The following is a 72,089-nucleotide window of genomic DNA, read 5'->3' as shown; positions in this document are numbered from 1 at the left end:
GTTTCATACACTTTGGAATAACATGGAAAATGTAAGCCTCAGCAGAGAAGCCTGGCTTGTCACTGTGGCTGCACCTTATTAAGAGTAGGCTATTAATTGTCTTTATTAGAGAGACAGGGTGGCGCAGTGGAAAGTGATTTGGAGTTGGACATATGTGGGTTTGAAACTCAGTTCCATAACTTATATGTGAGGAAGGAACCACAATCTTATATATGAGCCAGAGACCATCTTATATACGAGCCAGAGACCATTGGAACAGAAATGTAAGAGATGATATGTATTGCTAAGAGCCAAAAAGAACAATTAAGTTCTACTTCGGAATCAACGGAACAAATCTGAAACTGGGGACTAGATTTTATCTGGGCACTGATAGCTAGATCATCTCTACCCTAGGACAATTGACTCTTGGTCCTCTACCCTAGGGGAGGCTGAGTAACATAAACAGACTGATCTTGTACTTATCGTAACCCTAGTGTTTGCTCCATGGTTACATGCACGTGCTGGCTAACATATGCCAACTCTTTTTTCCCCAGATAATGGTAATAATTTTGTGTCACTGAGTTCAAACCATTCCTAAGAAATCCAGGACCACTGCTGGATATGAAAGAATACACTTCGTTTCCAAGATAAAATCATTCTGAAAGGCTGTTAAAGGGTCTAAATGGGCAGAAATAGGATTCTAAGCCTGGACACTGGTCATGCCTGGAGCTGCAACCTTGCTCAGAGGTATTGGTGCACGTGAGGCTCGGGGCCAGGAAGCCCGCCTTTCTCTCCAGATGAGATCTGTTTCTCTCCAGCATGGTTATAGGAAGCATAGAGTAAAACTGTTTGCCAGGCTCTTTTACTTTCTTCGTTTTTTTTTGGAAGTAATTTTCTCTTGATTATTATTATTATTTCAATCCCAAACTAATGATTCAGGTTTATTAGATTCACAATTTTACTTAAAGCTGCCATTCATTGTTTCATTCGTTCATTCATTCATCGTCTGTAGTGTTTGAAAACAAAGACTTTGGAGTCTTACCTGAGTAGGTTTGAATATCAGTTTTGCCATAATTGTAATTGTACGAATTTGAGAAAAGTTATTCAATATCTCTGTCTTCATCTGTGAACAAGGGCAAAGAGTGATGCATTCTGAGTCACTCTGAGGATTCAACGAGATGCCAGAATAGAGTGCCTAACACAGTGCCTGGCACAGAGCAAGCCTTCAAATCATTTCATTTTTTATCCTCATATTTGTTAGGATGGTGGTGAAGGATAAAGCACGAATAGGTACCTGCAACATAGAAATAGCATTTCCAAACCTCGCTGGCAGCTCTGGCTGAGTGCAGAACTGAGATTAATTTACATATTGTTTTTTCCACTGGTGCTACTTGGGCTACTGGGTTCTTTAGGCTTTGGATTTCCCAACCCTGCGGCATCTCAGTCCATGGAGATCTGTCTATAGGAAGTGGGCACTTTTGGGTTATCTGTCTTGAGCCCCCATAGAAAGCCCCACAGCTTTCCTACTCAAGGAATCTCACTAACTCTCCTCCCTGAGCAGTAACTATGCTTCCATTGCCTATTTAGCCTTTTTCTACTTAGCAGGAAATTCGGTCTCACTGGCGATTCTCATGAGGCCAGCTATGAATGTGGCTTAAATGGAAAATGTTGCTGTGCACGTGGTGTCGATGAAGATGTTATTAATACAGCTCTAGGAAGACAGCTGCTGCCAACCTGCTGGGGAAGCCACGGCCACATACAGAGCCTGATCGGCTCATTGTCCCACAATCTCAGGGCTGGGAGCCACTTAAACATCATCAGGTCCAATCCATGTCTGATGTCTGAGTCCCTCTGTTCTGTAGCTAGTCAACCTAGGCTCTAGTGACTTCAAGGTGAAGACGTCTGTCATTGATCATAACTTCCGATGTGGCTTTTTCCATATCTGGACAAATCTATTCATTACAAATTTTTATTTGTTTCCTAGCATTGGCCTCAAATCTACTTTTTCAGATCCTGAAACTCTAGGATACAAATAAAATCTCTCTTTCCTATGATAGCTTTCCACTTTCGAAAGAGACAGTGGAGGCTTCAGGGAGATTTCTCTACTGACAGGTTAAGCATTCCAGTTCCCCAAGTATTTCTCAGATAACGTGGCTGCCTGCCTTTTATTATCTCAGACTCAGATCCCAGCTCTACCTGTGTAACTTTAGGTACGCTACCTAACCTCTCCCAAACCTCACTTTCCTCATGTATAAAATGGGAAATGTATATTCACATATTTATTTTAAATTTTAGGTAGCTTGGAGAGATGTACAGTTTAAATAGGGTAAATTATAAGGTGTTCGACATAGTGCCTGGCATGTAGCAGACGCTTAATATATTTTGGTAATTATTATTATTGTTGTTTTGGCATTCAGCTTTAAGCACATACCCTAGGTATGCTCTGACTCACCCAGATATGATCAAAATTTCTCAGGGCCTATAAACTACTGAGTCATCTAGACCCTGTCTACTTTTTACCCTTCACCTCTCACTGGTTTTTCTCCTTCGTTGACCACACTCCGACCACTCTGGCCTTCTTCCATTTTTTTTTGTGCGTGCCAAACTCTTTCCTGCCTTGGGGTCTCACTCATGCTGTCTTTTCTTTGGGGCATTTTCTCCTTCTCACCTGGATGCACATACTCTTCATCATTGCTTCTTTCTCAACTCCATGTCTCACTTTTCCAAACATCTCTTCTCCAAAGGGGGTTGTCCTTAACCACCCATTTAAACATGTTTTCTCAATAAATCTCTCACACTACACCCCATCTTTGTTCCTTGTTACCAAATAGTTACCAAAGTATGCAATTATATGTTTAGCTATGTGTTTACCTCGTTTAATGTTTGTCTTCATTGTTAGACTGTCAGCAATATGAACATAAGGAAAGAAACTTTTTATTTTAAACCATTTTTCTCTACAGGTTATAACGGGAACTTTTCGACATACAGAAAAGTTGAGAAAATTGTAGAGCGAACCTCCATATACATATCCTTTAGAGCATACAACTAACACTTGGCTATGTTGTCTTTATCACATATTTATCCATCTATTTATCCCTCTATCCTTCCTTCCACCCGTCTCTTCCCTCCCTGATTTTTCCCTCCCTCCCTCCTTCCATCCATTTTATCTTTGACGCCTTTCAAACTGAGCTGAAGACATCAGCACATATCATCCCTAAGCACTTCAGCATGCACATAGTTATTAAACAGAGTTCAATATTCATTCATGAGTCTTCTTTTTTCTTGAGGTAAAGTGCGCATATAGTTAAATGCACTAGTGTTAAGTGTACAATTGTTAAGTTTTGAAAATGCATACATTTTCATAACTCAAACATACATAACTCAAACACCTATCAAAATACAAAACATTAAAGTCACCGTAAAGAGTTTCTTTACGCCCCTTCTCAGTTAAACCCCAGCTCCACTCACCCATGAGGCAACTACCATTCTGAACTTTCAGTTTTTCTTTCCCTAGAATTTCATATAAATTGGAATCGTAGAGCATGCATTCTTTTTTGCAAGGCTTCTTTTACTCCAGATAATATTTCTGAGATTCTTCTAAGTTGTGGCATGTATTGATTGTTTTTCTTTTTATTGCTGACTAGTATTCCATTTCATGGGTATACCACAGTTTGTTTATCTGTTCTTCTGTTGATGGATACTTGGTCTGTTTTCTATTTTTGGCTTTTATGAATAAAGAGGTTATATACATTCTATTACATTTTATCACATTCATTTATCTTAGGTAAACACCTAAGAGTAAAATGGCTGGGTCATAGAGTAAGTATGAGTTTATATTTATAAAATGCTGCTAGATCTTTTCTCAAAATAGTTGTAGGAAGAATCTGTTTTGTTTACCAACATCAACCAGCCACTAAGTGAGTTTGGTACAAAGTAAGTGCATAATAAATATTTGTTAAATTAATGATTAGAGAAAATAAATATAAGTATAGTGAATAGTCTAATCCTTTCCTACTATTTACTAGTGAAGTGTGATCCTTCATGAATCAGTTAAGTTGTCTGAGCCTTCAACTGTATTTTATATGAGAATAATAAAATGTCTTATACATTGCTGAAAGTCTTAGAGATGAAAGGCCAAGGATATGAGATGGGGGCGCTTAAAAGGTGAGTGGTACCTTTCATTTATTATGATTGTGCTCTTCCTTCTGTCCCCTCCCACCCCCAGCCCCTTTCCAGGCAGCTGAGGACCATGCGAAAGATTAGATATTGGAGAGGAAAAAGGAAGCAAATGAGCAAGAAGCACTTGGATCGACCATTCGTCCCTCTCCGAGGTCGATTAATGTTTCTGTCTAAAGTCGGCATTTATATACTCGACTTCGCCTACATTTTCTCCCCTTCAGATCTAATGTCTAGGTTTGTCTGATTTTTAAACTGGGTTATTTGAATGTCAGACTTTCAATAACACTTTAATAGAGGTGTCCATTAACCTGCGCTAAATTAGAGCCCAGCGTCTCTGGAAATACATGTGACATCCGCATGAATACCAAATGCCTTCATTAGGTGCAGCGCTGATGCGATGAATACCAAATGCAGAGCCCCACTCAGAGACACAGACTCCACTCCCAGGAGTTGCCAACACAGCTTTGCGTTTCCTCCGTGGTCCTAGTCAGCCCCGTTTGCTATTTATTTCCAGGTGATGAGCTGTGGCAAGTGTGGCTTTGGCTGAAATAAATAAGTGAATGGCATCCTAATCACCAAATTCAGAGATAGAGCAGCAAGGAGGCTAGCATAGATCACCCAGGAGTCAGCGAGAGGACTCCCACTCAGTATGCAAGACGAATTCCTCACACTTCATAAAAGGCGATAACTTTCTTTGACCAATGAATATATTATTTATAAGCGATTCCGATGTCTTCTTGTCTTCCTCCTTTGCTGCCAGTCCTCCTGCCCCCCGTTTTCACAGTGTGTTGTAGTACTTGTTCCATGATGAAGCCCCTCATGATAAATAATTTATAAAGCAATTTACAAGTACATTATTTTTAGCAGTAAGACTTGGAAGAAAGTGTTTTTACTGATACTCACATAGATACACACGCACACACACACATATCATGGCTTATAAGTCGTAAGATTTTAGAACACCACTAAGTAGGGGGTCAGGCACAAAATGAAGGGTGTTAGAAGCCACAGAGCTGGGCCCTTATATGTGAACCATGTGAACCATATGAATGATATCTGCATAATATGCAAGAGAAAACCAACTGAAAAGAACCTCTTCTCTTAATCTCAGTGCACAGCTGCTAAAGTCTTTCATGGTGTCATTCTAAATGAAGATGTTTTTCCCATAGTGTATAACTTCTCTTGGGCATGTCTACTGATCCAGGCCCAACACAAAGAGTGCTCCATAAGTTATCTCAATTTACTTTTACCGTCTCTATGAGATATGTGTTATTACTTTTCCCATTGTGTGGATGAAGAAGCTGAGGCTGTCTCCTGGTCTTCAACATTTCCTCTCTGAACTCCCATTCTAGTTAAAGTCACTCATTCAAGTATTCATTCAATTACTAATATTCACTGGGCATTTGATAAGCTCCTGTTCCATGTCTGATTTTGTCCCGGGAGTTGGGTGTGCCGATGGGTGATACACTGCCAATAGTGCTATCTCAGAGAAATAGAATGCAAGCCACATGGGTAGTGTCAAAATTTTTAGATGTCATGTTATAAAGAAGTTAAAGAAAAGGTAAAATTAATTTTAATGACATATTTCATTTAACTCAATATAGCCTAAACACTATTTCAACATGTACCCATTATAAACATTATTAATGAGATATTCTAAATTGTTTTTGTGCTGTCTTCTAAACCCAGTGTGTGTTCTATACTTATGATGTGTCTCAGTTCAGACCAGCCATGTCTACAGGTGGACTGTGGCTATTGGATTGGACAGCACATCTGAAAGAAAAGGAAAGAGGCCAATGTAGGACATAAAAATATCACTGTAAGGTGACATTTGCTTTCAGAGATCAGCATAGGATGAGTCAATTCTCTCAGACATCAGCATAGGATGGGTCAAGAAGTGGAGGACTCAACGCTCAGAAAGGAGGGATTCAGCCGAAGGAAGTGTAGGATGCTGGCAGGAAGTCAGGTTGGAAAGCGAGGGCGAACGAGGTCAACACTCCTTAACTTCAGTCATTCCCTGACACCCCTAGTGATTGCCTGTCTGATTTCTCTGCTTAGTACTGCTCCTGCTGCTGTTGTTATTGTTGTTATTGCTGTTGTTTTACTATTTTCTTTAAATTAATTTACTTTTCACACTTAAAGTCATTTAGCTATGGAAATTTTTGATACTACCATTTAATGGAAGAACAGAATTGATTATTATAAATAAATTAACCCTAAAATAAATTCAAAACAAATGAAATAAAGTTATTAAATTCTAGCTGCATATTTTTGTCTCTGCAAAGCTTTGGGGTCTGTTTTATCTTTGTTTAAAAAAAAAAAGGGGGGGGTTGAGGAGAGGGAATTTATGCTTTGGGCCAAGATGGAGTATGAGAGGCTGAATTTATGCTCTCTACTAAATCAACCAAATATAAGCAGTAATGGTTTAAAAAATGTGGACAAGAGGCAACAAAGGACAGTGATCCCTGGGAGATGGTAAAAAATGAGGTGAGTCCTGAGATTGCCCCAGCTTCCTGTCTAGAAAGTCATTTGCCCTACAGTGAGGACTGCTCTGATTCCACCTTACAAATCGTAGACGCAAGACCCCTAAGGACCAACATCTTTCCAAGTAATAATAACTTCATGCTAGAATAAAGCTAAAGGAATATGAAAGTCACCAGACTGCAGATCAGGGAGAAGAAGCCCAACTGGAGCCTGGTCGCTGAGGTGACAGTGCTTCTGAGCGAGGGGAGGGTAGCTAGAATTCACCGGACAGAGTACTGGAGAATACAGCATTGCACAGAGAGGGACCCCTGATCTCTGCAGAGGGCTCCCCTCCAGCATTCAGCTGAGTATCGATCAGTACACTCATGTGGAGAAGGGATGGGAAGAGTGCCTGTTCCCACCAGCCAGACTGGAAACCCTCATGATTTATGGAAGATAGGGCCACGCCCACAAAACTGTCTGGCCTCGGTCTCAGCAGTGGGGAGTAATTATCCTCACTTTAAAGTGGATACTTCTCTGATTACACCTAACGCATCTTAGAAGCAAGAGCCTAGAGAATGAAACTGTTTCTAAATAACTGCATTCAGGAACAAGTTAAGAATATTTTCAGGAATATAAAAATTTCTAGTACCTGACATGGTAAAACTTACAACCTCTTTCATCCAATCAGAGATCAACAGGCATGCAAAGAAGTAAAAAATGATGATCTATCATGAGGAGAAAAATAAGTTGAAACTAAACCAGACTGACACAGATGTTAAAATGAGTAAGAACATTAAAAAAGTTATAACTATATGCCAGTTATACCTCAATACATCATTTTTTAAAAAAGAACTCAGTAAATGTTCAAAAAACGTTTGTCTAGTACTAAACCGTCTTCTCAATATAATCAGAATCGGAGAAAAAGACTTTAAAAGAGAATTGCTTTCTCTCTATGTGAGTCAGTGTTACTCAAAGATGCGTCCATATGCCACGTGGATTTGTCTCCCAGCACCATTTGTGGAGAGCATCTGACACTTGGGGAAAGTCTTGGCAAGACTGTGCACAGGACTGGAGGCAGGAGTTGCTGGGGCTCCTTCAGACACTGCAAGGAAGTCATTTGGATGGAACATGCAATGCAAAGACTGGGGAGAGGGGACTCTCCAGGTAATTAAGGGGCGAGCTGAGACTTTTAACTATTTTGGCATAAATGAGGTTTGCATATTGGTTCAAATATTGGCCTGCGTTCAAACCCTCGTCCTTGTCCTGTAGGAGCGATTGGAACCTGGAAAAGTTAAATAACTGTTCAAAACACCCTTTCCGGCATTGATAACATAGGAACATTAGCACCTGACTAAAGCGATGATTCGAGATTAAATTTTATGACGTAAGTTACCCACTTTTTTTCTTCATTTTCCCCATAGCATTTCACACCATCTGAAATGAGAGCATTTCAGTTTTACTTTGATACTGCTGATATTCTGCACTCCTTACTTTCTCATCACCCGAAGGTGGGTTCTCATCTGTTCTTTCAAGGTTGCTTCTTTAGCACTTAGTATGTGCAGCACTGGACACACAGTAGGACTTCAGTTAATATTTGTTGAGTGAAAGAATGAACTCAGGGAGCATGACACTACATCTGAAACTCTGTAGATCAGCATTAAAAAATGTTTATGTCCTTAGAACATGGCATTGAGTGTGTAAATTCATTCCATCAAGATTTTGCCAACTTGTCAGGTGATCAGCGAAGCAAGTGTGGCCAGTCGTCTAGCTCTGAGTTCTCCCGAAGTTTACTGTTTCAATCAAGGTCAAGCAAACTTTTTCTGCCTTGAGCCAGGTTGAGTCATACTATATTTAAGGAAAGAAGCAAGTAAATAAAATGTTCCCTCTGATCTGCCTGGATGAACCACAGTTCTGGCCCCAGGAGCTGGCCCCCTGGACCATGGCACAGAAGAGATGGTTAATAATAAATTACAGACATGGCACAGCAACCATAGAGAGACCCTCTATCCCCTCCCCCAGCCCACATGTTCACTCCCTGGCTTGCTCTACCCCATGGGCTTAATCAGCATCAAAGTGAAACAAATCCAATAAAACGTTTCCCTGAGCTAGGAGTGAGTTCAATGATTCATTCTCATTCATTCTTTCTCTCTCTTCTTCCTGCCAAGAAGTTGATCATAGCTGACGAGGAGAACAAAGGAACAAGCATTTTCAGAGAAGTCATCCTCATCTCTCTCTCTCTCTCTCTCTCCTTTGCTCTCTCACAAGAATCAAGACCCTGCCCCACTGCTTACCAGGACATAGTGATAAAAGCCATTTGGATAATGGTGCCACTTTTGTCCTTCCTGTGGTAAGACGCTCATGTGGCACCTTGTTGCCACCTTTATGTTGGCACCGCAGATGCTGTGCTGAGATCCCCTCCTGCAGGAAACATAGTTGACTGATGATGCTCAGCTGTGGCCCCATAAGTAGCACCTCGTCTATGCTTTCCACGAGATGCCAATGACTCCATATGGGAAGGGGGTGGGGAGGACTACTGCAGATTCATTCCTGCAAGAATCGGGACCCCTTTAACAAGAGACTATTTTTCTCTCCCTCCCCCCCCCATTTTCATTGAGGTATAATGGGCAAATTAAGTCATAATATATTTAAAGTGTACAACATGATGACTTGATATGTATACATTATGAAAGCATTTCTACCATCAACATAATTAATGTATTGATCACCTCTTATATCTACCTTTTTCTTTTTTTTACTTTTGGTAAGAACACAAGTTCTCTTTGCCAATTTCAGTTATATGATACAGAATTATCAGCTGTAGTCACCATGTTATACATTAGATTTTCAAACTTATCTTATAACTGAAAGTTTGTACTCTTTTATAATAGGTGACTTTGGTTTGAGGAGTTGTCATTGGCCCAGCCGAGATGTTCACACAACTGTGTTGCAGTTGGAAACTCGTCTATCCATTTCTCTGCCTTTCCCCTCTCCTCCACAGGCGTCATGACTGAAGGCTCCCCTGCCTTCCTCCAGCTTCCTTTTCCTATTTCTTCGGAGGCATTTCCTGCACTAAATCTTATACACATCTAATTCTGCCTTCTCAGAGAACCCGAATGAACACAAGTGGTGCCAGGCAGCAAGATAGGGCTTGGGGGCTGTCCCACCCACTGTTTAGTTCGCCAAGAGGATTTCATCCCAAGTGGTATATAGAGCAGAGATAGGCCCTGGCACAAGCCGATAGCCCAATTGTTAAAGATCTCACTAGTGGTGAGCTGGGATTGTCTCAGTGGAGGAAAAAAACCCTTGCAGTGCAATGACTCAGACAATTGAAAGATATCAAGGCAATAATGTCTACAAAGACAATGGAGAGAGAAAAACCATGCCAGTGAGGGGAGCTCAAAGTAGTCTGCATTAGTCAGCTAAGACTGACATAACAAAATGCCACAGCCTGGGTTGCTTAAACAACAGAAAATTATTTTCTCATAGTTACGGAGGCCAGAAGTTCAGGATTAGATGCAAGCAAGTTTAATTTCTTCTGAGGCCTCATGTTGGCTTGCAATAGTATCTTCTCATTTTGTCTTCACACGATCTTTCTTCTGTGTGCCCACACCCCAGATATTTTTCTGTATGTCCAAATTTTCTCTTCTGATAAGGACACGAGTCAAATCAGATTAAGGCCAGACCCCAAAACTTTCTTCCAGCTTAATTACCACTTTAAAGAACTGATCTCCAAATACGGTTACATTATGAGATACTGGAGGTTAGGACTTGAAAATATGAGTTTTGAGGGAACACAATTCAGCTCATAACACAGTTGTCCAGTCATCTACTTTGCATGAAAAAAGGAGCCCAAGGTGAGACTATATCTATCTAGATTCTGAGGAAGTGGCCAATGGCTTAGTTATCTAGTCAAGGATCTGGAAGGAAAAAACTGAATAATCTGAGACATGGAAGTCTGGGATAGAGGTATGTGGGTGGACAAATGGGAGTGGCAGCAGGGTCAAACTTATATCACACCTTAATCCCCTCAGAAAGCATTGACTTTGGAGAGGCACTGAACAACCAAGTAGACAAAATGACTCAGTCAGTTGACCTTAGCCAGTTTACATTATCGGCCCCAGGACTGATACAATAAGCACATGAACAGAGAGGCCACAGTGACAGAGATGGACACTATGGGCCCAATAACATCGACTTCCATTTACCCAGGCCAACCTAGCTGCAGCTACCCCTGGATGTCCAACTTGTCAGCAACAGTGACCAACAGTGAGCCCCTGATATGGCACTAATTTTTGAGGAGACCAAGCAGCCATTTGGTTTCATGTGGACTTTTTCCATCCTGGAAGGGTCAACAGGTAGTCCTGGTAAGGATAAACCTTTGGGGTTAGAATTTTCTGCCCACACCAGCTCCAACCAGCCTCACAGGGCGGGGGCTTGTAAAATGCCTGATCGAATAGTATGAAATCCCTCATAGCATAGCATCCAACCAAGAGACCTCCTTCACGATGAAGGAGGTACTGGAGGGAACTCTTGTCCTTCCCATCCACTGGCCTAGGTGGAATTTTCTTGGAACTGCTCAGCAGTCTAAGTCTTTTACTATTTAATCTTCCTTCCCTCTTGTTGTCCTTCACAGACGTCAGAACTGCATTATACTCTGAAAGCTCTTTCTGCCTCTCTAGCTTGCTCTTCTCTCATGGCCGATAAAGCTCTTGCATTATTGGTCCTGTCTTGGTGTCCACTTTTCTGAGGATCTAAGCTAACTTAAATCCCCCTCAAGGAAAAGTTCTTCATACCCGTCACCTATATGTGGTCAGCTTCCATAGGTTGATTGATACCGTCTGGGTCCTTTTATCACTCTAGATGACTCAATTTATAAGTTCTTAATTTAACTGTGACTATTCCGAATGTATTAGTAGTCTTATTTCACCTCTTTGTAAAAAAAAAAAAAAAAAAAAAAATCAAATTTTGGCTCAAATCACTTGATAACAGTTAAAACCAAGAATTCTCCTATTAATGCATTATACATAATTATATTTGAACTTTCTGTCTTAGAAGAAAATTAATATTTTGTGCTAATGGATACATTAAGTTATTTTTTAAAACTTAGGGTGTGTGTGTGTGTGTGTGTGTGTGTTAGTAGCAGTTAGAATCTTAGACATTAATCTTCCATGATATTATATTTCGTGAATTTTGTAATGTGTTCCAAATGATATGCATCTTAAATCTCAGCGATAACTAAGGTGGTTTTACCATCTGGGAAAACCAGAATACCAAAGTTTTTATTTATTTAGCTTTTCATATTTAAAGACATTTCACTTTTAAGACAAGATGCGTCCAGATGTATAAGACACCAATTAATGGGTTCACAAATGTTTTGTATAATTGCTTTATTTGTCAAACTTGCCAGCTTTCAGTTAATGTAGATTTCGCTGACCACCAGATTTTGAGAGTTTCCATAGTACTCTTTCCCAACTCACCATAGTAAACAACCGACTCCCAGCCGATTTAAAAATTACTCCTAATTTCTCTTAAATTCTTTTCTGACTGTTTTCCAAATCTGTAGATTATAACAAAAAAAAGTGATAAACAATAGAAGTATGATTTTGTTTTCTTAGATATTTCTGAAGACATGCTCTACTGAGTTTCTGTTTATCGTGCAGCTCTCAAGGCTTTTTAGGAAATGATTAGATTCTTGGGGACAGAAGCTTGATCATTCCTCTTGTGTTTCTGTGGTCACCAGCAGAGCAGTGAGCCGGTGGTTAGTTCTCAATAACTGTTTCCTGTTTCTCCATCAGATGCTCCCTGTCCCATTTTGAGAAAAATCTTGCTCTGAGGGTCACAGACAGTAAAGATGGACCTATGTTTCCTATGTGGGACTTGTAGAAAGAAGGAATGAGAATTTAGAAGTTCTTGTAAAAGTGAAAAGTCTCTAAGCTTTTGGATTTTCAAAAATTCTCACTGCTTTCCAACTAAAGCCCAGTGTTCAGAAAATCATGATGTCTGCTCCACTATATTCTTCTGTGAAGTCCCCTTTTGATCAAAATAATGCTCCCATGATCTGCTTAGCATCAAGATAAGGTCAGGCATTAATTAATGTTGAAATACCAAAAAATTCCTATGGAAATGCATATGACATCTACATTATAACCATAATTAGCTAATTAACCAATCAATTATAATGATTAATGTGATCATAATGAAGGTATGGCAAATGGTTATTAATTCCTAGAGTTTCCAAAGTGAATGCATTAATCACGGTTGAATCCATGGTATAATGTGGGTGCCTAATTGTCTTTCTGAACTCTGGGTGTGATGTAATAACTTACATCTGCTTAGAATTTTTGCAGTTTGTTAAGCACGTAGCCACATGTGTTTTTTTCCTTACAACAAACTTGTGAAGTGCTAGAAAAAAAGCGATATAGTTGCTGTTACCTTCCATTTCACAGGTGGTAAAACTAAGTTTCAGAGAAGTTAGTGATTTTCCTAGTATCACACATCTTTGTATTTCTTCCTTCAAATAGGTCTTCCAACAATTGTGGTTGGTATTTGAAGTTCTGGATGTGAACATTTATGTTAAGTTTTCCCCATAATTTTCCAGACCTTTTGTTACATGATAAAATCTGATATTACATAATGATATCTTGTTACATAATAATATCTTAAAAATTAATCGGCTTGTCATTGTATCATCGAATTTTACCACTGAATGAAAGAACCTCTGAGCGACTTAGGAGAAGAGGAGAAGGAACTTTGGGATCTGGGATCCCAGTGCTTCTGCTTTGTGTTTATATGGGGGGAGGGGTCAGAAATCATTGATCAGTTTTCTATTTTCCCTAAGTTTCTTCCATTGCAAATCTTATAGCATTCTAAGCACATAGTAACAATGAACAAATGCACTTGCTTAACTAGGTTTACCTAACTGGAAGAAGAGCAAAACCCAAATCAACATAAAACGAAACCAAAACAAAACACTGAGGGGGACTTTGGAATTGGACACCATGCCCTAGAGTGAAAGTGACACTTTGGCCTCTGCATTCTACATTTCTGGCTTTCCCTGGGATATTGTGCAACTTTGAGCACATGGTCATTGTATGTGTGGGATAAGTCAATAACAGAACGTCAGAGAAGCTGACTATGGAGTTAGGCTCAAGCATGGCCTTGGAATGGCAGACAGAAGAGGAAGGTCATTCTAGATCAGGGCAATAATATTTTTCCAGAGCAGAAGTGGCAGACAAAACAGTAAAGAGAAAGGTTGGCACCACGAAGCGGTAGGAGATAAGATGAGGCAGGAAGGCCAACTGTGGGAGAGTTTATCCTGGAGGAACCTGACGGCCAAAGGGGAGTGGAGACAGCACATGGTGAAGGAAAAACTGAGACCAGCTGCAGTCAAAGGTCACTTTTAATATCAGTGCACAGGAAAAGCTGTTACACTAAAGGGATTTTGGACTTTCTGCGGTCTCAGCCCATGTCAAAGTCATTTACTCTGGAAAACATCAGAGGCATTTGAAACTGATTCCAAAGCTGGTGCAATTTTTAATAAGGATCTGGACAAGCGACATCAATAGTTTCATTCCAAACTGGGAGGAAATAAATACCCATAAGAGAACCAGCAAACCAGGATGGCCGTGTTCACCTGTGCCACACCTGGCTAGGGAGTGCAGATCTTGCTAACTGAGGAAGGATTTGAGGTTAAAGTCAGGTTTGTTGGTATACTTAAGTGACTCCACAGGTAAACTCTATAGAGTTTTCTTTAAAAAAAATTCTATTCTGTGGTTAATGTGTTTTCAACTAACATTATGTTGCAGACATAAACACCAGCGTTAAAGTACCTTTTATAGAGTGTTATATCAATTCATTGTTCAGCTAATTCCTCAAGTATTTATTTAGTGCCTACTACACAATGATGAAATCCAGGGAGACAAAAATAAATATAACATGTTTTTCCCACTAGGAACTCTTAGCTCAGTAGGACAGGCAGATATGGAAGGAATAGGTTCCTCTTTGAATTGGATTTGCCTGGCAAGTGTAGTCCTGGTTAAGTGTGCAGAAATATCTCCCTTATAGTCCAAGCCTAATGAGGCTGATTCAAGTGATTTAGATTATGTAAGTATCCTGGGAGAAGTGTACCAACAATTCTTAGCATATTGAGCCATATCCAGAAAGTTCTGTCAGCATTTTGGAATGGAATCGTGTGTAGTGGTTAGGAACATAGACGTTGCAGTCAAATGAATGTGTGTTTCGATCTCGTCCCTGGCACTTAATGGGTGGGCTCCAGATAAATTAATTCTCATCATCAATTTCCTTTCCTATAAAAAGGACATTATAATATCAATTTTGGATGGACAGTTGATTAAATAAAATATTGTGTATGACGTATACAGAAAAGTGTCTAGGAATGAGTGTCTTGGACTGGATGTCCTAGAATGGAATTTGAGACAAAGTGCTCATGTTTTATTGGAAGGCGTAATCCCAAGGCAGTGAGAGTGAGTCTGGGAAGGATGGAAGCAGATACCTATTTGACCACTGTTTCATGAAGAGCCACGACAGAGATTTCTGTTCAGAAACAGCATGTATGCTGAAATAACAACTGCAGATGTGACCACAAATAAAGTTTTTGTGAAAAATTTTTTAAAAAGAAAAAGAAACAGCATGCTTCAGAACATCCCAATGGGAAAGCATGCAAAGGGGTGTTATCTGACAGATTGCTCCCTTTTTCTGCCACCCATCAATCAAAGTTTGCCCAGCCTGGTCTCAGAAATGTTGAGTGTTGAAATGGTGGGAGTCAGGAGTGACAGTATTGTTTAGGGAGTCACCAGACCAGGCTGGCCTTAGGAAAATCTGCTATGTACTACGTGACTCTAGCTTGGGGTATCTTGCTTTTGCCTAGTGCCTGGTTTTGATTAAAGGCATATGTCATGTTCAAAGGCCCCTGCTCAGCTCAGCCTCTGTGCACTCTTATGTAATTAGTTTGTTTAAACTTTGTTTCCTATTATGTCAGGTCTTGACTGTGACTCTAAGTACAAGAGTGTAACAGGATATACCTATTAAACAGATGTTGGACCTTAATGGACATGTTTTGAACAATCAATTGGAATTAAACTTTCAATAACTACTGTAGAACAAGAAAATGTATCTCCTTACTTTAAACAAAGCAATATGGCCTCTTCCCGGTTCTCTAGAGCAGTGGTTTCCCCAGATGGGCTGTGTATCAGAATCAAGGAGGAGACATATTATAACCAGATTCCTGGGCTCCCACTCACAAGACATTTGGATTCTTGGGTCTGGGGTAGAACTTAGGCATCTGAATTTTTAAAAGTTCCCTTGACAGTTACGATGTACAGCCAAGTTTGGAGGCTCTGAGCCTAGGGAAAATCAGAGATGATCATTCATAGACAATCATTTCTGTGTTCCTAGAGACCAATATTTTCATTCATTCATCCATTTATTTTTTATCCATTAATTCATCTACTGATTGATTGGTAAATTTATCTTCATTAGTTTAATATTCCCTGAACACCTGATAAGAATAAGTCGTTAAACCAGATGCCATTGGGATATTAAAAAAATTGTCTACTGAAGACATGCTTCTGCTCTAAAAAGCATTTGTGGTAAGCTAAGAGTGGGGAGACCAAATGATTATTTAACACCCATGTACTGTGTGTTTTAATGTTCAATATCTTATAACAGCCTAGAGAGGAGAGTGTCATCTCCACTTTATAGGTGAGGATACTGAGTTCAGGTAGTTTAAGTATTATGTACACTATTATTCTGTTCATAAATGCCAGAGGCGAGGGGACATGTGTGCAAAGAAAATAAACATATTGAAAGAGAGAAATCAGTAAATCTTGGAAGACAGTCAAGATAAGGAATATAGTGGGCTAATAAGATGGGGTGGTCACTTTCAGCCGTACTGGGCAGAGAGAGGAGAATACAACTGCCTAAGCTTAGAAGAATTTAGTGTAGGACATATCACTTAAACAGGACTTCCCAAACCCAGCAGATGATCTTGGAGCTTTAAAAATGATTCTGATTCACTGGGCCTCAGATGGGGTCCCAGAATCTGTATTCTTTTAAAAGCATCATAAGTGATTCTGAGTTATTAGCCAGGTTTGGGAATCAGCTACTTGTTTACAGAATGGATAGAGGCAGCAAAGTACTTTCAGGTACTTATTGAATACGTAACTTAAATCTGAATGGAATCGAAGCATTCAGGAGTAACCTGTTGCTGTCATCCTCCCCATTTGATTCTTCACCAAGTCCTACCCTTTCTGCACCCAGGTTACCACTCCAAATCTGCTCTCCTTTCTCCAGCTCCATTGCTACTGTTGGGCATCAATTGTCTCACTCCTGAATGAACTACCTCTAATTTCTGCCCCATTTAATATACTCAGCCTCACTTACTTTCTAGAATTCTTTAACTCTCTTTCTAAAATTCAACCGATCATGGCATATGATGGCCACAACCCAGTTAGAAAGTATCTACACTCCCTATTGCTGGATTCCTCAGAATGGCTTTTGAGGTCTTTCTCAGTTCCTCATATCACTTCTCCATTTATTTGTTCATAGATTTACAAAATGTACTTAGTGCTTATGATGTGCAAACACTGTGCTAGATGCTGGTGATGCAGTGATGAATAAGACACAATTCCTGCCATTCATAAGCTTACACGGTATAATAAACAATGTCAAGAGGTGAACTTGGGTGTTGGATAACATAGAGGAAGAACTTCCAACCTGATCTGTGGAAGATGGGGAATGCTTTCTGGAGGATGTGATGCCTGAAGGGCTGGCAAGAAGAATTCACTGAGAAGAGAAGAAAGGGTATTTGTGACAAGGCATAGCAGTTACAAGAGCATGACAGTAAGAGGGAACAGAGTTTGTTCAGACAACTTCCAATAGTTGTGCATGAATAGCGGTTGTGGAAAGGGTATGCATTGAGAAATTAAGCACAAATGTAAACACAGTTCTAGGACTAATTCAAGTAGAGTGGGTGCAATGCTCAGATCTAAGTCTAACTGGATAGAATGAAATAAATGATCCCATTCTGCAGTTTAAATGCAAAGGTCCATCCATGCATTGGCTTAAAACCAACTACACCCTAAGAAGTTGGGAGGATGTTGCTTGACATCAGGAACACATGTGAAAAATGTTCAGTGTGGAGCTGATGTCAATCGTTTAAAGTGGACCCTGCATAGAGTCTCAGAATGGAATGTCCATAAGTCGCAGGATGCCAAGGTCTTATGTTCAAGGTTAGGATCCACACACAAATGTCACAGAGACACTGTGAAATATCCAGGGATGTGCTACTGTAGAGAAGTGCTAAACTATAACATACGAGAAAATCTTGGAGGAATCGGAACTGCTCCTCCTAGAGACCCTTACCAGTTGATTCTCCAGAGGCCTGCCTGTGGAAGAGGGACTGACCTCCAGGGCTCTAGAGGGCAGATCTGAGTCCAAAGGACAGCAGTCATAGGTCCACAGATCTCTGATGAGTGTAAGGTATAACTTTCGTAGGTCAGGAATTGTCTCCCAAGGTGCAAAAAAGAAGAACCAAGTATTGGATGAAGGCAAATATACACTGCAGCATTTCTTTTTCTTGCTATCTTTAAAAAAAAAAAACAAAGAACACTTCATTGAAGTATGACTGACACGTAAAAATCTGTATATATTTAATGTATACAACAAAATGAGTTTGGGGAGAAGTATACAACCTTGAAACGATCACCACCAGGAAAACTATAGACATATACATTGCCTCCCAAAGTTTCTTTCTACATTATTATTATTATTATTGTTGTTGTTGTTGTTTTGTTATAAGAACAATTTATGTAAGATATGCCCTCACAGCAAATTTTAAATATACAATACAATATTGTTAGCTATATGCTGTATAGATCTCCAGAACTTACTTGTTTCGCATAACTGGAAATTTCTACCCTTTGTCTGTCACTCCTCCATGCGCCATACCCCTATCCTTGGCAACTACCATTCTACTATCTACTTGTACGAGTTTGACCATTTTAGATTCCACGTATAAGTGAGATCATACATTCTTGTCTTCCTCTGTCTGGCTTTTTTCACTTAGCAAAATGTTCTCCCAGTCTATCAATGTTATTGCAAATGACAGGATTTCATTTTTTTGATGGAATAACATTCCATTGTATGTATTTACCACATTTTTTATTATCTATATATCTGTCAGTGAACACTTAGGTTATTTCTATATCTTGACTACTGTGAATAATGCTGCAATGGACATGGGAGTGCAGATACAGCTTTGAGATCCTGATTTCAATTCTTTTGGATATATACGCCCAGAAGTGGAGTTGCTACAGCATTGCTTGCACCTCCTAGGTCTGATTCTCTGATCAAAGAAACCACGTTTTAGTAAAGGAAGAGTCGGGTAATATTTAGAGTAGTCAAAGAATTAAGAGGACATTTTAACACATGGATTGGCAAACTTTTTCTGTAAAGGGACAGATAAATATTCTGAGTTTTGTAGAAAACTTGGTCTCCATGGTGACTGCACAACTCTGCTTCTGTAGCAGGAAGCAGCCACGGATAATAGGCAAATAAGTGCCTGTGATCGAATAAAACTTTGCATACAGAAACAGGGGGCAGGATTTGGCCTGCAGGCAGGATTTGGCTCACCTGTTCTATCAGGTGGTGAGAGCCTCAGCTCTGAAGGCATTCAAGTAGCTTTGAGGATTTGCACAAAAATGATCTTTATAAGATAACCATAAACATGAGCAATCTCTGCAGAGAACTTAGGACTTACTATTGAGAATAATTAGTTCAATTCTCTTACTACAGACAAGGAAACTCAAACCTAATCGAGAAAGGGACTAGCCCCAAATACAGAACTAGGTAGTGGCATTTGCTTTGCAGAAAGCCGTCTCGTGTGTTGCTTATTTTCCTTGTATCTGCATATTCAAGAGACAGAAAAAAACACTCATCTTTTTTGTTTTTGGTTTGTAACAAGTCTTCCAACTTCCATGCCTTTGATTAAAGCCTTTTGTAACTGGTTCTCTCCCGCCTTTCTCTGGGTGTGTGAGCCTGCTCCCCGCGAGTAGATTAGCATGTGTGTTATGAATTCGCTGTCAATGTCAGCAGGCTGGCTTTTCCAATTTTACAAACATCTTTTCTTTCACGAGCTGGAAATGTTCTCAAAACTGTCCCGAAAGCCAGTAATGCTTTCCGTCGTTGTCACCTTCGTGAAGAGCAAGCCGCAACTTCGCTTTCTGACTTCATTCTCCCCGTGACATTTTTCACACAGGCTCCGACAGAGACAGCAATTATAAAGACATCCAGGTTGGCATTCAAGGATTCTTGAAGTTAACAAATCGTCCAGGGATAAATGACAATGAAGTTGGCAGTCTACATGTTCCTTCATGAAAATGCGCGCATGAGGAGATCAGAATCAAGCCTTGAGAAGTGGCTACCCCTCACCCACGTTTATGGCGGGGTGTGTTGGGGTTACTCCAGTACCTGCCTGCTTAGGAGGCAATCTGGCTTAGGCTGGCTGGGTTGTGAACTCGGCAAGCCTGAAGAATAGAAAGATTTCAGAGAAAAAACAATGAAAATACATAGCTTCTTGATGTGCCAGTAATACTCAAGGGCAAAGATAGTGTTTATTCAAATCTAATTCACTTCTGTGTAAATATTCCATTCATAGGCTCCCCCTCCCCCACTGTCAAAGTTTATCCTTTCTGTGTAGCTTGACCAGTTCCGCGTTAAGGCAGCCCTGAGCCTCTGAGCTCAGCATCGGCATCCACTTGCCCTGAAAATTTACAGGTATGCTGAGGATATGACTGAAGGGCAGCTTTCCTCAGACCTTCCTACGGTGGTGGCTGGAGTTGGTTAGAGTTTTTTCTTTTTTTCTTAGAAATTTCCTGATTCTTAATCTCTCACCCATACTCCTTAGCATTGAATGGTTCACGCTGCCCCTCCCTCCAGAGCACTGGGTCCTTGATCTGACCTGGAAAGAGGAGGATGTTTCTGCAGACCAGGAAAGGCAGAGAGCTAAGGAAGGTATGGAGCGGGGAGGTGAGCGAGCAGGTTGGGCGGTGGGTTGGAAGCGGGTGGGGAATACACAGAGCGTGGAGAGCTATGACTGGGAGATTATGGGTTTGATTGTTTTTTCCTCATTAAGGATAATAATGATTGCATTTATGAAGTGCTTACTGGGTTCTTTGCTTTGTACTTGTATCACTGTATTTAACTCTTATCACCTCCCCCATTTTGCCAATGAGGAGGGTAAGGCAAAAAGGCACGGAGCCCGAGGTCCTAGAGCTAATAAGAGGTGGGGTCAGGATTCAAATTCAATTCTCAGCCCACAGAGTAGACTCATCACTGCTCTGGTCTACTGTCATTTTTTTGCTCTCAGCATTTTTCCTGGAAGTCACTGCTGGTTAGTGACACTAAGTGCCAGAAGGCATTGTGAATTTCCATCAGGGTGGAAAAGACAGTTCACCACAAGTTAAATCCGTCTTGATGAGAAAGCTAGACTAGTCATGATGTTAGTAAGTGATGTAGCAGTGTGTTTTCGTCAAATATCTGGCACCTGACACGGGGCCTTTCACCAAAGAGACATTCGGTAAATGGTTCTTGAACATGTATGGAAGTCACAGAGAACACATTTAGTGTGGCTGGCTCTGACCTCTGACCTCTGACCTCTATGCCCACACTTTCCCAGTCTTAGGTAAGACACACTCCAAATCATGGAACCCCATTGCCAGGGTCCCTCTCCTATGTCTTGGGGCATCTATTTCCTCCTGGACCTAAGTGTCACTCAATCATCTCAACCCATCACCCCCAACCTTCCCATCTGCCCTTTAATCCTTGTCAACTGTACTACTCGCCCTGTCAATCACCACTGAGAACCAGCCCAGACATTCTCTCTCTACTTCTACTCCTGGGTCTTCTGAAGAAAATTCACATACATGTACAAATTGTTGTCTCGACAAATATGTCATTCTAATCTTACCAAATCCTGGGTTTTGAAATTATTTAAATTCTTCCCCATCAACTACCAGAGGTATTTGAGAGGTTTGTTTTTCTTTGGGGGGTGGGTAGGTTAAGGGAACAGGATAGGAAAGGAACATGATTTAGTTGAGATTTGTAAGTGATAAACGTTTTAATGTTTCGAATTGATAAATAAAAATGATTTTTACCATCTCCAGAATCAAATGGACCCATAACTCCTGTTTTATAGCAGAGTTTATATTCTTTTGATAGCGTTATCATGTTTATGAAACCCGATAGCTGTTTTTCTATGGCTGAGATGTGATGGGGCATTCCCACAAAAAGCTACTCTTATGTCTCCCACTTGAGTGTTCTACAGCTTCATTAGTGTCCATAACACAGTTTGTATCCTCTTATTTCAAAGTCGTTGGGGTAAATCTAAGAGCAGCCTTCCTTACTTTCAGCATATGGACTTGCATCTTTATCCATAGTTCTCACATTAAACTGTGAGTCAGAACCACTGGGAAGGTTTGTTAACACTCAGATTTCTGCGCTCTGTCCCCAAGATTTCTGATTCAGTAGCTTTGGGATGGACAAAGAATTTGCATCTCTAATGAATTTTCAGATGAAGCTAGTGTTGCTGGCCTGGTCTAGGGACCCTAGTTTGAGAATGACTACACAATATTCACCATTACTTTCTATTTCATTTTATTTTACTTTGTTCTGTTTTGTTTTGTTTTGTTTTATTTTGTTTTATTTTATTTTATTTTAGGTGTTTAACTTCTGTATCAAACAGGTGTGGCTAACCTCTCCAGCCAGGGTCAGCAATCATTTCTTCCTGAAGTAAATGTGGAGGATTTACCATGGACGAGACCCTGGAGCTCAGTCTTGTTCACTTGGCAACATATAAGGCCGAGTTGGACCCCGCTCTCATGGAATCTACTCCATGTGGGAAGAGGAGCAATACTGGGTTGAAGATAAATGGAATGAACTCTGAAATGGGTGAATGTGTTGCCTTTGCCAAACCAATAATGGGGAAAACATGACAGAGATTGTCTACATGACGGTGAAACATACAGATAGATGCCGAAGCCATCAGATAAAAGATCAAGTGATTCCCCCAAATATTGGGACAACTGTAGAGAATTTGCCTTCTTTAGATGAGGCATTCCAGCAAAGGGTGTTTCACTTTTTTTGCAAACTGATCTGCTGTGCTCTGTAGATGACAGCTTGTTATTTGCCCAATAGAGATGTCTATTCCTTGATTTCACATCTTTTTGCAGATTATTTCAGGGAAATGCAACCCAAAACTAAGAGTAAAATATATGTGCATACAGGCAGGTTGGCTGGGAGATACAGCAACCACCTTGGGCAACTCTTGCATGGTTTGATCTTTTGAGGCTATTGCTCAGAGAGGAAATGCAGAATGCTGCAGTCTTGTCCCCAGTGGAGCTGGAACGAGGTGGAGGCCGCTCAAAACCAACATGATGGGTTCCCCCGCAGCAGCCCAGAAAGCACTTGTGAATGTGGCAGGAAATGAGATCTTAAGTCAGTGCATAAAACAATCAAATCCATCACAGCCGTGGAATGGCCCCTCATAACTCAGGGACTGTCGTGGCACTTTGTGTGCACAGAGGCAGTGGTGGAAGGAGTGACAAACTGATCTCGGAGTCTGCTAAATCCATCCTGGCAGCCAGAGGAATATATTTCCAAAGCCAAGTCACATCATTTTCCTGAGCTCATTTAACTGCAGGCTAAGAAGCTCTTGTAGAAAACAAAGGGATGGGGGAGGGGCTGGAATAATGAATATTAATGAACTTAATTCTCTGGTTTGTGGTTGGTCTAGTACTGGTAGGATGTGAAGGTGGATTAAGAAGAAGAAATCCAAACTGATGTTTCAAAATGGACAGACAGTCTTAGTCACCCATCTACTCACTTCATGTGGGTTTTCTGTGTACTTGCTAGCTGGGTCGGCAAAATGAACACACACCTTCTGTCCCTAGGGGCCTCATGGTCTATTGGAGATATGGATGTACAGGTAATCATGACAGTTCAGGGTTTTGCTTTCCATTATAGAAGACACACGGGATGTGGAGAAGTAAGGGGAAGCATGTCCAAAGATGTGACTCTTTAAACAGCTCTGCCTCCTCCTGCAGATGGAGTGACTGACCCTCCTTGACAGATGAGTTTGAGATTTGGTTAAGGCTGGCACTATAAATGTGCAATAACTGGAACTCCCAATTTTCCAAGAAAGTCTTAATTGTACCTGTTTTTCTCATTGCCCCTGTTATGGGTTGAATTGCGACCCCCACAAAAAATAGTCCAAGACCTAACCTCCAGTTTCTGTCAATGTGGTCTTATTTGGAAATAAAGTCTTTGTGGATGTAATCAAGTTAAGATGTGGCTACACTGGAGTAGGGCGGATCCTCTATTCAATGACTACTATCCTTATAAGAAGGCCATGTGAAAACATAGAGGTGTAGAGACCTAAACACAGAGGGAAGATAGAGACAGACATTGGAGTAACGAAACTGCAAGCCAAGAAATGCCAAGGACTGCTTGTCACCACCAAAAAGATGGGAGAGGCGAGGAAGGATGTTTCCCTCAAGATTTCGAATTCTCTGCTGACTTCTTGATTTCAAGCTTCTTGCCTTCTACCCTGTGAGAGAACGCATTTCTGTTGTTGTAAGCCACCCAGCTTGTGGCACTTCATTACAGCATCCCTAGGAAATTATTACACACTCCCCACCCCAGCTTGAATTTTGCTTCAGAATATGTGGTTTCTATATTTAGTGTTTACTAGAATCTAGAGTGAGTATGGGAAGTCTCAATTATTCAACTTCAGGGAATCTGTCCTGAAAACAACCCAAAAATGCAGACCCAGTTGTCATCATGGTATAAGAACAGAAATCAATCAAAATGTCCAATAGGAAAATACCTTAGTAAACCATTGTAGTGTGTCTGTAAAAAGAATATTATACAGCTACTTAGAAGAATGTTGCAACACGAAAATGCTTATAATGTGATGTTGATTAAAAGGAACAAGTTAAGAAAGTTGTGTACCGTGATGACAATTATGTTAAGTGTCCTCTGAAATGTGGTTGGAAGGAAAAATGCCGTAGTTGTGTTTACTCTTATGAAAGTTCCTTTGTCATCTTTCTTTTTGAATTTTCCTATCATGAGTCTTTATTTTCGAAATTTAAAACACAAAGGAACAGACTTGTAGAATCATTTACTTATGTGTTTAAAATCGATAGGAAATTGCAAATCATTTTATCTATCCATTAATTAAACACCAGTGTGCTGTTTCGTGCATATGTAACTTGTCTATTTCTACCACATGTTCTATAGGAAAATTACCTTCCTTTAAACTATGGCCTCCGGCCACCAAATTCAGCCCACTTCCTTCTTTTGTAAATAAAGTTTTATAGGAACACAGCTACACCCATTAATTTGAGGCTGCATTAGAACAGTATAGAGTTGAGTTGAGTTGATCATATGGCCCACAAAGCCTAAAACATTTCATCTCTGGCTTTTTTTACAGAATGTTTGCCAACCCCTGCTTTAAAACATCCTTCCACTGTGACTTTTAATAGCTCCATCTGGTCTTTTTCTCTGCTATTCCTGATAGAAAAATCTGTTTAAGCCTTTGGAATAGGCACCTGATATTGGCTGGATCTGTGAATTCAGGCCTTGACATGTTTTACACTGGCATTTATGATATGATTTCTTTTGGATTCGGTTGGAGGGATGTTGTATCCTGCTGGAAAATTCAGAATTTGTTTCTTCAATCCTGACATCCAAGCCATTGGACACCTCCCTACCCCAACCAAATAGGTTCCGGATAACTACCTCCCAGCCTCATGCTAAATCCACTCCACAGAGTTAAAACAAAACTCTAGGTATTGGTATTTTTGCTATTATCCACTCCAACAGATACAACTGAATTCGATTAGCAATATAGCAGGAAGGTTGCTCCTCCAATAACTGCAGTCTTACCAAAAAGCAATTCAAGTTTATTACAATCGCTATTATCTGACTCTCAATTAAGTGTAATGATAATTTAATTAACAATGCCCACTTAATTGCAGATGGCAGGAAACTGAGACAGGCAGGCTCCACGGCGGCTGAAGCAACTTACCCTGAAATACAGTAAATGGCTTTCTGAACCAGCAAGCTCAAGGAGCTCTGTGTACTTCTCTGACAAATGAAAGGCCTGAAAAAAGTCAACTCGTCTCTGCCTAGAAAATCTAATTTTGATCTGAATTCCTAGTGATACTAAAGCATTTATACCAGAATGCCCCAAACGAAGATCCTAGATCAGCTGCTTTAATGCTTGTCATTCACTCACTTCATTCATTCATTCATTCATTTTCTCTTTCTCTTATTCTCTTTCCTCTTTCCCTCCTAACATCTATTAAAACCTTATTCCTGTTATATTAAGTACTAGGTGCTTTGTACGATACCAAGATAGGTAAAGAGCTATCCTTTTATTGGAAGAGGCAAGGGATGTTCGAATTTCAAGAAAGGAAGAGAGGATGTCGATAACTGCAGTTCATTGAGCCTTTATGCACCAGGCACTATGCTAAGTGCTTTAATCTCATTATCTTATTTTATATTCACGAGACCTTATGGTTTAGATATTATCATTTGCATTGTACCAATGAGAGGAAACTGGGGCTTCATGAGATCAAGTAACATCTCTTGGGTCACAGAGGTTAACAAACGGCAGAACCCAGATGCAGCGCTGATATGTCAGAGGTCCTTGCTCTTAAAAACTGGTAAACACTCCTTCTTTCTAGCTGGTATCCATCACCCTATCAACTGCTCCATTTAGTGTATGCACATCTATGTGGACCCCTCAAAAGTCATAACCCTCATGAAGCTCAGGGGAGCCAGGCCCCTGCTTTTTATTAAACTCCTTTTTTGCTGCTCCAGGCTTCTGCCGTGGGAGGTCAAGGACTGAGTGAGCATGTGAGGGTGTGGAAGAGCAGTGCTCAAAGTCATGGGGCTCTGTGGTCTGGGGCCTCATCCAGTGACTTTGGCATCGGGTCCTCTGTCTCCATTGTTTTTGCCTTCCACCTTCAATTACTTAGTTTTTCAAGGAGATACAAAGACTGGGCTTCAGCAGAGTCTATCAACCCCTGAAATTGTTCAAAATAGGGCAAAAAATACACATACGTATTTTTCCAAAGCTTTCAACAGATTCTCAAAGATGTCTGTGAAAGGTTAATACAAACGTCTCCAGACTCTTCGAAAGTATTTCTCAGAGCAGGGACCCATGAACTACAGATGGCGTCTAGTTAAAAATGCTAGTTCCTGGGCTCCAGCTTAGAATCGACTATGCTACAGGCCCCATCAAGCAATCTGCATTTTAAACAAATACATCTATCAAGAAATCCCTGATTATCGAGGTGCCAGCACCAAGCTGTTGTGACATTTGAGGTCCTGGATAGAAGTCTTCCTGTGATCTTGTTGGGATCTGAGTTTGGAGTGAAGCCAGTGTCCCGCTGGAGCTCGGAGGCATGGGAGGGCACAGGCCAGGGAGGGGACAGGCCAGGGAGGGGACAGGCCAGCGAGAGGACAGGCCAGTGAGGCCGTTCTTCTGCAGGTGTGAACATGATACATTTTTCAGCAGCTTTCTCCCTTGGGCTTTATTCTGTTCAGCAAGCCAGCCCAGTTTCCATTGTTCTCAGTGACTATGACCGCTGCCCCTGTGTGGGGGACCATGACCTTTGCAGCTCCTTTCAAATACTGCACCCAGCTTTTCCTCTAACCGACCCCTAGGGTTCTATTTGTAGGGGAACCTGGGGGGCCAAGGTCACAGCTTCCTCTGTTTGGGGGCAGAAAGGGGACAAGTTGACCTTTCTTCATGATTTCTGCGCCCTTGTTAATGCTGGAGTTGACGTGTTTGCTTGTTCTTTACAACTCCCCAGGGCCCCTCGGGTTGGGTTGGCTTCAGCACAGGGAGCGAGTGGCTGTTAAGTGGCTTTGAGGACCCTGGGCAGGAAGCCTCCACTCTCGAAGGTCCGTCATACTACTTACCACAGTGATACCGCTGGTCTCAGGTCACCGATGAGTCAGTGACACAACCAGAACCACTCTGACATCCCGGTGGCTCAGTTCTGGGGCTTCTCCATTCCCAGGGGAAAACAAGTCACCCTACATGGCCGACCACCAGCCACTTTCCGTTCTGTGGTCCTGCAGGATGCAGGAAGCTGTTTTTCTCTTGAACCAACCCCTCCTACCTTCTTCTTCTCTCTCAGTACCCCAGGACCAGAGGATGGAGTAAAGGCTAAAAAGCACCAGGAATTCCCCTTGGGCCCAAGTTATTGAAGTCAAATTTTCTGGAACCTTCTCCCCAAGTTTTGAAGTTCAAACACAATCAGATAGAAGCCAATCATTGATAATTTAGTGAGCATTTCTTCCAGGTGGGGCTTCTCTTAGGTAAAGTGCTATCCCGGGAGATTATATGCTTCCCTTTTCTTCACCCCATTTCATTTCCAGGTCCTGATTATTTCATTTTCGCTTACTTCTGGACTCCGTCTGCTTTTCTCTAAGACCACAGTCCCTACCTAGCACAGGCTTCCGTCTCCTGAGCCTGAATGAGTGAAACGACCTCCTGTTTCTGTCCACTTTCACTCTTGACCCCACCCCCAGATCCATTCTCATCAAAGCGGCCACAGCCATCTTTTTCAAAATGTAAATTTGATTATGCCATTCCCAGCTGAAGCCCCATCTAGAGCTTTAGATAATCTGTAACCATTACAAGGCTGCCTTGTGACAGGGTCCCACCAACTCTCCAACCCCACTTTCCCTATCAACTATGTCCTTTCTGTAGTACAGCCAGGTACCTTCATATTTCTAGAAAATGCCACGCTTCTCTCCCTTCTTCTGGACAACATCTGACACATCCTTCCAATCTCATCAGGTAGTCCTTTTTTAGGGGAGACGTCCTGGCATCCTGACCAGTGGGGAAACCCTGCTAAATGTGCATAGCATTCTACAGCACTTATCTCTGTCTTTCACACAATTTTTAAATTAATGTCTGTCTCCTCCAATGGACTGTGATCCCCAGGAGGGCAGGAACCCCGTTTTATCCCTCCTTTTTATCCAATGCCCAGGTCCAGTGAGGGTGATCATTCTATTTCTGTCAAATAAACCTACTACAGGAATAAAGGAGTAACTTCCTATATGAAAGCAGTTTACGGCCTGGATTAGAAACATCGAAATCCCCTTTCCTGCTCTTGCTAAGCAAGTCCTAAGATGTGTGTGACAAAAAGCTATGCATAACTCAAATCCACCTGGAGGGCTTTGTGGGGCCACTAGGTCACCAAGAGCATGTGGCTCGTGCTCTGAAACAATTAGCCTGACTTGGGCTGCATTGGATTTTGTTAAAACATGTGCCGATTGCTACGGAAACTGTTTGCATGTAATCAATCTTCAGCTACAGAGAGCCATCGAGAATGGGAAAGCATGTCACACCAACTGTAACAAAACCTGCACGCGGCTGGGGACTCTTCTCCCACATGGCAGAGCCCACGGTCCCTGCGCGCACCCTTTCCCAAAGGGTCTATTGTGCGCCTCATTCTCCCTTGCTCTCTCAAAATACGACCAGCTGGGGTAAGGGAAGGTTGAGGTAAGCAGGAGAGGAGCTGGGTCAAGAAAAATTGTGCAAATAAGGCAGACACGCAGAAATAGCTGTTAGGATTGCAGCCACCATCCCTGAGTTTGCTTGTGGGAACACGGCACGTCCCTCGAGTCACCAAGTCCCCATTGAAGGAAGGGCCGGTTGTACATGGTCAAGAGGCTGTTCAGGTCTGTGTAGTCGTGCATGCTTCTGTGCTTTTTGCCTCAATCTCCTCACCTGTAAAATGGGACGATAGTGGTTCCTCCTCCATCAGATGAGTGGAAGGTTTACTAGGAATTGTCCATACGAAGCAGCCGGAACGGTGCCCAGTACATGGCAACCATTGCGAAAATGGCAGGCACCCTTGGTGCAACGCCCTCAGGGGCTCTGCGGCGCCCACTGCTGGTTCCGCTGCTCCTGCTGCTGGTCATCAGTCCTGGCTGGTATCAAAATCACATGCGGAGCTGTTTAAAACTATAAATTCTCTAGCTTCGCAACAATATATATTAATGTCCATTGTTGATTTTGATTTCGATCCATTCGCACAGTGGAATCCATCTGCAAATCCCACTGTGAGACAAAGGCAAGCCTCTTTGCGCCTCAGCTCCTTCCTTTTACCTAATGTCCTGCCGGGCTCTATCGCTCTGTTTTTATATCAGGTCAAGGTTAAAACTTTTGGTGACCCCAATGCTTAACTTGGAGTTCATTTGCAGTTCTTAAATAAATGTATTTCTGTTCGCCAAACAAAATGACTTTCATCTCTGCTTGTTTGCTTCGTGTCTCTGTCCATACGCAAACATACACTGGAAATACAATGCGTGGATTGCTCCCGATCCCTTCATTTAGTTTCATACTTCATACACACGTGTCTGTGTTCCCATTTGCGCTAGGAAATGTTCGCGTACAATTCTGGTGACTTTATATATGAACCTAAATTAAATTAACTATATCTCTCATTTTGGATATTTGGGTTGTTTACAAGTTTTTTTTCACTGTTATAAATAATGCTGGAATGTATATCTTCAAATCTACAGTTTCTCTATATTTAGGAATTTTACTTTGAGTACATTCCCAGAATTATTATCACTGTTAAATCCACAAACTTTTTTTTTCTTGATCTGGAGATGCATTGCCAAGTTTTATTTTTTTTGGAAAAGTGTTGCCAAAATATACTTTGCCAACTAGTAATTAATGACAATTTCATAGCCTCCTTGCCAGCACTGAGTATAAACACTGTATTTTGTATTTTTACTAATTTAATAGTTCGAGGTGGCACCTCATAGTTGCTTTATTTGTATTTTAAAGTGTACTTTAGACATATATACTCCTTGCCTACTATATAAACCTCCCACATGGTACTATTGCCATTGATTCAATATACGTAGAGTTCTGTTCTTTGGAATAATTTTATAGAACTTATGTTAGGAATTGCTGCACGTAAGGAGAATGTCACCATTGTTCTCTCCTTTGCCAGCTGTTTTATGTTAGAAGTGGCTATCCTGAGGATCAGGGCGGCCAAGACACTGATGAAGACAGAGGACAACAGACTTCTCTGCTCCCTGGTCCAGGGCCTAAGGTAGGCATTTCCCCCTAACTCTCTCCACGCAGGCCCTTGTCTCAGCCTGTTTGTCATTCAACACCTGTATCAACTCTCACCTTGGAACAGGGAGTCTTACGCATCACTCGTTGCCCTCGTTAGTTAATTAATAATTCATTCAATCAACAAGTATTTATTGGACACCTACCATATGCCAGGCAATGTGCTGGGGTAGGGGCTACAATATTAAGGGTGGGGAATAAAGACAAAACAAACCTTGCTGGCAGGGATCTGACAGCCCATCAGGAGAGGAAGATGTTCATTAAATTATCACATGCAACTGTGTGCCACTCTCTCTGTCCTAACCCCCAGCAGGTGGTCTTTGCCTGCACGCTCAGGGCACCTATGCATACTGTCTGCTCTGTCTGGAAGCTTCCTCACCTGGTTTTCCCCATGGCGGGCTCCTCCAGGTTCTCCAGCTGTGGCCAGATGTCATCTTTGCAGGGAAACAAACCTCAGAACCACGCCAGTCTCCCCTTGGCACCAGTGCTCCCTAGTTGCCAGGCCCAGCTTTATTTTTCTCCATAGCGCTTATCACCTTCCAATGTATGACTCGTGTGCATGTTCGCTTATTGTCTCTTCCCTTCACTAAATGTAAGATCTGTGAAGGCGGGAGCTCTGTCTGTTTTATTGGCTCCTATGAACAGTGCCTGGCATGGAGTAACTGCCTAAAAATATCTGTTGCATGAAACAGTGAATGAATGAATGAATGAGTGAATGAATGGGTTTATTCTGATTCCCATTTAAAGAATTTGTATGGACACTTGTTAGCTGCAATGGGCCTGGGGGTGGGGTTAGAGTGGGCAGGGAATGGGGGGAGGGTTGATACCCATGTCCACTGTGGGGTGCTTTCTGAAAAGCTGACTCTTACCAAGTCATTTGATACTCTGCTCCTAGCTCACTAACAACAACAAGAACCACTAAATCAGTCTTCTCCAGAGCTTTGGGCATACTCCTGTTCCTTGCAGCAGGACTAGCAAGAGCCTCTCAGAACCAAGGCCTTTGGTTTTCATTGAGGGAAACGGTGGGCTCCTGGCGTGGCTCAGCCCCTTTTGCCCCACAAGCTGGGACTGCCATTCACTTCTGGAGATTCTGAAAGATCCCTTTGTGGAGGCAGAGCCAGAGTCCGCCAAGAAGGCTGCCATTTCCTGTCTGCACAATTAACATCATTATGGAGGTGTAATCTCCCTAATTAGTTTATTTCATCAAGATTTGATTGAAGGCTTTTCTCATCTGCCTCTGTGGCCTCTCTCTACCTAAGGCTCATGAATAATAAGAGGTAAGATGGGGCACCCTCCTAAAGAGACCAGCCCATAAATAAAACATCTGGGTCTTGCAGGAAAGGGGCTGGGAAGAGGGGCTCTGAGTGGGAGTCCACTGATTGATGGAGACAGGAGAGTGTTTTCTTAAGTGAGGCAGGCAGCGATTTTGTCTCTGGACCTGGGCCATAGAGCTTGGCTTTCCTGTGAGAGCGGCCAGCCTGGACATGAGTATTGGTAAACCGGGAGGGAGGGGGCTGTGGTACCAGGCCTCAAGCTCACCCTCTTTATTTATTTTTTTTATATCTATTTTAATTTCCGACCAGACCTCTCTTAGAAAAAAAGGATAATTTATGCCCCCACGATTTTTTTTCTAATAGGTTTTAACAGACCTCTATGTTGTCATATATTTACCAACAATTTCAATAATTTTTCAGTAATATACAGAGAGAACTGGTCCGTGTTCAGATTTCAGCTACCTGTCTGCAGATGGAAGATCGGACAAAATATCAGCAACTATTCTCTACGTTTGCCAGTGGCAGACACTGCTAATCGATCAAAAATGCTGATCTGGAGGGAGCCTACTCATGGCAGCGCCCAGCAAACATTTCCAGGACTTGAAGGTTGTTGATACAAGAGAATTGAAACCTACTCATCCCTGGAATCAATGATCCTTTTCAACTTTAAACTCTTCTCTGATGGTGGCTCGAATGAAAACATATCCAGGTGAAGTCTCTCCCCTCAGAGATAAGGGAATTACTGGAAAACCACAGTCTGATTTCAAAATGGCCACCACAGCCCAGCACTGGAGGGGAGGGGTTGTCTGCCAGAATGGCATTATCTGGACAATAGCAGATGTAGTTTAGGTTTTAAGAACTGCCTAATGTTGGCACAGGACAAAACTTCGAAGGTACAAATACTCATCAAGCTCACCCAAAATATTTGGGGTTGCAAATGTCCATCAATGGTAAAGCAGATACATTTTAGTGTTTATATGATTGAATTCTACTTAAACAGTGAAATAACAACTGCAATAACACAAAACAATCTACAATAACACACACATACAGGAGGGCGAATCAGACAATGGAGATGATGTTAAATGAAATACAACAGACACAAAAGAGGGTGTATTCTGTGGTCCAGTTGAAATAAGGCACAACAGTAGTCGAAGCTACTTTACAGTGTTAGACGTCAGAATGGTGTCACCCTTGGGCGAGTTAGTGACTGGAAGGGAACATGAGGAAGGCTTCTGGGAGGTGGTGTTTTGCATTTTGATTGGGTTCTGTCCTTAACTTGTTTAGCTTTCAGCTACCTGTCTGCAGAGGGAGCACTTCAATAAACAGCCTTAAAAGTCTTAGGAGCCAAAGAGCCATAACTGCCAGCGAGGATTCCCACCATCCTGGGGCTTTGCCTCCACTCTCCCCAGTTTGCAGCTTCACCCTCTCGAGTCATCACATGTCCCCAGGACTGGCAGTGGGCATCTGTTGTGAAGGGCATGGCAAAGTGGAGAAAGATTCGGAGGCAGAGTGGAAACACCTGGATTTGCTCGCAGGTTTTCCCATGTGTGGAATGCGTGGCTCCATGCAGGCCTCCTGCAGCTGTGAGCTTGACTTTTCTCTCGCTGGGTCTGAAGAGTGGGACATGGTCTCTCCTTAAGGTGTGCTTGCGTGCCCTCCCTCTCACCTCTTTCCTCTTGCCAGGCTCTTTTTGTTGCACAAAAGGGTAGAGGGGGCTGTGAGATTGTGACATTAGGTGGCCGTGGAGAGCAAGGGCCTTGAGCAGAGTCTAGATTCTGCTGATCTCTAAGGAGGATGGACTATAAAGTCATAGCAGACCCGGAGTCCCTTATTCAAGTTCCCAAAACCATGAGACAATTACCTGCAGAGGTCTCCCGAGCCATACTTCTCTCACTCCAAAGTGAAACTGGTCAACTTATGATAAGCCAAGACATCTTCTTAGAAACTTAAAGTCTTAGGGGCTATGCCCAAAACTTTGGGGGGAGGGACATGCTACTTAAAACCTCATCAGTGCCTTCCACATCACAAATCTGTTTAGAGCATGCTTGAAGGAAAGGTTTTTAAAAACCTGCTGAAACTAGGGGTAGGGGGGAGGCGGGAGGAATCTCTCCAGCCCAGAGCCCAAGGGGTTGGTCCCCTCCTGTGGCTGAGGAAATGCCATCAAGCCTTTGGCAAACTTCCTCCTTCTTTATGTAACAACACTTGCAAGAGCTGGAGCAGGAATCATCCAGTAATGCTTTTAATTTGTGTGCCGTTGGGAAGTGGCCAGGATTTAATCGAAATTGTTAGAATGGCTTTGCTCGGAGTAGCTGAGTGCTTGCAGTAGGGCTGGGCAGCAAGGTAGCACTGGAATAATTAAAAGAAATACCTAAGACTGTCATCGTTGCTTGAATTACTCCAGATTCCAGGCTTCGGAGTAAAAGGAGTGGAATTAAAGAGCATTTTTGCAGCTGAGATAAAATTCGTGCACAGTTACTTTTCTATTAAACCTTAATTTTCTCTCTTCCCATTCACCTAATAAAAGGTTTGTTTAGTGGGGGTGAGGGCCAGACCCTGGGAACTGACTGCTCTACAGCCAGCCCAGGTGCTCAAGGTTCCTTTTCTAATTCTGCTTAGTCTGTGGGTGGTCTGAACTGGCTTGTCCTCCTGAATTACACACTCTGCACAGCTGCACTGGGCACATTCTACCTGCCCCACCTTCCCAGGGTTGTCATACCCTCTTGAGTCCCACCCTTGAGCAAAATGTGGAAAAACAGGCACAGACATTGGGTTTTCCATACCTGTCCTCATTCCTGTTTTCTTTCTAAGGGGAGTCATGTGTCCCGAAGCCCCAAACAACATATGGTCAAGATTAGAAATCATGTCCCTAAAAGACTGAATAATTCACATCTAAAAAGAGCACATCTGTGAGGCAGAGATATTCACCTGACTTATTTATATGTTGTAAACGCTCACATGTGTCACAGGGGACCAAGCATATGCCATGCAAGTTATTAACTCAACCAACAAGGGTTTATTTACCTCTACAAACCATCATTCCTCCTTTTCCCCAATTCTGTAAGGTCTTTGTGCTAAGTTCTCTACTGATGATGAGAGGAAGAGGTGAGGCTTCTATTCTGAAGCCAAGCTGCCAAAACAGAAGCTAGAGACAGGTCTCACAGGTGGAAAGTTTCAGGGCAGGTGTTTGTATCATTTGGTTGGGTTAATAGAGCTTCTCTCTTTCTCTGAGGCGATGCGTCATCTATAGTATCAAGGGCAAAGGCTTATCAGGAACGCAAGAAACACAGTGGTCCAGCCCTATTTTATTTTTCAATCATAGCTCTTCAGGAAAGCGAAGTCACTGTGGTCATTAGGAGTAAAAAAGGACTGTGATGGTGTCTGGAAACAGGTGTGACCATAGAAATTTAGGCATATGGTTCTCTCCTCTTCATGAATATCCCCATTAGAAAGACTATGAACAAAAAAAAAACTATGACGTAGGTACAATTGTCATCTCCGTTTTATGTGCTAGAAAACTGAGTTTATGGAAGTAAAACTATGTGTCTAAGGTCACTTAGACAGTATGTGGCAGATCTAAAACTTCAACCCAGGGCTGCCTGGGCCCATACTCAAGACACTCAAAATGAGAGGACAACTCAAGACTGTGAGTGAGCCAATGAGACAATAGCCTATCAAAGAGGAAATGATTTGAGGGGAACAAATTGGCACATGAAGAGTAAGAGGACCACGGAGGGAAAGACTCATGGAAGAGATGATAATTGGGTGTGCAGGTCCCAGAGGAAGGAGCAGAAGATAGAATTATGGATACTAGTTATCTTTGGCAAAGAGGGACATCACTTCCTCGGGATGAGGGGAGGATGGGCCAAAGTTTGGGATACATTTTAACATAGGGAGCCACATAGAATAGAAGAAAAGTAAGATGGAGGAGTTTTTCCAGTGTAACTTTGAGTTCTATAGTTGGGAAAGTATCAGTTACCTGTTGCTGCATACAAAGCTACTTCACGAAATAGTGGCTTACAGGTCATTTCTTCTCCACCTGCAGTCAGTCAGCTGGTGGGTCAGCTGGAACAGCTGCGAAGGCTGGGTCTCTCTCCCCCGCTGTTGGCTTTCATCTCAGGCTTCCTCATAGCATGGTGGTCTGAGGGTACCAGGAGAGTAAGAGCGGAAGCTGAAAGACCGCTTAAGCTTTGGAACACACACAGTGTCACATCTGCCACACTCTACGGGTCAGATCAGTCCCTGAGGCCAGCCTGATTCAACGAGGCTGAGAAATAGGCTCTACCTTTCAATGGGAGGAGCTACAAATCCCTTAGCCTGGAGTTTGGGTACAGGAAAGCATAATTTGTTGCGGCCATTGTTATAATTATCTATCCCAAGAAGGAGGCCAAGAGGGATGGGTATGGTTAGAAGCTGAGGTTAGAGGAGGTGAAACCACCAGAAGCCACCAGAAGCCAACTCTAAGAGGGGGACTCTGTAGGAGGGTCGAGTAAGGACACGTCTGTTTTGTTAAATGGCAATTGCACTGACTTGGAGAGGGCCCCCACTTTAGAGGCAGGTCTGGACTCCTGAACAGTCCTGTGGCTGTGAAAAGAGAAAACCATGGCCTAGCCACGACAGGAGGTACCACACAGTAGGTGCTCAGGAAATGCTGACGACCGGACACCATGTTCCATTTCCTGCCCGTGTCTTTTAACCCCAAGCTGTTACACAGGAAGTGGCATTTTCAGAATCCCGTGGGAAAGGCAGGGAGCATGAGATTCTCTTTCCTGAGGGTCCTCTGCTTTCCTGCTCCACATACAGACAGCCTTTCCCCTGCCGGGAGTGCCTGCTTCCAGGTGGGGACTTCGGGGCTGTCAGGGCTTGAGGCTGAATGTTTGTCCTCCGCAATAAAATCGAGATTGTTTGTTTTTTCAGGAGGATGCACTCAACTGGGTGACTAAGTGCCAATAAGGTCCCTAAACTCCGAGTCGTTAACTCTTAATTAAGAACCAAGGAAAAAACCTCAAGGAACAGCAGTGATTCTCCAAAAGGGAAAACAGAGGCAAAGGGAATTATCTCCTTTCGAGGTGAAACTCAGAGGCCCTGATGTACCTGAGGGAAGCTACAGCCCAGATTCCAGCAAGTGGGTGACCCTCAGGGGCGTGACCTGTCAGAAGCAGGGACTTTCTATTTGCTGCTCAGTTCCATCTGCAGAGGAGCCTGAAACACACAGGCTCCTCATGAATCTTTTCTTGCTGTATAGTATAAACTTATTATATATAAAAACTGATTTTATATATGTTTTAACTTTGTTTTATATGATGTATATAATATGTAAGCTATATATTGGCATATATTACATAGGTTTAACATTATGTATTAACATCACACAAACATACCATTAGGGTATGTACCCCAATACTCATTAAGACTGAATTCTCAACACATTTGTTTTGTTTACAGGTCACTTTCTGAGCCTTCGACTTAGAGTCTTACATACACCTTGAACTCTATGTGCCAAAATGTTCTTGATTTCCTCAGCCCCTGCTTGCTTCCCTCGTCTCCTATTTTTAACTCAGTGTTTCACCCATTCTTCCTAGGTCTTACTACCTGTTTGGTGTCCTCGAGCTCAAGACTTCCACCTGTCAGCACACGCACACCTTTGCCTGAGAACTTCCCTAGTAGCCCCACTCTGCCTGTATTCATTGCAGGCTGCAAAAGCTCTCTACATCTGCCCTTAATCCCATCATCAGTGAGCTGATCTGCCCCTTGCAGTGCAGATCCAATGAGCATCTTTAGACTTCTCTTCCAGTTCTCCTCTACCGTTAGGAAGTAGAAACATCAAAATCCAGATCCAGAGGTTGTCTGAGTAGCAAAGGGTGTTGTCTTTAGCCGGCAGCGATGGGAACTGGCTTGTGAACTCAGGGTTTAATATTTTTCACCTAATTCTTGCTCTGCAATGCCCCCTTTATCTCCACATCAGGTTTGTCTTAGTCATACCTGAGAGTATTTTTGTGGCTCAGACGCAAAGTGTGCTGCCGCCACCACCAGGTCACAAAGGAACCCTTAGCACCCACAGAGCTCCGTATTTCCAACCAAAGGGCCTGGCATTATTTGTTTGTGTTGATTGGGCCGTTTTCTCCTTCCGTGATGGGCACTGTTCTCTGTTTTGTCCAAAATAAAAGGATTAAATCATTACCCATTTTTGAGGCTAAGTCTTTTGTCAGCTGCGGTAGCAACTTAATGATCCTCCTACGAGGCAGGGGCTGGAGCTGGTTCAAGCACTCCACCGATAGCCAGCAGGAGAAAAAATCATTAGAAAATCAATTTTTACTTAATTGAAGAGTCTTCCTCCAAACAGGAACAAAGTGGGATTTATTACCTCAGTTGCCTCGCAGCCTGGGGAATGACCATATTTGTGCTTGTCTGGGGTTCCCTTGGGTAGATAAGATGTTTCCAGCAACCAGGCCCAGCAGCACCACCTGTGCTGATTCCTGAGGGTCGGAGGGTGCTCAGGAAGGTCATAACCTGGGTGATGAGTCTACCTGGGATGTGGGTGAAAGTTGCTCCACCAATAGATGATGAAAAATAATGCTCAGAAATAGAATAAATAAAGGAGGCTAGGACCTGCTGGTCTCTCTTGAAGGTAATTTAAAATAAACTTGTTAGGACTACTTATTTATCTTAAGCATCTACTGCAGCATTGAGGCTCCTGGGAAGTGCCGAGCTAAGGGCCAGCATCTACTGAGATAGATCTGGAGGGTATCGGCAGTTATGGGCACCACACTGGGGAGTGGTGACCAGAATCATGACTTGTCCAGAAACCACAGCATCTGAGGGGCAATTAGAAAAACGGAGGGCATTTTGTTTTGAGAAAGGAATGTTCAGAGGAGTTGTGAGTGTGGTCTTCAAACCTGTAAAGTGGATAGTCTTGTTCGGAGTTGCTGAAATGAGCAGAACCAAGGTTCCCCTCGCAGGAAGACAGTTGATGGTGCAATTAATAAAAGAACTGATAACAGACTGATAAAAAAAGGTTAAGGTTGTGTTTAAGAAGGCTGGGTTAGAGTAAGGTGACATTTTGAGGTTCTAAGGTTTCCATTATTTCCGCCAAAACAAGTTCCTACATCTATCTGTCTGTCTGTCTGCCTATCTTTATCATCATCATCATCATCATCATCACCATCATCATCACCATCATCATCATCATCATTGTCATCTGTTTGTCTAGAAACTGAACAGCAAATCCCAATTCCACAGCAATTTTCACAAGCTATCCTTTGAGATCTTCATAATGCAGTCTTTGGAGAAATGATGCCATAATAACCTCTACTTAAAAACTTTAGTTAGCCTATTTTGTGTAAGTTGAAACAAAGACCTCATGGAAGGGAATATAATGTCCCTTACGTGCTGGCTCCAGCCTTCCTTCTGGTTATGTCCTTCCTTTCTCTCATCTACAAGACTTCTCCATGCTGTAGACATTACACTTCTCCAAGAATTCTGTGCCTTTTCCCTTCAGTTTACCTCTGTCCACCCCATCCTTCTACTTGGAGACCCTTTCTCCCATCTTTTTTTGGAAATACCCATTCAGCCTTCAAGACTCAAAATTTGCACGTCCTGCCTCTGTGTACCCAGGATATCTTATGTGCCCCATTTTGATGCTTTTCATTATATAATACTGTGAACTTTTGTTTATATGTCTCACTCACTAAAATAAGATCCTATTCAAAGATAATTATCATGTCTTATTATTTGTTTGGAAAAGTTGTGTCTGCAAGGCCTGTTTGAGGGAGTAGGCATTGCTTGTAGCATGTTTGTGCTCAGCAATACTTGAAAAGGAATTAGTATATATCATGAGTTATACACTGGGTAATTAATAGGGGAGAGTTAAATATCATGTCGAAAAGTGGAAGGGACTAGATTTGCCCAAGGGGTGTCAAATATGGTTGCCGTGGCAAATCAAGAGCTATCGAAGAGCACTGGGTGCTTTGTGAAGATTGAGAGGTGAAGATAAATAATTGCTACCATGTAATTAAGAAAAACACTGGTGACAGTTGCCCAATTGAGTGTTTTTCAGTTATTTACTTGTTTAATACTCCTATAACAATAAGAACCACAGTCCCCATTTTATGAAGTAGGAAATGAAGACTCACAGAGTTTACTCTTATGGCCACATACCTATTAGGATGTTGGTACTTGGGTTTAAACTCAGATCAGATAGAAAATGCCATTTTATTCAGCATTTCTCTCTAGGTCAACCAAGGTGGCTTCAGAAACCTGCCTCTTGGATGGACCTCTGTATTAGTTATCTATTTCTACATAGAAAATCAAATCAACCTACAGTATAATAAGAAACACTTATTATCTCACAATTTCTATGGGGCAGGTAACTAGATACAACCTAGCTGAGTGTCTCTACCTCAAAGTCACACATGAAGTTACAGTCATGTTGGCGCTGGGACTATGGTTTCATCTGAAGACTCGAATGGGGGAGGATCCACTTCCAAGTTCACTCACATGGCTGTTGGGCAAAGACATCCATTCTTTGCCACATGAGCCTCATGATATGGCAATTGGCGTCCCTCGGAATGATCAATGGAAAGAGTGAGAAAGAATAAGGGAAGGTGAACAAGACAGAAGTCACAATCTTTCTGTAATCCAATCTCAGAAATGACATCTTGTCACTTCTATTGGAAGTGAGTCTTGAAGTCTACCACACTTAAAGAGGAAGACTATACCAGGGCAAGAGTACCTGGAGTTGGGGTCATGGGGGCCATTTTAGAGACCATCTACCAACCCCTGACTTGCATGCTATGCTCTAGAACAGGTGGTGGAGTATTCAGGGGAGGGGATGTGAAAGTGAGGCTGTTAGTCATTGAGGACTTGAAAGACATAGGCCTCCCACAGCCTGGGGAAGATTTTCCTCACGTATCAGCTAGCTACATTTGCAAAAATGTTTACTTCACCAGGGCTCTCAGAAGCAGGCAAGGCAAGGATGTTTAACCCTATTTTCAGGTGTGCAAGTTCAGGCTCCGACAGGCTAAGGTACAGGATTCTGCTATTAAGGGCAGAAGGAACTTTTAGATGAGTTGCTGGCTGGAAGTGTAGAGGAAGAGGAATCAAACATGTAGGAAGAAGGACAGAAAGTTCTCACGTTGCACTCAAGAGAAGGCCAGGGGGAACGTGACATGTGACCAGACCAGATATATATTCAGCTTCCTCTTCCATGTGCTGTGTTTGTCACTTGACATTTATCCTCAAGTTATTTGGAGCCACCTTTAGCAAGCTTTGTGTAAATCAGAATTAGGGTCTTTATTTAAAACTATTTCAACATTTAGCTTCTCTCAGTTTTCGTCACCAGGAGAAAAGCTCTGACCACAGTCACAGGGTGGTCCTAGCTTGGCTAGACCATCAGTCCACAAATACCACTGGACTAAAAACATGCAGTAAAGGACATGTGTGCCCACTTTCTGGAAACGGCTCATGGTTGACTTTGCGGCTACCTGAAAATATTCTTGGGCTAGCTCTGTCCTTTCTCCATGCTGAGGTCCCCTACAAATGGCTATTTTACATGCCTTCCCTCCCCCAAAGATAACCATTGCTTACAGTTTTGGGTCTAGAGGGTTTCAAAGTCTGTTCACTTTCTAACCAATTGGTTTAAAAGATTTAGTTTGAAATAAGAAAGGGAATGGATCATTGGGATAAATCAGATATGGGCAAACTTATCAAAGTTAATAAACATAAAAGTGATGAATTTTGAAGTCACATAATTAACTCAGGATTACATGAGCAATAACTGAGTAATTACACCTTTAATAATGCATTGAACTTGTCAGGAATACTTACTCATTCTGTTCAAATTTTTTAACAAGATAGCCTATAGCAAGTGACTGTAATTAGATATTGTCTCTGAAAACATCGACAACGTCTAATTGATACCTTTTATTATAAAGTTGGATGCCAAACATTGCTGTTGAGTGGATTAATGAATAATATTAGTTGTGTTAGGATCATAATACCTACTTGCAATGATCTTATGCAAGTGGAGAAAAAAAAATCCAGTTCGACCTATCAATCACCCCATAAAGTTGGTTCAAGTTTGCACTGGTTTGCTCTAAATTACAGCCTGACAGCAATTGCTACTGCCAGGGCTGTCAGAAAAAGAAACTGGGCAGAAGGGGATGGGGATGGAGATGGGTCCCTCCCTGCTTACTTCTTTAATATGAATGGCCAGGAGAGGTGGGTCTGGGAGGATAGAGATGGGCAAGTTCTCCATGTAGGGAGGGAAAGGAGAGAATATGGATGTTGTTACCTTTTGGTGGGAGATTTTCTTTTCTCACTTCAAGGTTGATTTTCAGGGCTTTTATTTGTTGTTTTATATTTTCTCTGTAGCTATTTGAGACCGGACTTTAAACTTCATCAAGATGAGAGAGAGGATGGGATTTAAGGGTGTCAAGGAGGTTCCCCACATTTTGCTCCAGCCCCAGGATATTTTCTCTATGTGTTTTCCCCTGGACCCACACATCCTATTACAAAGGAATGCTTGAGAAACTTCTCAAGGAGTCAGGTATTTTTTTAATTTATTTTTTTAATTGAAGAAATGATTTAAATTTTTTCTCCCCTATCTACCTCTTTCTTCCTCCCCTCTCCCTTCCCCTCTGGTAACCACTAGTCCATTGTCCATGTCCATGAGTATCTGTTTGTTTGTCCTGTTCATTTGTTGCTTTTAGGTTTATATTCCACATATCAATGATATCATGTGATTTTCAACTTTTTCAGTCTGGCTAATTCACTTAGCATAATTATTTCAAGGTCCATCCATGTTTTTGCAAATGGCAGTATTTCATCTCTTCTTATGGCCGAGTAATGTTCCATTGTAAATGTGTACCACAGCTTCTTTAGCCAATCATCTATTGTAGGACACTTTAGTTGTTTCCATGTCCTGGCCGCTGTGACTAATACTGCTATGAACATCTGTGTGTAAATATCTTTTCGATATGAGTTTTCAAGTCTTTGGGGTAAATATCCAGTAGAGGGATTGCTGGATTATATGGTAGATCAATTCTTAGTTTTTTGAGGAATCTTCATATTGTTTTCCATAGCAGTTGTACCAATTTGCAGTCCCACCAGCAGTGTATGAGGGGTCCTATTTCTCCACATCCTCCCCAGCATTTATTATTATTTGTCCTCTTTATTATAGCTATTCTAACAGGTGTGAAATGGTACCTCATTGTGCTTTTGATTTGCATTTCCCTAATAGCTAGTGATGTTGAGCATCTTTTCATGTATTTGTTGGCCATTGGAAGCAGGTATTTTAACTGGAGGCAGGAAGTACGTGCATGGCCTTCAACCAGCAAGCACTTCCAAAGACCCACGAGAGGCAACGTCTTGGTGGTTAAGAGACTGGTGTTGCCTTGTTTGGGACCAGCTTGGCCAGGATCCCCAGTTGCGGAATATCAGGAAGGTACTGTAACTGCTCTGTGTCTCAATGTTCCTACCTGTAAAGTGGCCTCATAGCCTGGACCCCTGACAGATGCACGGGAAAGTGGCGGGTATGAATAGGGACCCTCATACTAATGACTGAATATTTAAAAGTTGTACATCAGGCTGAAAAACTCTTATGGTAAATATTTCCTACCTGCCTACTTTGACAAAGATACCTCCAAAACAAAAATGAGTAAAGCTACTATATTTATACAACTAAATACATCGAAATTTAAAAGATGGCTGAATTTTATTATTATTGCATGGGTCTGGGTATCCTGTTAGTGGAACAGAGATGTTGGATGAGTAATATAATAAAGGCATATGAGATTTATAAATTATTTTGTATCTATTCTGTAAAATTTGTTCTTTCGATTTTTCAGCAAAATTGTTAAAGATGTTATAGATTTTCACATAATTTTTGTTCTATTGACAATAACCTAAATAATTATAAATAAAATATAATTTATTCCAAGTGTGTATATATTTTCATATATTCATATTTTATGTACATCAAAAGCACAAACTAAAGTCTATGTTGAAAATGTAAATATAAATTTAAAAATTTTTTAAGTGTAAAAATAAAAAATTTAAATGTTTTCTAAAAAGTTAAGTTTTTAAAATACAGAAAATTACAAAGCATAAGACAAAATAAAACATTTATTTGATAAAGCAAAAGCAAACACAAACTAAAATGAATCAATATCAATAATATCGCTAAGAAAAGCTGCATTTTTAGTTTATTGAAACTTAAATTTTTTGTAGAAAAAAATTCACCACTGCGATTCAGGATTCATCTCGCTATCTGCGTAACACAGTGGTATCATGCTTCATGCATGTTATGTCTAGACTTAACATATACTCAAATTTCCCAGTAATATGAATTGCTTAACTTTGCAAAATATCCATAGCTGCTATGTGCGACTGTTGTGAATACTGTGCTGATTTGTGAATAACTTGAGTACACTAAATTGGAACACCAAAAGAAGCAAGAAGATGTAGGCTTGTCACCACTGGGAAATGAAACTAGTTACAGAAGAATCTACAGCATTCATGTAGAGAGGAAAGATTTGACAAGCTAATTAATTGATCTTTTCTCTCTTCTCAAATCCTCTCCAACTCCAGAAGTGTCCATCTCTGAAGACAGTAGCAGTACAACCCACAGACCTCACGACATTCAAGCACATCTCCTTTGATTTCAAAGTCATCCATTGGGCAAGAGCAGTGTTAAACATTCCCCTGGGATCTTAATCATGTTGAACATGAGGGAGACCGTGCAGGGCACTGGTTCCTACATGGCAGAGGCACCAGGAGGTATTTAATGTTATTTAAATAAACTCTTTATTACAGAATAAATCTACAAAAAATTGTAGAGATAATATAGAAAAATCTTAAGATATTCGGTTTATCCTATTTTTAACATTTTACTTTAATATTTTTGTATCTTTGTATTTTGTATCATTGTAATATGTATCTTTGTTACAACTGATAAACAAATATTGGTACTTATCATTAACGGTATTCAGATTTCCTCAGTTTCCCCTAATATTCTATTTCTATTACGTAGTCTCATCCAGCATATCATATTATATTTAGTAGTCAAATCTCCCTAGGGCCCTCTTGATTGTGACTTTCCTTGTTTATGATGGCCTAAAGAAATTTGAGTCTTGAATTTTGAGACAAAATTGGGATTTGTCTAATGTTTTTCTTGTGATTATTGTGGGCTTATAGATTTTGAAAAGAAGACTGCAGAGGGGAAGTGTTGTTTTCATCACATTATATCAAGGGCACGTACTATCAAGAGGTCTTAACACTGTTGACGTTGACCTTGGTCACCTGGCTGAGGTAGTGTTTGTCAAGTTTCTCCACAATAAAGTTACCATTCCCCCCCCTTTCCATACTGTGCTCTTTAGAAGAAGGGTGGGGAGTTATGCTCCACCTCCTTGAAGGTGAAGTATTTACATGAATTATTTGGAATTCTTCTGCATGGGAGATGTGTCTCAATGTTCATTCATTTATTTGTTAAATCATTCATGTACATCAGTGTGGACTCTTGGATATTTATATTATGATTTGGATTATATATCCAAAACTCCTTAAACATTTTTTTCTTGCTCAACTCATCCCCAGTTTGGCCATCGGGAGCTCTTCCGGTTGACTCCTGTGTCCATTAGACATACTCCCATCACTGCGTGAGCATGTTTTCATCTTTTTCGAGCACCTCCCTACTTTCCAACATGATAACATGCTGTATATTTTCTACCCTCATCCTAGAATCAGCTTTCTCCAAGGAGCCCCACCAGAGATTTTAACAAATGTGCCTTTGTGTGTATGTTTATGAAATGTAGTGTCTGAAGTGCAGGGCCCAGGAGATGGCCCTCTCTTGCAGTCCCAAGAGCAGTGCTGGTCATGCTCCCGACGTCATGGTGTTGAAGGGACAATTAAAGGAGTTAATGTGTACAAAGAGGTCGGGGCAGTTCCTGGCACTCAATATTGCTATTATATAACTGCATGCAATATAAACTCCCCCAGATCTCACCAGCGAGTCCTGCTAACAACAACAATAGCAGTAGGTTTGGGAGCCGATATTTGAGTTACCTGCTACGACATAAAAGCATCTAGAGATTAATCACATCTAGAGATGATTTCTACGGTTCAATCTCTGGGCAAACCTTTGACACCTTAATGCACATGGGCTGTCCTGCAAGTAAAGGCAGATCTTCTGCTAGCTATGACATCTGGGATGGGCTGGCCAGTGCTTTTTATTGAAACTTATATTTGAATGCCATATACAGTGTCAGATTTATTCTCTTGGTGCTGTTCTTGTTTTCTTTGCCTGTTCTCTGTACACCTCCCACTTCCAGAGCCTTCATGCCGACGCTGCTCTCCTTCCGCTGCTTTCTCTCAGCGTTCACCTCAAACAGTCAACCTCTGCTTCCTGGCTATATATACTCCCATTATTTAGGAAGAAAGAAAATCTCCTGCTGGAAACCAAAGCAACACACACCAGGATGTGACAGTTCGCCGGGACTGCCATGGAGTGACCGTGTGTCCAAGGCTTGCTCTGGCCACCTCAAGTCCCACCTCAGTACTTTTATATCTGACATCTCAAAAAAAAAAAATCATTATGCTGTTGTCAGAATATAAATATTTTGGAGGAGTTGGGTAAATGAGACAAACACGAGGCTGTAATTAATACCTGGCAATATACGGTAGCCGTCAAATTACTGGTGAGGATGAGACCTCCTGGTGGAGGCTGGGGAGAAGGAGAAAGGAGGAAGACAGCAGGCGTTAACTGAGTAGAGCTGCAGAGCTGTAGGCGTGTAGATTCTGGGATCAGGTGGTCTGGACTCCAATCCCAGCTCAAATCCTGCCTGTAAGCCAAGTGACCTTGGGTGAGTCATTTAACCCCTCTATGTTTCAGTCCCCTCATCTGTCAAATGGGCATAAAATATACATACATCGGAAGTTTGTTGTGAGAAGAAAATGAGTTAATATACGCAAAGCACTTTGAACAGGGCTTGGCACATACTTGGGGCTTTGTAAAGTCACTGCTGTTTTCACTCAATGCCAGACACCGCCAGGACCATCACGGGGATTTTCATTTTGCCTTTCGTACAACCCCGTTGGTGACTTAATCTACGTTTTTTGTTTTGTTTTGTTTTTATTAAGTTTGTTGGTGTAACATTGGTTAATACAATTATATAATTTTCAGGTGTGTATTATAATTTGACATCTGTATATTCTATTATGTCTACTACCCAAAGTCCAGTTTCCATCAGCTACCATATATTTGATCCCCTTTACCCACTTCACGCTCCCCTTAAACCCTATATTTGACCTCCTTTACCCCGTCTACCTCCCCCCTCCACCCCCACCCTACTAGTAACCACCAGGCTAGAGTCCTCTGGTAACCACTAGTCTATAGGCCATGTCCATGAGTCTCTGTTTGTTTGTCCTGCTCTTTTGTTGTCCTGATCTATGTTTTAAAGACAAACTCAGACAAAGAGAGGCTGAGGACCAAAGATGCTTGTGTTTTTTAGGAGTGAATCTGGCGAACCTGGCAGTCATCAAAGACTGCCTGGGGCTGCAAGCTCCCTTTTTCTACTTACTGTGTCACCTTAAGCATAATTTAAGTACTTTGAGCTTCAATTTCCTCATCTGTAAAGTGGAGAAAACAAGACTTCCCAGATGTGTGTTAAAATGCACTTACATGTAAAAAAATTATCTTCATACAGGAAAGAAATAATTTTACATGTATGTCTTCATACATGCTAAAATGATAAAAGCATTTATCTGGCATATGCTTTGTTTCTTTCATTCTAAAGTATTGTTATTTGTAGTGCCCACCATCAATTTATCAGCAGGTCTTCAGAGGCCAAAGACATACCGCCACACTGGTAAACATTAAATATAAAATAAATCCTTATTACAGAAATGATCAAGTAGAAAATGAAAGTCCTTCTTGGAACAGAGAAACGGAGAAGTAGAATCCCATTAAGCATCTCTCCCTCTCTCCTCCATTCTTCTGCTAAACTCACCTCTGAAATTCTAGGCCTACTCCCTGGGACCTAACCCACAGCCCTGAGCTTGCCCGGGTTCAGCCTGTGGTGGCCCTAAAGGCAAGGCCTGCAGAAGGATGTCGGGTCTCGGGATGGTGCTTCAGTGTACCTCCAGCTCCAGGGAGGTAGAAACTGCCTGAGGGGTTTACAAACTTCTCAGCTTTGAAGAACTTCAGAGGTAAACATCATTAAATCATTAAACAGGATACCTGAGGGGAGTTAATAGCAGAGAAGCAAAGCTAATTTTGGCTCTCAGGTGACTAGCTCAGAATTGCCCACTTAAACTCTGACCCCTTAATTTATATAAATACCTTCTGGATCCCAGTAAAGACTTTTTTCCTTCCTTCAAAGTCTGGTCCTCTCGATGGCCAAGGGAGAGTGCTGAGGCGGCCTCTGTAGCATGGATTCCAGGGCCCAGAACTGTTCCTGAGATAATATGTGGAATGGAGGGTCAATCACCAGCTACCTCGGGGAACAACCCACCAGCCTCTGATTTGAATGGATTTCAAATGCAGCAATCCTGCCAGAGCATCCTGACATAAGATTATATCAGTGATTCTCAACCGGAGGCGATTTTGTTCTCCTCTACTACCTTAGCGGACATTTAGAAAAGTCTAGAGATAATTTTGGTTGTCTCATCTTAGTTAGGGGGCAAAGGTGTGTGCTGCTGGCACCTAGTGGGTGGAAGCCAGGAATGCATAGCCTAGTCCCCCAGGAGAGGATTATCCAGCCCCAAATGTCAGCAGAGCTGAGATGGAAAAACCCTGGATTAGACCGACAGAAGGGGACCTCTCGCCAGGCCACTCTTCCGGATTGCAGAGGGACACTGAATGTCTCCCACTCCCTTTGCCTCCGATTTCTGCCCCTAGCAAAACGTGGAGAAATGGTATCTGGGTTCCAGAGTCGGGCTATCCCTGGCCGTGAAACTCACTCAGTAGTTACAGGACGTTGGGAAAGTCATTTCAACTTTCTAAGCCTCAGTTTTCTCACCTGTCAAATGAAGATAACCATAGTCATGGTTTGGTTGCCCTGTGGAATTTGACCCTCAGGTAGTAATAAACATTCAATACACGTCTGCTGCCATGACTATCCCAGGACTAAACATCCTCGTTTAGAGAACGTTTGGGTTGAATATATAGCCAACCTGAATTTACTTCCCGAATTGACTTAGAGTATTTGCAAGGTCATGGCCTTTTAAACCCAGGCTCCTTTCTGTCACTAATCCTGCTACCCTTCCTGAAGCTGCATTTTCTTCCATCGCAAGCAGTGCAATAGACTGGATTGCTAGCCCCCCTGTTTTAATCAGAATCTCTGCCAGAGTGAGCTATTGAAAGTGACAATCTGAGCAGATTACTCTCATGCTGAGTCTTGCCACAGGGCCCCAGTGCCTGCCGACAGAATAAAATTCATATTCCTTATGCCCTTAAGGCCCTGCATTCTAAACTCTTACTTTGCCCTATCCTCAGCTATAATCTCTTTATACTGTTTCCCTAATATATTGGTCTATGTCTCCCCTCTAAGCCAGGGGTCCCCAACCCTCAGGCCGTGAACAGGTACCATCATGGCCTGCTAAGGAACCAGGCCACACAGCAGGAGGCGAGCGATGGGCAGCAAGCGAAGCTTCGTCTGTATTCGCAGCCGCTCCCCAACACCAGCATCACTGCCTCAGCTCCACCTCAGATCGTCAGGCATTAGATTCTCATAGGAGCACTGGTCCCCGGTGCCAGAAATGTTGGGGTCTGCTGCTCTAAGCTGTTCTTTATGACATTTCCTCTGTCTGGAGTGTCCCACCCCTTTTTAAGTTTCTCATCAAACGTCTATTTTCCAAGAGTCAGGCCAGGGGTCACTCAGTTGGGAATCCATTCCCGAAGCCCACGGTGGTCCGGGCCTGCTTCGCTTGCATGCCTGTGGCACAGAGGGCACACTGTCAGTCCACTGAATTCCTTACGGTGCTGGATTTGGGGAAACTATCTGTTTCACTTATTTTTCTTTTCAGAAAAACATTCTCCTAAAAAGAAATCGTCGAAACCAGACTCTTCTATCCCTCTCGTCTTATCAGGGTCATACTGCTGCTATGGCGCCTCCTGAATCTCCAGCCTTATTGTCCAGGGTTAAAAAGCTAGACCCAGCTCTGCTCCTTTCTAGCTCTGTGACCCTGAGTAAGTTACTTAACCTCTCTGAGCCTTGGTTTCTTGATCTGTAAAAGTGGAGTAATAATATCAGCCCCCAGGTTTCTCTGTGTGGATTAAATGAGACGATTTACGTAAGGAATACAGTATGGTGCCTGCCACTAGTGCTCATGGATAACTAAGGTTTATGTTACTGGTCTTCGCAACCTTGAAGGGAGCAGGATGACTGTGGAGTACACACCTTTACCTGGGAGGCAAGGAGAACCAGGAGATCTTACAAAACAACTTTGCTAAGGTTGAGCCATGCCGGTTAGACTTTCTGGGCCCTGGTATGTGCCTGTGTGTATGCATGTGTGCACATACATGTGTTCACATGCACTTGTGTGTGCACATGGATATGCACGTGTGTGTATGTGTATGGATGAGTAGTGAGGGGATTGATACCGAGTAGCACAGTTCGGATTCAGAAACAGGATTCAGCTTTTAGTTTTCACTACAAAAATTGGGAAAAACTCTGAACCTATCAAAACCTGGACAGGGGTCTCTAAAGTAAGAAGTAATAATGGGGTATGAACTTCCTCTCTGGGGTTGGGTCCTATAGGGAGGCATAGGATGACTCTGGAAGGCCTGTAAGCAGCTGAGAAGCATTAAAACCCTTTTGGGACAAGCCTCTGGAAGCAAAAGAAAAATAAGCCAAGAAGGGTTTAACTTAACCCTGGGGCCATAAAACGTTGCCGTAAAACCCTCCTCAGGGGAGGGTTAGGCAAAGGAAGATGTTTGGTATCAAGCTCTCCCTGGAAGACTTATCCTGATCTACAACTTTAGTCCACCTAGGCCTGAAGGGACATAAGGGCAGTGAATGGGCTAGCCATTAATTTCTGTCCTGAGCAGAGCTACTGACGAGTCAAGTGTCCTTGTGGAGGGGCCCCTTCCCTTCTCTGGTCTCAGTGTCTCCAACTCCACAATGAGGCATGGCTCTGTTGCCTGTAGATTTGACTCTGGTTGTTTCCATGTTTGCCTCATGGGCTGTGGGGAGCATCAGTTCAGAATAAAAGGGAGGAAGTAAAATGAGGCAGGGAGGGCCTTCACACCCTGATGCAGTTTTGACCCCCACGACAGGCTAGGGGGTGAAGGACTGGGCTGGAGGAGCCTGAGGCTGTGGAATGGTGCTGACGTAGCTTCGGCCTGGCCCGTGGGGAGTTTTAGAACCAAAATTGCCCATTAGAGGCGACCCGGTTAGGGGAGGAATGGCCTTATTCTGATACTCCCTGCTGTGTTCAGTCATTGGCGGGGAACAGTCATGGAAGCCTGGCTTGACATTACGGACACGATGGACTCAAAGGTGTGGCAGCTGGAAGCTGTCAATCACCCGTGCTCCCTGCAGCAAGCTCCATGAAGGCAGAGCTGAGCATGGCAGCTCCATGGCTGCCACAACCAACGAAACGATTTTTTCCAGAGGCCTCAATCATGAAATTGTCTGTGACAAAACTTGGGTATCATTTTCCAAAGGACACATGTACACACACATGCTCCCTGTGTACATGGGCATATAGACAAGCACGAACAGTACACTCACGGATTCGTACACAGAGTGTATCATGGAATAAGCCGTGAACTTGTCTGAAGTCTGCCTTGAACAAGACATACAACCTTGAAAAAATTCCCTTTCCAGGAACTTAATTTTTTTCAACTGTAAAATCAGAGGCACCACTCGGATCTCTTTTCATGCTAACATTTTAGGAGTTTATGGATCAGTCGTCTAACCAAAAGCAGGAGAGACAGACAATCTCAGTGAGCAGTCCCAGCAAGGAAAACCGACTCATCCATTTAGCTCACGTTTATCGAGTATCCAGAGATGCCAGTGCTTCCTGGTGAACAAACGATATGGTTCTTGTCCTTCTAGAGCAATATTCAAGTGGAGATATGGAAGGAAAAAAGGAGTAAGGAAATAAACAACGGCAGACACTTGTAGGGGATAAACAAGATTCAGTGTCAGAGACTGGCTAGAGTGAGGACCACTGAGAGATTCTATCCGCTGCTCATTTGTCTGACGCGAAGGGTAATTCATCTGTTCCACACATATTTATGGATCATCTACTACGTGCCAGGCATGGTGCTATCCGTTAGGTTAAGTGAGTTCTTAGTCAAGACCATGGACAAAGCCTTTCTTCTGGGCATTTTCCCAGACCCGCTTGGCTCTTTGTTAAAATGGTGCTTGCACAAACTTGGTGCAGCTCCGTTCCTCAGCCCAAGTTTGTTGTGTTTTATTTTCTTCTGTGGAAAAAAAAAAAAAAAGGCAATGTGAAGTGGTTACATGAAAACTCGTCGGCAGGGGGTCAGGGGACCCACTGCTTTTTCCCACCTCTGCTGTGCAGGAGCTCTGCAACCCTGAGTAACTCTGCAACCCTGAGTAACTCTGCAACCATGAGTAGCTCACTCTGCCTCTCTGGTTCTCTGTTCTCTCTCTGTGAAATGGGGATGGAATAATGGCCAAGATCTCTTCCAGCTCCCAGGTAACTGCACAGAAATGCTGGCTTTTCTGTAGAATTCAAACAAGTCTTTTTGTTTGATCAATTCACAAGTTTATATTTTACTAAATGAATAGTTTTGCTTCTTCCAACAAAGACTTGTTATTAATTACTCTAGGATTGAGATAGTTATGTGGTTCTACTCTGAATGTCTCTATGCTTTAATTGATTTAAATAGTTAATAGACAGCCCCTTCCCTCAACGTTATAAGATTTTGTGTGTGTGTGTAAAGATCCAAACTCAGTGAATGGCAGCTCGGGTCAGGTTCACCAGGAAAAAATATTGCTATTTTCTTTAAAGCAACAACAATTGTACTGAGTTCCCAACCCATTCCTCCCATGAAATTATTTTTTTAAACGAAATTTACATTCGAGCCTCAATTTACCTCTTGCTAGCTATGGGGCCTTGGCTACTTTGCCTACTTCTTCAGAGTCAGAGTCTCAGCTTTCTCATTGGGAAAAGAGTCTCCTTGTCTATTCTTCCCTCTGTGCTTTATCTTCTGGGAGATGTTTGTCTTGTGACGGAAATGTGAGGAGAGGCTCTGCCAAGAGCCAGCAAGCCCAGCTGTTTCTGGGTTCTGATAGAATGGACTTGACTCGTTGGGCATCTTTCTCTTGCTTTGGCACTTTAAGTCCCTGAGGTTGCAGGAAAATAGGGTGACTTGTGTTAAACAGCTGCAACTTGGCACTTGTGTTGGAGGTCACGGTGCTCCGTCACAGACGGCGGTAATGTATTTATTTATCACTGCCTGCAGTCCACGCTTCCCCCCTTCCCTTCAGTTTGTTCTGCCCAAGGCCGTTGGGGTCCGACAGAGATCAACGGTGTTTCTACAGAGATGAAGCAGCTCGTCAAAACCTGAATTAGATGTTAAATCTTTTTGAAGTGGGGAGGAGGTAAAGGGAGGGAGGGATCATATTGTGCTAAGAATTTATCCTGCGTTGTTTCCAGTGAGATAATGTCCCCAGAAAGATTTGTTACCGGGCAAGTTGCAAACTGCTGTTTCAGGCTGATAGGTGTTGCCAATTCATTTTGATGAATTCTGCCAGTCAAAAGAGTATTTTTCCCTCCTTTCATTCACTGGGGCTGGTTGGAAATGGATGACGGTTTTAAGAGCTCGGACTGTATACACTGACATGCCCAGGATGTATGGAATCAGAGATGCCTTGATATGTGCTTGATGCTGGATGCTGCACAGATGAGCCAGACAAAGAATATCAGGCTGAAAATTGACTGTCCTCAGCCTTTAGCTATGTTCTCAGCTGCCACTTTTCCTAGTTACTTACTCTTCCCCGATTGATCATTCAGATCCCACCCCAACACAAGCTCAGCTTCCAGACAGCCCTAATATCCAACCCTTGCTAGGCTGGATACTCTAGACTCAGGAGTCAGGCAGATCTGGACACAGATCCTGGTTCCATCCCTAATGGCCTGACCTGGACAATTCACGTTATCTCTATGACCACCAGTTGTCATTGGTAAACGAGATAAACATAGTACAGGTCACAGTACAAACTCTTGCTATCTAAATATGGGGACAGAACAGATTCAGATACATTTTGAACAAGTTCTTTGTGACCTGCACTCTTGCTACTCATCCCTGAAATTCAGAAACAAAATTGAGATGCCTCTCACTATCCACACTTACTCTCTGCACACATGACCCAAGTACATTTGGATTTTGAAGCATACTGGTATTTGCTTTGCAAGTTCAGTGTGAAATTGTGTCATTGAAGTAGTTAGAACAATTTTGGCTCACGGGGACGACAAGGACAATAAGATCACCCTGAACTAGAGAACGGTGTTGCTCTACCTCTCACCATGCTCCTGGACTTCCTCAGAAGTGTAACCTCGATCGCCACCTCGTTCACTTGTGCTTCCGGCTCAACTTCTGCCCAGGTCCTTGCTCATTTCTGGGGCCTTTCTTGCATCTAGTGCCCTCCCTTCCTCTTTCCAGCCACCAGACAAGTTGTGGTCCTCTGCCCCCTCCACGCAGGGCAACCCCCTGGACCCTCACTGACCTTTCTCAGGCCTGTGATGCATCCTCAAGTTCATCCTCTTGTTCTTCGAGGGTCCTCGTCTTTCAGCTTCTACACCTCTGGCCCTGGCCCTGCCCAGAGCTCTTTCCACATGGACGTCTGTCTAGAGGATGTTGTCAAGAGTCCATGGGCTCCATAAATGGAAGGGGCTTCTGGATGTGGCAGAGATGGGTGGGTTGTAGGTATATGCCCCCCTAAGTTCAAATATGGTCGTCAAATCCAAGCTGGAGATTTCAGGGCTAATGAAGGCCACTGTGGATTTCCTTATATTCCTTTTGTTCCTCGTTCAGCCAGATCTTTTCTCCTTGTCTTGTATTTGCCCTAGCTTTTACCCGTTAACACCAGAAGATTTTTTCACTCTCTGAGATTGGCATCTGTGATACTTTCTGCTAAGGAGAAAGCTCGAGCTGTCCTCATTGGCTCAGGGAGTCTCTCCTGGCTAGGGTCACCATTGGCTTTAGCTCTTGTGCCTGCTCTGGACACCTCTGTGCCTCTCTTGCCAGCGGCTAGATTCTCCCTCTTGGCCTTGCAACTTTGGGTCAACAACTTCTGGAATTTGCTTCAGTCCTCCCCATGGAAGTATCTCTCAGATCGCCGCCCTTGTCTCTACATGTGAGGTGTTACTTTTACCTCTGACCCACCTCTGGTCCCCTTTGACCTGCCCTGGCCTTTGATCCCCACCAGCAGAACACCACTGCAGTCCAGTCCTGCTGTGTGCCGGGGGCAGCCTGGCATTTTGCTCTCAAGTCTGTGATGCTGCTATGGGAATGTTTTGTCAGATGGATCCATCTTTTGTTCTCCCTGCTGCTTCCACCCATCTCTGCAACATCCAGAAGCCCCTTCCATTTATGGAGCCCATGGACTCTTGACAACATCCTCCAGACAGATGTCCATGTGGAAAGAGCTCTGCCATCTTTCCTGACGTTGGCTGTAAGATTCATGCAAGTTTCTCTCCTCTCTGGGACTCAGTTAACTTCTCTATATCTGAGGAGGGCGAGAAGTCCTCAAAATGCCTTTGCATTTTCCCAGGGTCTCTGTCACCTCCTGGGATTACTTTTTGGGGGGATTTCTCCTGGAGGAGGTGGGGAGGGTGGGAGGAAGATTGCAGAAGGGGCCTCCTGCTGCGGTAGGTGATGGGGAGAATGAAGGACTCCAGAAGCCTCCATCTTCACTAGGCAAGGCCACCCCAAGCTATTCCCTTGGCTGTCTGTACTCAGCACAGGCTGAAGCAGGGTGGCCCAGGCACCCGCACCACCATCTGGGTTCCCTGTCTACCCTTCATCTTCCAACTATATAGAAGCCGCCTTTCCGAGGAGATGAGCTGGAAAGGTTTAGAGAAAGAACTGTCAGCGAGGCAGCAACTGGTAATAAACATCACCACAAGACACTCTGGGGAACCCCAAGGGGCGCACAGACAGAGATCTTGGCTTGCACAGGCCTGGGGTCCGGGGAACAGAGTGAAAACATAGACCTGGAGCCCAATGGCATGTGAATGTGACACCCAAGGATGCTTCTCTTCACTTGGGCAGGGCAGGGGGACGCCTCCCTGGGGCTTTTGTGAATGTCTCCACATAGTCAGGAATGCTCGAGGGGCCCCATCTCCCAATCGGAGCCTCCTCCATGACAGTCGTAGGACACTTATTGGAACAAATGGCTATTCTTTGTGGACAAACACTTATCTGGGCTGAGAGTGCTCGTCCCCATCTTTAGGCTTCTGTTTGGTTACAGAGAAGCTGAAGTCCTAGGTGCATGGCATTAACTACCTAACGACTATTTAGTAAGAAGAAAAAGGAAAAAAAGAGGGGGATTTGAGGGAAAGTCACTCAAATTGTGTTATTTAGAGCATTTGCATCAGAATCACCTGCCCTGATTCTGATTCAGTCTATCTGGGAGGGTCCCAGAAATATGATTTTTCAATAAGCTACCTGAGCAATTCTTAATGCAGAATGAAAGTAATAATCAAAGGTAGAGATGACTTGGGTATTTGGCATACTTATCATCCATAAGCAGCTCCTATGAAGGGGAGACAACATAGCATAATGGTCAAATTCATAGACTCCTGTGTTTGAATTCCAAGTCTGCCTCTTGCCAATGTGTGCCATTGGGCAAGCCACTTTATACCTCCGTTTCTCCCCATGTCCTCATTCCCTGTGAAATGAGGACGTTGATATCAGTGCCCAACTCATAGAGTTTTACACACACACACACACACACACACACACACACACGAAATACCGAGGAGACTGCCACATCATAAGTGTTTCTAAAAGAAGCTATGAACAGATCTAACACGGCAATAATATTTGGGTATCCTTCTTGGGGTGATAGACAGAGGGGTCTCTAATGGGGTGATACGAGAGCTCTAGGTGGGCTTCTTGGGTTGGTAAATGAATGAAAACCATCATCTAACCTAGCAGGTATGCAGCACCAGAGGGGATGAGATGGGATTGTGTCAGCAAGAAGGACCACTCCATCACCTTCCTGGTGGACCGTCTGCTACTTACCATCTCCTGGACTATGCAGACACTTCCGGATTTCCGCTACACAACAGGGGAGCCAAGGGGGTCTGGAGTACCAACAAAGAAGCTCTCTCTGTGCTCATCCATACTTTTCTGTTATATTAATTCTGAATCAGCAAAACCTTCATGCTATTGTGAGGGCTGCCTTTGAGGTCTCCTTCTCAGCTTCCCAGCTTACCCACTTGGACCTTGGTGCACACGGGAAAAGAAGAAATCCCTATCTTCTCTGCCCATCACCCTTCTTTCTTCCACAATCCTCCAGGGTCAAAGGGGCAGCTCTCCTCTGCCTTTCCCTCTAATTCCCAGGGGAAGCATGAACTGGCCTACCCTTTGTCTTTATTCTGGAGGGAGACTCCCTTCCCTCTCTTTAAAGGGCATCCTTGCCTCTTTTCCTAAAGCTGCAATAGTACATAAAACAGAAAGAGAGAGAGAGCGAGCAACTGAATTATCTATAAGGCAGCACACACACACAGGAACTTTAGAAATTTTATACACACTCAAAAAAAATGATGTTCAATAAACGTTTGATGAATTGCTGAGTATGGTTGAAAAACGCATGGACTCAGAATTCAGGATGGTCTGTTTCAAATCTCTGCTTTGTCACTTGCCAGTCTCGACAAACTATATGAAGTCAAGACTGGCACCATGGCCCTGGGCAGAAATGAAATTGTTTGTGCCACATCATTGGAGTGATTCGAGCCTATTCACTGTGCTCTATGCAGGCGTTGTTTTACAAGCTGATGATTATATTAGCTGTCAACGGAGCTTGAATCCTGGCATCTAGGAACTCACTTAAATACTTGTTCAAAGAATATCTGGGTCAGAAACACTCCCCTTTCCTTCTTGAAATGTTAAAATTCAATAGGAAAGTGACCTGTTCAAAGATGAACTCTATTTTATAAAGATGTTTCCAATGGGCCCTGGGTAAAAAATATTTCATAAACCGAAGGCAGCTGCTAAATCAAGGAGTGGAGAAAGAAATAGATTTGCTGAAGCAGTCCCACTTTGGTGTGGAAAGGTGATATAGTCAACATTTTTTACTATATTTGGCTGCAAACTCCAGACAGGTTTTGTCTTGGTCTGCGACAGATTCTGCAGCAGGGCACTGCTTGGACTAATCCTCCTCCTGGGTTCCTGCTGCAACAGGAAACAATAAATGAGGATGATTGGGTGATTATTTTGAAAGGAGAGAAGGACACAGTTTCCACTGGAAAGTGCTGATAGATTCATGGAGCTACTGACTAAGCTGATCGGGCCACGGGCAAGTTTGTAGATAGACCATGGACTGTCACCGGTAGGCGCGGCTGTGCCTAAAGTGGCTTCAGTGAGGTGCTGTCTCTGTTGCCAGTTGTGTTCCCTGGGATGCAAACTGAGACCGAGTTTAGCAAGCAGGCTGTTTAGTGGTGATGACTTTGGGGTCTGCACCTGTGGACTGGAGCCGAGGGAAGCAGAAGTGGGAAGAGGGAAAGATCCAGCTGTGACATAGTCCAGGGATGACCTTGGTTGACCACACGGGTTCATCTGGAGCTGGAATGGCCGTTCAGAATTGCCGCCAGCTGGGCTAAGGGACTGGGCTTTTACGCTATGGCATCAATCAGTCACTGGATTCAGGGTGCGCTGGGTCCGCTGGGTGGCAGAGGCAACTGTTGAAGGGGCTGGCAAGTGAACGGTGTGACCGACAGCACTCCTAATATCTGCGGCAACAAGGCCTTTGTTGTAATGCGGTTTGGGTAGTCCATCACGGTGTCCACTGCAGTCTCTCTAGGGAATGGAGAATGCCAGGTCTGGGCATGGTTGGTTGGAGGTTTCACTGGGGTTTATTTGCTATATTTCTCTAAGTAAGATCCAATTGTTAGCTGACTCAATAACTCTTTGTCCTGCCAGAGATGTGAGTGAGAACAAGCACACAGCCGTCCGTCTCGGCCACCCAGACTGCTGTGGAATTCTTCCCCTTCCCGTAAGCACAAGTCGTCTGCGTAGATGGTGTCATTGTTGTTGATGTGGGCTCCGTGCTGGACTACTGACTTCCAAGCCTGGACAGTCACTACCCAGCTGCTCAACCTTAGAACAATGGCTTGACCTCTTTGAACCTCAATTTCCTCCCCTGTAAAATGGGAATGGTAATTGTACATACCTCACATGATGTTATAAAACTCTTTCCTACAGCACGTAGCAGTCAACCAAAAGTAGAGGTATTGTTGTCGTTTGTATTATCAGTTGCGTGTCAGAGAAGGGAGAGAATCCGTTTGCTTACCTTTTCCAGTCCCGATGCTAGGATGATAACAAGTCTTGGGTTCGGCTTTGTGGACAGAAGTCCTGTCAAGGTCACATGTGCACTTCGGCGGGGTCTCTGGGGTCAGCTCCTCCTCTCAAAATCCTGGAGATGACTGAAGCCACAGAATGACATCCAGGTTGCCTTGGCGGTGGGTGTTCTACTTGCCGGAAACTGAACGGAATCACGTTCACCTCATCGTCGATGTTAGGCCTTGGAATTTCAGCCGTGCGGATTGCCCAGAGTCACACATGGATCATATGGGTGTGTCTGAATATTAAAGACCAGCGGTTCTCAAAGTGCATTCCTGTGCCAGCTGAGGCACATTAACGTGGGAATTTGTTAGAAATGCAAATTTGGGGGCTTAAACCTAAATCCGCAGGGACTCCGAGGGTGGAGCCCAGAATCTCTTTTTTAATAAGACATCCGGGTGATTCTGATGCATGCTTATGTTTGAGAATCAATGGTATAGGCAGGGGGACAACACATTTTTCTGTATAGGTCCAGAGAGTGAAATTTTTAGGCTTTGAGGCCCAGGCATTGAGTCTCTGTCACAACTACTCAACTCTGCTATTGCGCAAAAGCCGCCATAGACAGTTTGTACGTGAATGAGTGTTCCAATGAAGCTTTTTACAACAGGCAGGTTGTAGTTTGTAAATCTTTGGTATAATTAATGTAGAGAGGAGGCGAGAGAATGAAAACGTTAATCGAACCACTTTCAGAGACTGAAATGAGCTGATCGGCCCCGTGGTCAGGCCAGGAGGACACCTTCAGGACAAAGGAGGATCTCTGCTGGATTACTAACAACCCATTCCCCACACCCTGAAGGGAAAACGGGCACCAGCAGCCATTCCCTACGGCTAAACCAATGGGATCCTATGGATTAAAGGCTGGAAACTGCCAGAAGGCCTTTCGCTCTACATATTCTTACCTTCTTGCACTACATACTCTTTTCCTTCCTCACTATATGTCCATATCAGAGGAAATGGGAACTTAAGAAGGACATATAAACTGAACTCCCTGAACACTCAGGGTCCCTCGCAGTGCCTTTGCTCTGTCCCTCTCTCACTGTCCTTCTCACTGTCCCTCTCACTCTGTCTCTGAGGAGACCACACTCCGTGGAGTGCTGTCCCTTTTCTAATAAACTTTCCTTTTGACTCTGACTTTGGCGTGTGTGCTGAATTCTTTCTACACTCTCTGCCAAAGGACCCTCTTATTCTCTCTGTGCAGAGCTTGGTCTACCCCTGCACTGGGGGAAACTTGCCTTGTCCTGCATCATAAGCACATATGGAACCACAATTCTTCCCTTATCCTGAATTCTCTACTCTACCAGATGATGTTCACTCATTCATCCACTCATTCATTCATTCAATTATTTTATTTCATTTTTCCATTGTATGAAGGACCTCTGCATATTAGGAGCTCTGCTGAGAACAGGAGATACAACAGCAAATACGAGAGACACTATCCCCTCTTCATGGAACGTAACGTCTAATGGGTGACATAAAAAATCAGTTCACAAAAAGTTATTATGATAAATGCATGACACAAAGGACAGAGACTTCAAAGAGTTATAGGATGACCTAATTTAGTCTCAGGGTAGAAAAGTCCTTTCTGAAGAGCTGTCCTTTAAGATGGAATCCTGAAGATAGTAAATACATATCTGGTACTTTTGTGAAGACTGTGTTCGTAACTCATTTCATCCTCAAATAACCCAGTGAAGTAGGCACCAGTTTTATTCCTGGTTCACTGAAAAAGAGATTGAGGTCCCAGAAGGGTGAGTAGTGTGCTCCTAGACATGAGCCCAGGCAGTAAGAGTCCAGAAGTTGTGCTCTTAACTACGGCTGTGTATTAACTAGGTAAAGGGAAAGAGAAGCATATTCTCACAAAGGCAGCATACAGTCTAGTGGGGCAAACAGTCCCTAAGTTAATCATTTCATTTCGAGGAGTCTAATATCATCTAGACATCATGTTAAGCATGATGAATGCAGTTGGAAGGAAGTCAGAAAGACTTTCTGCTTTTATAAAACAGACATTGCTGAAAACTAGGAAAGAAAGAGCAGGAGAGTGAGGCAAGTAAAAGATATACAGGACCTTAGGAGATGGTCTGAGGCTTCACTCGCTACCGCATAGAGAAGGGTAAGGAAATTAAGACCCAATATCCCCTTTTTTGTTCAGCAATATCTCTAGGACCCTTGTTGGTTAAATTCAATTTCTGGCCGCTAACAGCTGGAGAAGAACACTCTGATCAGACATTTTACCTAAAAGCACTCTCATATGTAGAACTACAGTATATGTATATAATGCTCCATCACGTAGGAAAGAGAAAGATAAATCGCTCACTGGTATGGGGTTCCTGGGTTAGTGATTTGTTAATAAAACAGTGAATCCTCACTTAACACCCTATCCCCGAAAGTTGCATTCTAGACTCATTAAATGATAATGTTTTATAACAAAATTCTATTGTAGGATAAATAACATAAGCACTTTAACATGTTTAAGTTTAAAAGCCCTCAAAAAATGTCATTCTGTGAGAATATGTATTCTAAGGATAATAAGCAAAACAAAAATAACACAACACATCAGAGACATATTTGCATTAAGAATGCCAGAAAGAGAACTGCGATCTATGCTATAAAAGGAATTCATGCAAATAGAGAAGGAAAAAACCTCTAATTCCAAAAGTTAAATATGGATGTAATTTCAAAAGACATAGACAGGACATAGAGCTCATGATATAGAAAATGAGAATGACTAATAAGTGTAGACAGTATTTAACCTCAGGAATAATCTAAGAAATTTGACTAGAAAAAAAAGTGTGATATAGTTTGTTAAATAAATTAACAAGGTTTATAAAAATAACAGTATTCTGGGGGGATTACAATGAGTCGAATACTCTCACTTAGTTCATGGAATTAGAAATTGAGAAACTTTGCAGCCTGGCAAAATATATCAAGAACCTTAAAAATATTCATACCCTTTGACCACATATTTGTACTTTTGTCAGTTTTTCTAAGGACACCGTATTCGTTTCCTAGAGCTGCTGAAATGAGGTAATAGAAACTGGTGACGACAGAAATGATTGTCTCACAAGTCTGCAGTCCAGGTGTGGGCAGGGTCGGTTGCTTCTCAGGAAGAATCTGTTCCTCGCTTCTCTCCTAGCTTCTGAGGGTTTGCTGACGATCTGGCATTCTTCTGCTCATGGATGCACCACCCTGAGTTCTGCCTTCATCTTCACGTAGTATTCTACCTGTGCGTGTGTGTAAGTCTCTGTGTCCAAACTCCTTCTTTTCATAAGGACACAATCCTACTGGGTTAAGGCCCACCCTAATAACCTCATCTTCACTTGAGCATCTGTAATGACCCTATTTCAAAATAGCTCCATTCACAGATACTGAGAATTGGCACTTCGACATCGTTTTGGGAGTTACAACTCAACTTATAACACACATAATCCAAAATTTAAAAAAACAAAAACTAAAACACTTTTTTGTCATGAAGTCATTCATCATAATGTTATCTGTTGTTGCAAAATATTAGAACTAATATAAAAAGTAACAGTATGAAATAAATTAATTATACTGCACTAAATGCAGTGATGTTTATGCATGAAAATGATATTATGAAGAATTTAAAAAATTATGATGGTAATAAGATCAGAGTTTATGCTATAATTTAAGTAAGAAAATATACAAAATCACAATAAGTACTGTGATCTCAACAATATAAAATGCATAAGAAAACAGATTTTATGGGCAAAGGAAATGCATTAAATTATTCACAATGAATGGGAGAGTCACTGAGGTATGAGCTAATTTTTATTTTAATTTTTTATATTTTTCTGTTTCCACATTAGGCCTATATTTCTTTAATAGAAAAAATTGATTTTGAAAATGCCTATATTTCTTTAATAGAAAAAAATTGATTCTGAAAATACATATAAAGATAAAAAGACTGGGCATTCCTCCATTCACGAGAGCTCATTATCTCACTGCCATGAGATCTTTGATGTAATAGGCCAGGTATCAGGATGAAGAAAATGGATTAGAACTCTAGGACCTCCTGAGTCTTAGAAATTCTGGATTAACAATCAGACAACCTGGATTTTTATAAACATGCACACAGAGTTTTCTAGGACCTGTTTTAATCCTACCTAACAGCTTAATAAGCCACTTCCCTACCCTGACCTTCATTTTAGCCATATATGAAAGGAGAGAACTATGCATGGTTTCAATTTTGAAGAGCCTTCTGAGTGTCAAGCTGAATCTATATATTCCTCTTCTCCAGGTATCTCATGGCTCATGGACATCCTAAGCTCAGCCACCTCTAAGCCAATTATTTCTGCTGATTCTTCTACCAACAACCTCGTCCTGGAATATTGAGTCCAATTTCTATTCTCTCCTAATTATTTCTTTTCTGTTGGTGGGATTCTAACTACTCATCAGGTTTCCCTACTTGTTTCAATCTCTTGGCTTTCAATATATCATTTTCCTGGAAAGCTTATAATTGTTGGATGTTTTTATTATGGAATTATACAATTAGAGATCTTAGTTCTGGAATGACTTCCAAAAAGGTAGTTTATCCAGATTAGGATGCTTTCACTTTTCAATAATATTATATTTTAATAATTAATGCTATTAAGTACAATATTATATTTAATAAAATAATATATCATTGTAATCATGTATACATATGTAGTTGGGCCAGAATTTTGTACCTGTTGCTACCATTGCTTCAGGACATATTGCAGCTGCTAAAAGATCCTTAGGTGTCTTCATAGAGGACTATGTTAACTCTGCATTACATTTACTATTTGTATTAGAAAACAATTACCACTTGGCATCCTCTCTGTCTCTGAAGAAAGGAAACTTTTGTTAAATGAGAATCTACTTCGGGAGCTGATTGTCTTGATTCATTTAGCAATCCAGATCCTAAAATAAATAGTTGCAGAACTGCTCATCTCAGTATAAGATGAGTAATTTGAAGTCTTCTGGGAATTCCAACAGGCAGAAGGTGAAGGAGAGAGTAAGAGCAGGAAGATGGGGAGACGGGAAGAGGCAGTGGACACTGGGGAGGGAGGGCCAAGGAAGAGAACCAAGTGTGGGTAGCTTTCCTTTGGCAGATAGGAAAGGCTATTAATTTTAAAGTTCCTATTGTGTGACCTCTTGGTGAAACTCCAGCTTAGTATAATGTGTACTACATTTAAAAATGCTGTGTGTGAGTGATTTCCGCTCTATATTTTGTTGGTTCATATGCATGTGTTTTAATTGATGAAAAGGTTGATATTCATCTCACATTGTCAATTAAGAGCCCCAGAGGTAGATAGGACCAGGAGATTATGAGGATTATAAGCACCCTGGAATGTGATGACATTTCGGGAGGCTGCAGGCTAGATAATTGGGGATTCAAGAAAATCCTGCCTTTTTCTCATAGGTTGTGAAGGCTCCAGCAGACCTCTGGATTACGAAAGAGCAGGACCAGCTTCTTTTGGTGGTGGTGGGGGGGGGGTGACCCTAGACTGCCTCTCCGCCCATTCTCCCTTCCTCCAGGCTGCAGCTGTCCCCAGGGCCTGTTTTAAGAGGGAGGAAGCGACGCCTCCAACCTACACATTTTAAAGGACTTTTTTTTTCTTTTTAATTGAGGAAAGGTTACACAATGCAAATGAACAATGGGCCTCATTTCCAGCCTCCCCCAGAGCGGGGCTGCTCCTTGATTGATGCAGGAAGGAAATCGAGGCTGGGCTTTTCAGAAACCAGGGCTTGAACCGAGGAGACCAGCTTCCAGCACGTCCCAGGACAGAAAAGCCAAAACTGTTTTCCAATCACTGATCCAAGGCTTTTTTTCTCAAACCCATATGGAATTTGACATTTTAGGCAAAAGGCAATCTTGAGGTTACCCAGAAAAACATGGAACTATCTGAGCATTTTAGTCTTACATGTAGACTTACATTTGGATGAAGAGAGAAGGAATAAACGTTCCCGAAGCCCTTGCTTTGTGGTAGGCTCTGTGATCAGAACTTCATAAGCATTGTAATCATTTAACACCAATTAACAATGGCCCTACAAAGCATGTATAATTATCTCACTATATGGATGATGGATTTGAGGTTCAATAAAGTGACTATCGGATGCCTCATGACCAGTTCAGGTGTCAAATGCTGCTGAGGTGGCTTCCAAATGATTGCTTTGGGGGGATGATCTGGCTGGTAGCTATGGTATTGCAATGCAGATATAGAACATTTTCATCACTGATAGGAAGTTCTATCAGGCAGTGCTGTTCTAGAGAGAATAGGACAGAGTGAAACAGTCTCAGGCAATAGAAGAGGGTATTTGTAAAAACTAGAACTCTGGTAGGTGCAAAGCAGAGCGGCATCATCGTAGTACTCCAGGAATCAGGTGGATCTCCTAATTTAGGATCTCTAAAGATCAGATAGGAAGAGTTCAAACCTGGTAGCCAAGTAGATGACCTCTCTCCAAGACTCAGGGGTGAACAGGTTGGAAGACATTAGGTGGATGATACAGTTCAGTGGGTTGGGCTGCAGACAGACTTCAAAACATGCCTCCATCTTGAAGGTGGTATAGGGGACATGATTTGGAGTCAGCTTTGGCCCCGGCTGGACCAGGGACTGGCATGGTAGAGCCAGCACTGATGTAATAGGGCATAGCTGTGGCAGGCTGACAACAAAAACCTTCAGATCATTTTATGCTCACATGTAGAATGCACACAAACGTGTGTGTGTGTGTGTGTGTGTGTGTGTGTGTGTGTGTTGGGAGGTCCATTAAGAATGCTTTCATCCTTGAAGGAGCAGCTTATTTTTTTGTATATCCTGGATTCCAGTTGAACCCTCCCATGAGTACCTCAGATGAAATGAAATCCTAGAGATACTTCAGCAACTAAACAACTCTCCCTCTCCCCTTCGTCTATGAGGATCTCTTTTAAACTCATGTCCACTTGGAGATTCTCCTCATGGGATTAGGAGATGAGTTTGGCTCGGGTTGTAAAATAGCTTTCTCTTCAAATCATGTTGGAAATGTCTGTCTAGCTCAGTCATAATTATGCACACTAGTCTGGACTAAACAGAAAAAAAAAAAACTTAAGTGATGGAAAGACTTACATGCCAGCAAGGTCTGTGTTCGCTTAGCGATAATTGCAGCAGAAATGTCTCCATCAGCTCAGCTTCTTTGCTATCAGAATCAGCTGTAGAAATATCTTTAAGAAGCAGATAACCACCATGCTTGTAAATAGAGTACTCTACAAGATCCTTCTCGTGGGAGGAAGGGAGTCCCTGTTAAAGTCTTATATACACTGTACTCATGTCAGATATTTGCAATACACTAAACAAAGGCTCTGAAAAGTCCTGCAGTAAAGAACCTATTTTAATTGTTTAAGCCAGAATTTCCCAAGCTAGCTTATAAAGCCTCCCTCCCTTCATCTCTTCTTTCCTTCCTTCCTTCCTTCCTTCCTTCCTTCCTTCCTTCCTTCCTTCCTTCCTTCCTTCCTTTCTTCCTTCTTTCCTCCCCCCTCCCACCACCCTGTAACCCCTGCACCCTCTTTCTTCCTTTTTTTCCATAAAGCATCTGTGGAATAAAGCTCTGTAGAACACATTTTGGAAAACACAGTGTAAACACAATTGAATCCTGACATGGGATGGTGTGTGTGTGTGTGTGTGTGTGTGTGTGTGTGTGTGTGTCTCCACCCTGTCTTTCTCTTTCAGGGAATCTAGAACAATGATGTGTATTTGGAGATTGTGATTTCCATGGGCCTGTCCTGAAAGTCTGGGGATGATCCTTATACCTTTGTGATCCTTCCTTTAATCCACCGCCCAAGTTAGATTTGTTGAACATACATGCTACATAACTTTTTATTTACTAGTTCAGTTTCAAATGCTACCAACTCCATCATCACTGCAGGCAAAAGTTACCTTCTTATGAAATCTTCAGAAATATTTTATCCGATACTTTGATGAAACTTATGGTGAACCGACATAGTTTGCCACTACGTTAGTTTCATGCCATCTCTTCTTTGGTATATTATCATGTCCTCCCCGTTTACCTCCCTTTCTCACAATATCACCTTAGCTCTCTCCCTTGAATCCCTCCATCTCATGACGAAGATTATCATAGAAAAAGATTCCCCCCCTTGAATCACATCATCACTCCCCACTGCCGACAGGAAAATAATTTCTCCGAAATCATTTGAGTTTGTAACCCCAGCTACGCCGTTGCCAGTTCTGTTCCTTCCTCTCGATATGTCCTTTTTCTCACTCGCCTATCAAATGCCTAGTCACCCTTTAATGTTCAGTCCAATGATTCCTGCAGAATATTGCTTGGTATTTGCAAGGAAAGTTATTTGTTCCCTCTTCTGTATTCCTTTTGCGTTTTCTAATTACCCACATGTTTGGCTTTTTGCTTTTAAAGTAAAATGGGAATTGTCAAAAAAAAAAAACTTGTACCAGAGAGAATTCTTGAAAACCTATATTAAACTCAATCTTTCCTATCTTCTAGCCTTTGATCAACTAACACCATTGTCTTTACCTACAGCTGCTGTATACATTATGCACTAAGCATTGGGTGATATATGTTGCATATATTTTCTCTTCAATCCTTAAGACAAAAATGAATATTTTATCCCCACTCTACAGATGGCCTTATCCAAGGTTGTCTGGCTCCAAAATCTACTCTACATCCACCGTGTAACCTTGCCTTCGGGTACATGATAGCTATGTTCTGTGCCACTCAGCACAATTCATGTTACTATAATAATGACGTTTTATTCTCAGATCAACCTTGTAAGTCAATATAGTATCCACGTTTACAAACAATAAAAAGGTGATCTTTGCTAGCCCAAGGTCACATAGAAAGTTGTTGATAAATTGAAACCCTGTATTCTTTCCGGTGCATTACTTAGTCACAGGTTTCCATCATGCAGGAGATAGAAGTCTGAGGTTTAGAAGGGAGACCAGGAAGCTCTTTTGGATTCGCAGTCATAGAAGCGGACATAGGGTCATAGTCAAAGGTGAAATGGTTAACCACTAAAAACATACAGGAGTGCAAACAACAGAATTTAGAGAAATGAGGCTTTTTCTTCAACTAGTAGATTGTAATGAAAAGAGACAAAGAGGGAAAGGTGAAGAAGAGAGAAAGAGAAGAGGATAAAGTAGAAAAGCTGTAGATTAAAAGAGAAGTAATATATTGACAATTGCAATGTATATATCCTATTTCAACCTGATTTTTATGTGAAAATCCAGAAAAATGAATTAAAATATCCAATTAAATATGAATAATTGAGGATTTGATAAAATTAATAAATTACTGTTAATTTTTTAGGTGTGATAATGTAATTATGTTTAAAACAGAGGTCTTAGTTTTATAGAGAAATACTAGAATATTTACTGATACAATGATATATATCTTTGATATTCTTTAAAATAATCTAGGAGAGAGGTCATGGGTAGGAGTATAGATAAATCTAAACTGCCTAGAGTCTATAATTTCTGAATCTGTGTGATAAGCATTAAGGAGTTCACTTTATTATTCTGTCTAAATTTAAAATTTCTAATTATAAAACATTAAAAGTAAGTAATTAGCCAAATATGCCCATTTCATGAGTAGAAGGGTTGATAGACAATTTGAATATTTTATCAATAAACTAAGCAGAAAACATGACTGTGAGCCAGATTCTTGTCCCAGTAGCCAGGTTTTTATTTTACCTTTCAAAAGCAGTTTGCTAGGTCTACCCATTTAGAAATGAATTGCCAGGGGGAAAAATATCACAGCATTTCTCTTTGTGCTCTCTAAAATATTGCCATGGCAGCTTATATTTTGAGAATAGATTTGGATTTACCAGTTGATGTGTTAAAATATGTGACTTTTTGGCCTAGGAACGATTTTGCAGTTTTATATCATATGATTGGTGTAAAAAATTCTGAGAGAGAGCCCATGTTTGCCATAGTGCCATTGGTGTGTTACAATTAAGAGTTTCCATAGTAACCCTTTTTACTCCAGTGTTGGTTGGTCCTAGATGAGGGCATGATGAGATACTCAACAAGAAAGAGGGAATGAGATGGAAACAGTGTTAGTTGGTCCCTGGGTGGGGCCAATTAGACTTGCTTCTGAAAGAGGAAAGTCACTTGAACCACCATCCCCAAGAGTAAAGCAAAGTCAAGTTCCACTGGGTTCAAGGTAGAGATGTACGAATTCTTATTGCAGGAGTGGGGGACAGTGGCAGAGGGGATTGGGTCCGAGCAGAGTTTTCTTCATTCTATTGATGTCAAGCTCATTCAAGGATGTCAAGTTCATTCGAGGAAACCTATTTAAGATGTGTCAGGATTGCTCAAACAGGTATAAAAGTTGTGGAGGAAGAGTCTGGGCTAAGAGGACATGATTCTTTCCTGGGCTACATTACCCAAAACATCAAGACTGAGAATCAGAAACAAGTATAGGAGATGAATTAGGCAGTCAGGCCTTAGGCAACATATAGGAGTTTGGGATAAAAGGGCCTGTATGGATATCCAGGTATGTGTTCTCTCTCACCCCAACATATGTTGACTGCCATATACAGACCATAACTTTCTGAAGATCACTTCCTTGGCGGGCAGAAACGTGCTGATACCTTCCCGAACTAGGTCTCCGCTGCCGCAGGATTGGACAGGGCTGAGGATGCCAGTGGCAGTAGTCAGTGCCCATAGCTGTGCTGAGAAGGGTGGGGGCAAGTACAGTGAGCAATTTTTCTGGCAGCTTCTTTTCTAGCCCATGAGAAAATGTGAGGCAGCCGAGCCTGGAGGCTGAGGTACAACCAGTTTAGAGCTGAGCCTGAAGGTAATGTTCCAGGCCAAAAGCCATTGACCTCTATGGCCAAAGCTTTCTTGAGTCTGGGAGCCTCAAATTCTGCAATCTACACTCCACACTCTATGCTGTTTACTTATCTGATGGTGCTGTGCCCGTGGAAAGCTGTGTTATTCCTATAGTGCAAAGTGACAGAGAAAATAAAAACACCCGGCTGAGAAAAAGCCACAATGTTAATGTGAAACACAAACTTTCTGTTCATCTGAATCTGAGTTTATTTTAAAACAGAACCAGAATGGCTCAGATCATGGAGACCGGGAGGGGATGTTGCCACAGCTGCCCGGCTCTCAGATCCTTGCCGGCCTGCCTCCTGGTCTTAATCCTTTGCACTTTTCCCAGGAGTCAAGGTGGTATGATGTGGCTTTGCCCTCCCTGAATATGGCTCGAAATCAAGGAAGAGCAAATTCTTGAATTTACAGTAGATGAGCTTGCAACTAATGTCACCATGTTCTACCCACTAATCCTGAAGTCCTCCGACTAAATAAAAGCTTGGCCCAAGTTTCTAAGGAGCTTTGTTCTGGATGAATCTGGCTTTTCTGTTTCATCTGAACCGAGTTTGGTGTCTGATCCCAAACTCTTACAGCTGGCACTGAGGAACATCTGGCTGGCATCTTCTCTACCCTGTTTCCTGGTGTTTGCCTGCATTTTCTTTTCTTTTCTTCTCTCTCAATCTCTCTCTCATTTCTTTCTTCTTCTTTTTTTTTTTTGAATTAGCTCAGTTTCCTTAATTTTTTTTTCTGATGTTTTCTGCACAGCATTATACATATAAGAAATTTAGCCGTATAAAGCTCTGGGGAGAATCCTGCTATGTAGGCTGCTTCCTGTCCTCGTTCCACCTCAAAACTGGAAAAACAGGAGCCCACGGTGGAGAATGAAGAGAAGCGGTCCAAGTTTAGAAGAAAAGCAGGAAATTATTGCAGAAGAGATGGTTTCATGAAGCAAGGGGAGGAAAACGTGTCAAATTACATCTCTCCAAGAAGACAGTTCAGAAAAGTGGCCACTAGGTTAAGAATTGGTGTTCTTAACGAAGAAGGTTAGTGATGGTCAAAACCTGAATGCAATAAATTGAGGACTGCATGGCAGTGAAGAGAAAGGGAATGTTGCCTCTCGAAGAGATTTGCTCTTGAGCACTAGTTCTCAACTTGAGGTGCACATTAGAATCCCCTGGAGAGCATTAAAAAAAAAGAAAAAAATACTGATACCTGAACTCCATACCAGAGATTCTGGTGTAACTGGTCTTTCGAGGGGAACTGTTTCGCCTATTTTATTTTAAAGATGAAAATGAACTGAATTGTTCGTAGCCCAAGTATGTGAGTAACCAGTAGAGAGGAAGGGATTAAAAGTACAAGGTGGGTGGTAGAGTGATGGCGTAATGGAATTGCCAAGAGGCGGTAGGTAGCTGGCATCCACAACCTGGGCCGTTGACTTTTGACCTGAGCAGGCGAACCAAGAGCACAAGGTGGCTTTCTTAGCTAATGAGTGTTCTCATGTGATGGTTTCTAGTCCATAACATTAGAGGCTAGATTATCTCCTATGAATCTTTTTGACTGAAAGCAGAGTGTCTAATGAGATTTTGGCTTGTCATATGGACACTATCCTCCCCTAAGGATATAATAAATGATATGAAGAAACTCCTTGTCTGAAC

This window comes from Rousettus aegyptiacus, unplaced genomic scaffold (genome assembly GCF_014176215.1).
Source record: "Rousettus aegyptiacus isolate mRouAeg1 unplaced genomic scaffold, mRouAeg1.p scaffold_m13_p_12, whole genome shotgun sequence".
NCBI classification, from domain to species: Eukaryota; Metazoa; Chordata; class Mammalia; order Chiroptera; family Pteropodidae; genus Rousettus; species Rousettus aegyptiacus.
This window is presented reverse-complemented; position numbering follows the sequence as displayed.